Source organism: Oncorhynchus clarkii, chromosome 20 (genome assembly GCF_045791955.1).
Source record: "Oncorhynchus clarkii lewisi isolate Uvic-CL-2024 chromosome 20, UVic_Ocla_1.0, whole genome shotgun sequence".
NCBI classification, from domain to species: Eukaryota; Metazoa; Chordata; class Actinopteri; order Salmoniformes; family Salmonidae; genus Oncorhynchus; species Oncorhynchus clarkii.
In genome coordinates this window covers 33,670,421-33,741,968 of record NC_092166.1, presented here as the reverse complement: position 1 = coordinate 33,741,968, position 71,548 = coordinate 33,670,421, and the positions used below count along the sequence as shown (strand labels likewise).

Sequence of the window (71,548 nt, the reverse complement as noted above, 5' to 3'; positions counted from 1 at the left end):
TCAAGCCCAGTGTGTCAGTGAAAGTCTTGCCACAGAAAGAGCATGCTTTGACACGTTGGCTTCTTTTGTGAGAGCTGTTGGATGGCTCAGGAGTTTGAGAGTCCTGAGGTACACTCTCTGAGCGTTCTTTTCTGTTCTTCCCTTCTGCCATATGTCCTCTTTGCTCCTCTGAGCGTTGGCTTCTTTTGTGAGAGCTGTTGGATGGCTCAGGAGTTTGAGAGTCCTGAGGTACACTCTCTGAGCGTTCTTTTCTGTTCTGCCCTTCTGCCATATGTCCTCTTTGCTCCTCTGAGCGTTGGCTTCTTTTGTGAGAGCTGTTGGATGGCTCAGGAGTTTGAGTGTCCTGAGGTACACTCTCTGAGCGTTCTTTTCTGTTCTGCCCTTCTGCCATATGTCCTCTTTGCTCCTCTGAGCGTTGGCTTCTTTTGTGAGAGCTGTTGGATGGCTCAGGAGTTTGAGAGTCCTGAGGTACACTCTCTGAGCGTTCTTTTCTGTTCTTCCCTTCTGTCATATGTCCTCTGTGCTCCTCTGAGCGTTGGCTTCTTTTGTGAGAGCTGTTGGATGGCTCAGGAGTTTGAGAGTCCTGAGGTACACTCTCTGAGCGTTCTTTTCTGTTCTGCCCTTCTGCCATATGTCCTCTGTGCTCCTCTGAGCGTTGGCTTCTTTTGTGAGAGCTGTTGGATGGCTCAGGAGTTTGAGAGTCCTGAGGTACACTCTCTGAGCGTTCTTTTCTGTTCTGCCCTTCTGCCATATGTCCTCTGTGCTGCTCTGAGCGAAAGCTTCTTTTGTGAGAGCTGTTGGATGGCTCAGGAGTTAGAGAGTCCTGAGGTACACTCTCTGACCGTTCCTCTCTGTTCTGCCCTTTGGCCATATGACCACTGTGCTCCTCTGAGTGAAAGTTCTGTATGGGCTGTTGCAATTCCTCCTCCCTCTTATGAGATGATGGACAATGAGGAGAAGGACGGACTCCACCTAGTGTTGAAAAGAGAGAAGTGAGCAAGACATCTCCATATTGACATGAACTCAATCAAAGTAAAAGAGCACAAGACAGATCTGGTGCTTGATAAAAATAGAATAGACCACAGTTGAACAAAGCTCAATAAAGTGAAGGGATACAGAACTTTCCTAAAAATAAAGAACAAGGTACTGCAGCCTTATAGATGCAGAGGAAGTGTTTACTGAACTCGCAATGGAATGATAAGCACTTAGCTACTCTCACAGCAGAATATCATGGACATTTAGGTCTAGTAACCACTTTCTTTGCATCTTTAAGCCTGTCATTTCTAGTTTCTTCATCTTTATTCAGGAGATTTGTATCTCTAAGGAGCTTGATGTTCACTGCTCTACACTCACTAAGGAACTTCTCTTACCAGACTCATCGACAGTGGCCCCTTTATTGACAGTGGTCCAAAGTTCATTATCTGATGGTTCGGCATCTTCCCTGAGAAGAGTCCAAATATTAAAGTCAGTTATGATTTTCAATCGTCGAGTTCATTGCCAAGGTCCTACCCAGCAAACTGAGAACATTCCCAGAACATAAAGCTAGGGTTTATAAATAACATTAGGTTAACATTCCAAAAACATTGAAAATAATGTTTTTCATACGTTTTTTTGTTGTTGTTCAGAAAACGTATTAAATGAAATACCCATGGAATGTTCTAACATTCACTAAAATGTTGTGCACAACATCTGTAACAACCACCACAGAACATTCCCCAAACGTTCTCCAGGTTATGTAATAACAAAATGTACCAGTAATGTTTTTCAGAACATAGTGAGGCAGCAAAATATAAGAGCAACGTTCTGGGAACGTTCTTGCAACAGCAGGCAAATATTTTATACAAACATTGTATAATCATCAGTACAACTGGACAATTTTTGTGTTATGAGAACATTTGTGGCAACCTAACAAATATTCTGGGAACTTGGGTAGCCAATACTGTAGGGGCCTTCAAATCTGGGTTTTGAGGTCTGCACCACTGTTGGCTTTCATCCTTCCCCTAATACCCCTCGAATCAGGGACCGATTCAGTCCTCTCTGTACACTAGGTGACTGTATTCTCTGATCAATCAATTATATTAATAAGTCAATTTACTACCTGGGAGAAAAGAAAACCAGCAGCACTGCAGACCTCGAGGCCTGGATTTGAATACGTCTGTTACACAGCTGGACACTCACTCAGTCTCAGGTGACCGCTCTCTTTTCACACCCTTTGCTTCAGTCTTCTCATTTCTGACACCACGTCCTCTCCTCCATTTTTTCTTTCTGCCTCTTCTTTTCTGTCCATCTTTTCTGTCCATTGCCTCGGCCTGCAGCTTCCCTCTCCTTATGATCAGCTTTAGCGAGGTCTTGGGCAATGACATATCGCTAATGTCAAGCGTATGTACTCCAACCTTTTCGATCTTTAATCTTGTGATACCAGGTCCCATTTTCTGTCCTTTCTTTCTGCCTCTCTTTTTCGGTACCTGGGAACTCGTCGCCTCAGCCTGCACTATCCCTCTCTTTAGGGTCAGTGTTAGTGATGACTTGGGTGGCGGCGTATCGCTTACGTCCAGTGTGTCTATTTCAATCTGCTCATTTGCAACGCCACGTCCTCGTCTCCGTTTTTTCTTTCTGCCTCTTCTTTTCGGTCCTGGGCGTCTCGTCGCCTCAGCCTGCAGTCTCCCCCTCCTTAGAATCAGTGTTAGCAAGGACTTGGGGAACGGCATATTGTTCATGTCAAGCCTGTTCAAACGCAGTACAGGCTGACGGCGCAGACAGGCAGCTGTCAAGCGGCTGGTTTTCAGCCCGCTGCGTGTCTGAGGGCAGAGAACAGCTTCTTCTCTCCTAGTCTCTTTGATCGACTCTTTGACGATCGTCTTGCGTTTAACCATTATATCAGTGGCGTCGTCTATAGTCTCGACCTCGACAGAAGCAGAACCAGCTGGTGGCTTTACAGTCCAGACCCTACAATCTGCCATTCGGCAGTCCCAGCTCATCTCTGGTTCATCACATGGGAAAGGGCTTTGATATCCCTGCATGGTGGGATAGGACTGTCTCTCTGGGCCAGCTTGGTAAGAGGCACTTTCTTCCTTCACAGAGGAAGGGGAAGACAGTGAAGAGAGGATGTAGTCACCACCAGTGGACCTGAGAGCTAGAAACAAGGAGAGCATCACGAGTAAACATCAGGAATAACTATTGAGATCAATGAGAACTTTTTTTCTTCATTTCCTGCATTTCCTCCGTTCTACCCATAAATATAGAAATTCAGGCAAACAGGCAAGTCAATTATTTCCAAACCCTGTACCCCACCTACCATTGGTGTCTAACTGTTTTCCATTTTTATGGTGATGGAGGAGTGCCTGTAATGGCTCAGGGTGAGCCACAGACTGCATACACTCCTCTAAGAGAGCAGGGGCCAGGTTGAGCCACGATGCAGTCTAAGAGGTGGAGAAAGTAAAAATGGCGTTTCAAGGTCTTGACGGGAATCAAAGGCACTTTGGGCCAAATAATTACTTGAGATCCGCATGCACACTGGGTATGGTGCGCAAGCACTTGATTCTAGGTTTGTATTTGATTGCTAACAATCAATGTACAAATTCTAGCAGTCTACATTAAAACCACGGACAACATTTCAAACTCCAAGACGTGTTCATTATTTGTGGGATATATGTCAAGTGCAAAATGCTACAATTAGTTTTCAGTTGTATCAGAACAACCAGAAATTGTAGCAACCGGTAGCATACCGTAAACTTTTTGCATTCATCCCACTTTCACGCTGACATGTAAGTAAGTACTTGAGTACTCAAAACACAAAAATGCACATCCGTAATGCATACCTCAAATGATGTACAGTACAATAATACCTGTTTAATGTTTGGAGTAGGAAGCAGTTTCTCCAGTCTGGACAGGAACTCCCACACCAGAATCTGCAGTGTTGAGTCATACTTGGGGCCAAACTCCTCTGGAAAAACATTCTAAAATACAGGACAAGCAGATGACAGTCAAAAGTACATACATACATCAATGTATGTCTCTATTAACACAAGCCTAGAAATATGGTTATTGGGTTGCTATTCATGGGAACGAGTTCCATTGAAATGAATGGCTCACTTGGCACCAGATTGGAATCGGAAGCAATGAAATGCAATCATTTCACTTTCCCCCAGCATATTTTGACACTGGCCGTGTCCAAAATCTGTCTCGCCTACTACTTACTAAAACAATATACTGTGTACTAATCATACTACATGCTAATTAGAACGTACTGTTACGTAAAAACGAATGCAGTAAGCAACAAATATCAACGTACCAGGCGTATTCATACTGAGAAAACCTAATCTAATGTTCGATTGAGTCGATTCCTGCAGTTGGTTCATTTTGATACAGCGCATCACCTTATCTTGATTATCTTCCTCAATCGTGTGCAGCGAATTCTACTAGACGAAAAGCCGCAATGAGTATGACATCCTGGTGTTTTAAAATATACTACATTTTTCGAACACCTGACCTAGGTTCTGGTTTCAATGGCGGACACGCCACGGCCTACGTCACAACCTTATCCGCTTCAATAAAATAGAAAACATTAACTAGCAAGATGGAGATCACAGAGGTTATTTTTAATGAGTGCATTTCGCAAGTGTAAATGTAATGTACCAAAAACACTTAGCAATGAGGCCTCCCTAGTGCACTCGCGATGGCCGATGCGTCATTTTGCACGCTTTGGATTTCAAAGCCATATCCGATATATCTTGATGGTAAAATTGTGTGCTTTGAGCTCAATAATGATCGTTGGGAAATACAGTTATACCTGCAGAAAGCCGACCATCCTCTCTTTTAATATGGACAACTAGTTGTTTCCAAAGCAGTTCTTTTACCCCAGTAATTGCATTTTGAAATGTTATACACTCACGGGGGGGGGGGGGGGTGAGAACATTACAGAACTCACTCATTACAGCAGCCGGCTCCAGAGAAACAGGAAGGTACAGCGGCAGGGCAGACCATTTTATTACAGGAATCATGTGGATTATGCAATTTACTGTTGATCAAATTCATGGTTTTATCCGCCCCAAATATAGGACGTTTTGATTGAGCTGACCAGGTAGAATGTGAAGCTCGCACCAGTTTCATTCCAAGTGCCAATGCCGTAGCAAACTCCAGGGGACTCATTTATCAATATTACGTCGTAACTATTCTAAAACAATACATACGGAAGGAATTTAGAATATTCGTCTGCATAGTGATTTATCAAACAATCCTACGAGCGTCATACACACACACACACACGGGTGGTCGATTACCATTGTTTTCAGACCCAGTGCTTGTGCACAGCCTTTGCCATTTGCATTTTGAAACTCCCATAGTTAACCATTATATGATGAAAATCATCCCTTTATAAAGCCCGTTGTGAATATACAACCCCGTACCATGAAATACAATGGCTCAACCACAAAAAGAAAATATTTTTGTTGCTGTTGATCCAAGACTGTAATAAAAGCTGCTAGTGTTAGAGGTTGAGTGCAACCAAAACATTGTACTTGGCTCGCTCAGTTTTGGCTTGACCAGGAAAAATAGAAACATAGTGTGGGAGAAAGTAGGGATTGCAGTGAATGCTGCCTCTTCAGAATGCCGGTCAGCGGTGGAGAAAAAGTAAAGTGGTTTGATCGTAAGTTACATGCCAAAAAGGCACTAATAGGCACGAGTAGTGCCTTAGGCCCAGTACATCACTGGGGCCAAGCTTCCTGCCATCCAGGACCTCTATACCAGGCAGTGTCAGAGGAAGGCCCGAAAATGTTCAAAGACTTCAGACACCCTAGTCATAGACTGTTCTCTCTGCTACTGCACGTCAAGCTGTAACGGAGCGTCAAGTCTAGGTCCAAGAGGCTTCTAAACAGCTTCTACCCCCAAGCCATAAGACTCCTGAACATCTAATCAAATGGCTACCCAGACTATTTGCATTGCTGCTACTCTCTGTTATCATCATCTATGCATAGTCACTTTAATAACTCTACCGACATGCACATATTACATCAATTACCTAGACTAACCTGTACCCCCGCACATTGACTCTGTACCGGTACCCCCTGTATATAGCCTGGCTAATGTTATTTTACTGCTGCTCTTTAATTATTTGTTACTTTTATTTCACATTTTTTGTAGGTATTTTTCTTAAAACTGCATTGTTGGATAAGGGCTTGAAAGTAAGCATTTCACTGTAAGGTCTACTACGCCTGTTGTAGTCGGCGCATGTGACAAATAAAATTTTATTTGAGTGAGATGAGCCTCTCTCCTCTAGAACTAAGAATTGCCGGCATCATACGAGATACGGCAGTGGTTCCCAACCCATTTCCGGTTACTGTACCACCAACTGAATTTTGTTCTGCCCGGTGTACCCCTGAAGTAAGTCTATGGTCACATGAATCTTCTCTAGTAACCCCCAATGGATTGATCAAGTACCCCCAGGGCTCCTAGTACCCCTGGTTAGAACCACTACTGTAAGGGATACTACTGGGGGCCATCGCAAGTTCAGGTTGAAGGTAAGGATACAGCATATCAATTTCATTCAATTCATATTTATTGATCACGATATTGAAAACAAATAGTTTTTTCGTTGTCCTGTGTTTAAAACAAATAATTGTAGGCTAATGATTCGGAACAAAATGAATCAAACAATAACACGACAATGTCATTAATACACATAAAAGAGCGTCTATTGCAGAGAGTGGCTCGCAGTGATCCAGTCCCCGTGCCACCCAGGGGGAGTTAACTGGTGACCTTGCCAACCAGGTCGAAGTCAACTCGTGCCAGTGCCACATCAAGTCGGGAACCAACGGTGCCGACTGACACGGTCCTGAAAAAAAACAATAACAATAAAAAACAATAACTCCACCCTCTAAATAAACAATAAATTGAGTGAGGCATTAAATAACATAAATGATTCACTAAAGCAACTGGTCACATGTGCAAATCCAATGTTCAATGGATAAAAAAAAAATCATCAAAAACTACCAAATGTAATTTATGCATAGGGTCGTCAGTTCAGTCCACCTGCTGTAGAGGGAGGCCAGGCTTGATGAACATATTTTGGAGCACACTACAAGCCATTACAATATGGCAAAGCTATTTCTGGTCAATATCGGGGCAGCAGGGTAGCCTAGTGGTCTGAGCGTTGGACTAGTAACCGAAAGGTTGCAAGATCGAATCCCCGAGCTGACAAGGTAAAAAAATATGTCGTTCTGCCCCTGAACAAGGCAGTTAACCCACTGTTCCTAGGCCGTCATCGACAATAAGAATTTGTTCTTAACTGACTTGCCTAAAGGTAAAATGTAAAAATATTGCAATGTGCCCCCCCCCCACAGAAGACAAGCACAGGCCCCTGAGCATGCCAATTGTGTGCTCCACCATGGACCTTGTAAGTGCATGGGACGCCATCATCAGTGGGGTAGGAAATGAACACCGCCAAATGAGGGTAGATTTTGTCTTTGGCGGTTAGAAAGTATATTTCACACACCACGTTGGCGGGTGGTCACACAGAGTTATATTATTTTTATCCAAAGCCCACATGTAGAAGGCTACTAAAGTGTGCTTTGGCTCTTGTTTCTTGGCCAGTTACATTGTTTTGTTCACATGCCAGGTTGTTTTTCAATGTTCATTTGCTGCAACTGTCTGCTGCTGGGAAGACATCTCGCAGTCTGAGATTTGTTTTTAAATCAAGTTACCCAAGTTACCACAGTAACTAGCCTGTTCCTTGAAAGGCCAGCTGAAACATTGTTGTCTCATCTAATGATTGTGCTTGACTGAGAATGGATCACTACCAAAAACTTCTATTCATTAACTTTTAGTCTAAGATTTCTACTTGGGAGCACATCATGTACTTGTGAAAAATGTCAGCATAGAGCCCTGAGCTATGATAATAAATAAGTCGTATCACTCAGCATTTTGTGGCAGGGCAGGCACTTTGTTGATTCTTGATGTTCAGTTGTAGACATTCTTGATGTTCTTGTTTTTATCATTGGATCTAAATGAGTTATTTTAAACATACATTGGTTAAAGTCCTAAAAATGAAATGAAGCAATACCCCATTACGTCTTACTAGTAGTACATGTATTGCCTTTGAAACATTAGAAAGCGTGCTCATCCATGTTTTTGTGATTTTCTTTGGTGTAATTATGGAAAAAACATATTTTGTCTGATAAAAAACATCTGAGTGGCTGGTAGATTTGTTTTCCTATACCTGCCACAGTGGCTGGTGGACCAAAAAGTTAATTTCCCACCCTTGTCATCAGCCAGGGTTTTAACAGATCTCTGTCTCCTACAAAGAGAGAGAACCATTAGGACAAATCAAGTTGCTTTAGCAATGTCAAATATACTTCATATGAGTAGGCAACACTCACCAATAAGCCATCCATCCTCAACAGCTCCCTCCTGTAAGTGAAGGCTAGCATTGCTGTTCTGCAGAATGAGCAAGTCGTGTGTTCCACCTGGCCACCACATTCAGTAGCGTCTTTTGGGCATCACATATGACATTCATTGAGCGGAAAACCTTTCTGTTCATATTTGAACTCGTTTTGGGATGGTGCTTTTATCGAGATGTGGGTATCATCTGTTGCTCTGATCGTATTTGAGAAACCGTTGATGGAAAACAAACCCCTCTTGACTTCAACCTTTTGTGCGACGGTGTATGGAAATTGGATGCAACTCTAACCCTTGCTGATGATTACATCCAAAACAGCTGGCATGAATCAGCTCATCTAGGGTTGTGAGATGCCAAACCAATGGCAAGCTCCAGCTGAAAAATGCTGTTGCCAAAAACCAGAGTGGATAGCACTTGGATGTGCACCGGAATGGCATGCGTTTTATTTGTTTGCCTTTATAAAGTAGATATTAAATCTGGGCAAAAATCCAATAATATTGGCTTTGGGAGATGAAATCTGTAATTCCTGCAACAACAAAAAAAGTCCCACCCGCCTAAAAACACGCTCTCTGTGAAATTCAGCATGTGACACATTTTCCAACAGAGCGAGATCAGCCATCTCCCATTCGATTCCCCATTATCTCAGTCTTTTATAGTATTTCAACAATGGTTTCACATGTCCCTCTAATTTGACAATTTATTGTACTTTATATAGATTACTATCGTAACAAATGTGGTCAAATTATATTAAACAAAAATATATATAGAGCACACAGATTAGTTTCCCTGAGTTTGTATCTGACACTTTGAGCAGAAATTCTTCGGATGTGCAAACCCACAGTCTAATAAGCTTTCTGGGTGGCCGGTATCAGACGATCCCGCAGGTGAAGAAGTCGGATGTGGAGTTCCTGGGATGGCGTGGTTATATGTGGTCTGCGGTTGTAAGGCCGGTTGAAGGTACTGCCAAATTCTCTAAAACGACATTGGCTTATGGTAGAGAAATTAACATAAAATGATCTGGCAACAGCTCTGGTGGACATTCATGCAGTCAATATGTCATTTGCATGCTTCCTCAAAACTTGAAACATCTGTAGCATTGTGTTGTGACAAAACTGCACATTTTTAGAGTTGCCTTGTGTCGCCAGCACAAGGTGCACCTGTGTAATGATCATGCTATTTACCCTGTAAGTAGACTATGGACAAGGTAAACCAATGTCACTATCCGTTTAATTGTTGCCCTAATAGTGGTAAGTGAACCCAATGCCTGATTTATGAAGGTCAACACCCTCTTTTTGTTTGTGAGTTCTTTGCCTTTTCCTACGGTGATGGATGACAAAGGGACTTTACCTGTTACCTCATTTTTATCCCATAGTGAAAAAAGGGAGCCATGGAAGGCCACGACTCAGTTCCTTAAGGTGAGATTAACTTTAAAAGGTAGATTGTTAATGCAGATGTTATGCACAAGCTTCTGAAGCTAAGATATGATACAGCAATATCCATTACATCCACATGTTTACGGATATCATAAATGACACTGACAAGGGAAAGAGGAAAAAAACAACACGTCTTGTAGTCGAGTCACTAAACCTCGACTCCCGAGTCCAAGTGCTCAGGTCAGTAGGTCTGAGTTTACAAGCTTCTCTTCTAGTTGTCTGTTACATATTTGACATTGCGCCACCCACTTTGCAACAGCTGCTGGAAAAACATTTCAAAGCAAAACAAATGATTCAGGGTTCTTTAGATTTGGCTCGGATTTGGTAGAATAAATCTGCCCAGCAACAACTACTGGCGGGAAGATTTTCATGTGAGTATTGAAGTAACGCAAAGATTTTCCTCCCTGCCCAATGGTCATAATTGCCTGCAATATGCAATAGCCTATGAAACTAATTAAGTCATTCAGGTTCACACACATTTTATTTTAACAATGTTGAATAGTTGTGTCAAATCAATAAGGATATTTTGAAGGGATGAATGGTCTCCATATGGAATTGGCTATTGCGCCTGTCAGATTGATGAGATTATTATTTGCAATAATTGGAACAGCTTCTCAGCTACATTTTTGTAATCGCCCACTGATATTTGTGGATGTTTTTTTGTTTATTGCAGAGTGAAAACTAAAGGGAGACTTGTCAGAAGAAACCTGGCTATGGGATGCAGGGGGGAAATTGAGAGAGTAGAGCGACATGACAAATTTAAATACTTTTTTTTTCTCTAGGAGAAACAAATAGCTAGACTGTTGTTTTACAATTAAACTCAATACTATTGTTTTCAATTTCGTAAAGCAGTTTGTGTTTCTTAACCAGGTGTGGCTACCCAATAAGCACTGGGTCCATTCCATCAGCCCCATTGTGACGAATGACGTTTGTATTGATAGCTACACTATATATACATAAGTATTAGTGGATTTGGCTATTTCAGCCACACCTATTGCTGACAGACGTATAAAATCGAGCACATGACCATGCAATCTCCATAGACAAACATTGGCTGTAGAATGGCTTTACTAAAGCACTAAGTGACTTTCAATGTGGCACCGTTATAGGATGCCACCTTTCCAACAAATCAGTTGGTACATTTTTTTACCCTGCTAGAGCTGCCCCGGTCAACTGTAAGTGCTGTTATTTTGAAGTGGAAATGTCTAGGAGCAACAACAGCTCAGCCGCAAAATAAGCCACACAAGCTCAAAGAATAGGACCGCCGATTGCTGAAGCGTGTTGCGTGTAAAAATCGTCTGTCCTCAGTTGCAACACTCACTACCGAGTTCCAAACTGCCTCTGGATGCAACATCAGCACTTACCTATTCATCAAGAGCATCATAAAAATGGGTTTCCATTGCGCAGAAGCAGCACACAAGCCAAAGATCACCATGTCCAATGCCAAGCGTCGGCTGGAGAGGTGTAAAGCTTTCTGCCATTGGACTCCGGAGCAGTAGAAACGCATTCTATGGAGTGAATGAAGTTTGGTGGAAATTGAATAATGGTCTGGGGCTGTTTTCATGGTTCAGGCAAGGCTTCTTAGTTCCAGTGAAGGGAAATCTTAATGTTACAGCATACAATGACATTCTAGACCACATATGTCAGAGTCAAGGCCCGCGGGCCACATCCGGCCCGCAAGAAGGTTTTTTACGGCCCCTGGGATGATCTTGATTTATTATTAGAACCGGCCCGCAGCAAGCCGGCAGCCCGCAGATCTTTTACACGCACCAATACTACATTTCCCACAATGCAAAGGTGACGCACCGAGCAGTAGGCTGCTTCATTTCAATATTTATTGGCACAGCAGTCGTCAGCATCACAGTAAAATTAACTTTCAGATACCCATCAAAAATGGCAAAACGGAAGGTGGATACTGAGAACCGGGGGTTTCAAACAAGGTGGGAGTCGGAGTATATGTTCACGAAGGTAGCTGGAAAACCTGTGTGTCTTCTGTGTGGAGAAAGTGTGGCGGTACTGAAAGAGTATAATCTGAGACGACATTATGAAACGAAACACGCGGACACACACGCGGACGCAACTGTCAAGGCCAGTTTTATTTTGGCAGAAGAGATCGCTAAATCAGCCCGGCCATTTACGGAGGGGGATTTCATCAAAAACTGCATGATTAAAGTTTGTGACGAAGTTTGCCCAGAAAAAAGGCAACTCTTTTTAAATGTGAGTCTGAGCAGAAACACCATTGCCGAGAGAGTAGACCAGTTGTCCATCAATCTAAAAGAGCAGCTTGTGAAAAAGGGAAAAGATTTTATTGCATATTCCTTGGCTGTGGATGAGAGCACCGACATTTCTGACATTGCCCAGTTGTCAATTTTCATCCGCGGAGTGGACTCCAACCTAAGCGTGACAGAGGAGTTTTTGGCTTTACGTCCTATGCATGGCACAACTACGGGGCATGATTTGTATGAAGAGGTGTCAAGATGTGTAAATGAGATGGAGCTGCCTTGGGAAAAACTCGTGGGTTTGACAACCGACGGAGCACCTGCGATGTGTGGACACAGGAGCGGACTGGTGGCGAAGATACGGGAAAAGATGCAAGAGGAAAACGCGACAGGTGAGCTGACAGCTTATCATTGTATCATACACCAGGAAGCGTTGTGCGGTAAAGCCTTGAAAATGGAGCATGTAATGAGCATCATCACGCGCACAGTTAACTTTATCAGAGCCAAAGGTTTGAATCACCGCCAGTTCAAGGCATTTCTGACGGAGTTAGAAACGGAGCATGGTGATTTGCCTTATCACACAGAGGTGCGATGGCTAAGCCAGGGAAAGGTGCTTCAAAGATGTTTCGAGCTTCGTGAGGAGATTTGTCTGTTCTTGGACAGCAAAGGGAAAGACACAACACAACTCCGAGACGAAATGTTTCTGTGTGAAATGGCTTTTCTGTGTGACATTACGAGTCATCTGAATGCAATAAACTTGCAGCTGCAGGGTCGGGATCGTGTCATCTCTGATATGTACAGTACAGTGAAGGCATTTAAAACCAAACTGACTCTGTGGGAGACGCAGATGCGGAAAGAAAATTTGAGCCACTTTCCCAGCTGCCAGACCATGAAAGAGAAGCTCTCTACCAGTGCGTTCCCGAGCACACAGTTGGCTGATAAAATAGGTATGCTTGCCGCTGACTTTCGACGCCGATTTGCTGACTTTGAAGCACAAAAAAGCAGGTTGGAACTGCTCGGTAACCCATTTGCTGTTGACGTGGAAAGCTCACCACCAAACCTCCAAATGGAGTTGATTGACCTCCAATGCAATGATGCACTGAGGGCAAAATATGCGGCAGTGGGTGCTGCGGAGTTCGCCCGTTTCCTCCCCGGCACAATGCCCCAGCTGCGCATCCAGGCTGCTCAAACGTTGTCTATGTTTGGCAGCACATACCTGTGTGAACAACTGTTTTCTTTGATGAACCTGAACAAAACATCACACAGAAGTCGACTTACTGCTGAACACCTCCACTCAATTCTGAGGATTTCTTCAGCTCAGAGCCTTACCCCGAACATTGATGAACTTGTGGAAAAGATGGGACACCACCAAGTATCACCCTCAACCTCAAACAAGTGAACATTACTGTGCAATCACATATTTAGAGTTTTTACTCAGTTCAAGTTTAAAAGTTAAAATTTAATATTTGTTTTCACTGCATGTTACTTCTCCTTAAACAAAGTGTTGTTTTTGATTAATAGATTTTTGCACTTTATTTTTTTGTATTTCAATCCAATTATATTTTAAAAATATTTCAGTTGAGTGGATGATAGAAAATTGCTATTATTGTTTTTTCTTTGAAGTAAATTTAGCCCACTTTTGCTAAAATAGAAAATATAGTCTACTGATGGTGCCTTGAATACCGGTTTCTTTCATTTAATGTTCATGTTATGGGGATATTTATATAAAGGAAATTTGTCTTTTGTGTCTGTTGAAAATTAAAGATTACTGACAGAGCCATAAGAAAATATTGCTTTATTTATCTGATCATATTGTAATATATTTGTTAGGTTTTCAGTAGGTTCAATTAGGTTCACTAGACTATATGCGTCATTTAAAAATTTTTCAATGAACATTCGAACAGTCCGGCCCTCGTCTTGTAGCTGATTTTTTTATTTGGCCCTCCGTCCATTTGACTTTGACACCCCTGTTCTAGACGATTCTGTGCTTCCAACTTTGTGGCAACAGTTTAGGAAAGGCCCTTTCCTGTTTCAGCATGACAATGCCCCCGTGCACACAACGAGGTCCAAACAGATATGCTTTGTTGAGATCGGTGTGGAAGAACTGGACTCGCCTGCACAGAGCCCTGACCTCAACCCCAAGAAACACCTTTGGGATGAATTGGAATACCGACTGCGAGCAAGGCCTAAACGCCCAACATCAGTGGAAGCAAATCCCTGCAGCAATGTTCCAACATCAAGTGGAAAGCCTTCCCGGAAGAGTGGAAGCTGTTATAGTAGCAAAAGGGGGGACCTACTTCATATTAATGCCCATGATTTTGCAATGAGATATTCAACGAGCAGTTGTCCACATACCTTCTGGCATGTCAAGCTCTACGTGGCTACGTTAGTGTCAACTATGAGTAGCTACCACAAGAGATTGGACTTCTGTTAACGTTATGTCCTTGTTAACAATGGACCCTGTGTGAATTGGGTATCCCATGAGCCCGTGAATGTGAAGCCTGCAACCTCTCTACATCGCTAGTGTCAGCAGTGATGGAGATAAACCAGATAGATTCAATGTGGATTTACATCACTATATCGCTATTGGATTAGCTAACTCTCCCTCGACTGGTGAAACGGATTCTGAAGGCCTCTCCTTGGCTCTTATTTGACTTTGGTAACTAACTCAGTCGTCAATTGATAAGTGCTCTCTCTACTTTTTATCTGCTGGCTTTTTTGTTGTTGTGTTCTGTGGGTCCCTGCCTGTGCTAGACTAGTTGTTCTCTGGCTTACTACTTAGTTATGTCGACCGTGGTGGTTGGCTAGCTAGGCTAGTTACCTGGTTAGGCTAGCTAGCAGGCTAAAATAAACTTCAGCTTGCTGGCTAAGATAACATTATTTGATAACTGGTTAGATTGTATTTATTTAACTAGGTAAGTCAGTTAAGAACAAATCCTTATTTTACAATGACGCCTGCCCTCCCCCAACCCGGACGACGCTGGGCCAATTGTGCGCCGCCCTATGGGACCCCCGATCGCGGTCGGTTGTGATACAGCCCGGAATCGAACAAGGGTCTGTAGTGACGCCTCTAGCACTGAGGTGCAGTGCCTTAGACCGCTGCATTTCGCAAACTTTGGTTTACTTTAATGAAGGTGTAAGCTAGGTGTTGATTGCAACTGGCTAACTCACGCAGTGCCAACGTTTGCAGGTTGGTAGGGCAAATGTTAGCAGGCTACTTGGCTAGCAACCTTAAGCTGATTTGTATCAAATTGCGTTGGGACTTTTGATGCGCATACTAATGCAAATCCATATGTTACATGTTGTTACGTTTATGCTACCTACCCTTTAACAGAAATCAAAACTCTCACGGTAGCTACCCTTAGTTGATGCTAATGTAGCCACGTAGAGCAACGTAGCTATCAAAACAAGTCCTTCGTCACTATGGGGCAACAATAGACCCCATGCATACTGGGTAGCCACACAGGCAAAATCAAATAGTTGACTGGTGATTATGGGGAAGCAAGAGTCGCTTGTCTGATGTGAAGCATATGATCGGAGCGGAGCGGAGCCTGCCTGTCTGCCCCACAGTCATTGCTTGCTTCAGTACAACTCACCAGCTGAGAACAGAACAGAAGAAGAAGAGAACAGAAGCCTCGCTGCTCTGCACACCCAGTGCTGCTAATATTCTGCTTATCATAGTAGCCTATTCAGTTAAAGTGCAAATATAAGTCACGAGTCCAAGTCACTAATGGTCGAGTCACAAGTCCTGAAAATCGGGACTCAAGTACTACAACACTCAATTATAGACCATATAAAACCTTGATGAACGTCAGCTATACTGAGATGTTCGAAAGGTGCAACCTAAAAAAACGTCATGAATGTAACATTTCCTGGCCCATTCACCCCCTATCTTTACAAGACTGTAGAACATGCAAACAAAATCAACTTGGTTTGGATTGTTTCATTAACATCTCATCTTTTGTAACTAATACTGGGAGACAGCTGTGAGTGGAAAAACAAGCTCAGTGAGCCCTGTCTAAAAGCCATGAAATATGATTGTCTGAAAAGCCTTTTTTGAGACTACTGTGTAATGGTCAGAATTCATGGAATTTCCTACTGAGAAACATATAAAATAAAGCCTGAACTCCAACATATTGACTTCAAGGATAATTATGACATGGTTTCATTTGGAAATTAACTTTATTTGTGCATGCTCAGATTAACTTTTACACGGACACAGCCACTGACCTGGAAGAAGAGTTCCCTCTCCTTTGGCTCCTCCATTAGGGTTTCAATCAGCTTCGTGAAGCTCGCCTCTGATGCTTCCACATTTGGATCTGAAACCTGCAGAAAGAATGCACAGTGGATAAATATAGCAACATAGGTTAATCCTTTACAATGTTTATCCATAATGCCATTTAGCAAATATACTTACAGCCTTACATACTGTATACTTAGTATTTTGAGGCGAATGTGGGAATAAAACCCACATTATAAGCACGGTGATCCATGTTACAAGGACCACACTCCAACCAACTGAGCCATTAGAATCACGATTCCTTCTCTGAGTAGTCCTCACCTCTCCCTTATGATTGGAGACACAGCTCCTCATCCTGTTCAGGTGTGGCTGAACGGTGTCAGGGCGACACAATTCATCATCACAGCGACATAACTCTAGGACCAGCTGTCAATAAAATGAGAATTGAGTATTCATGGCAACAGGTGTGTGTGTGATCGTTGAGTTTAACGTTGAAGTAGGTTGAGGTTTCCCCTAGATACTTATCTAAAGTAAATATTGCGTTTCCTTCAATAAAGCTTCAGATTTGACGGTACACTGATCCTAGATCTGTGCCTAGCGGCAAATTCTACATCTTTCCCTCTTGTCACCCCCACTCACCCGTGCTCTTAGTCCCAGGAGGAGTTGGACCCTCTCTCTGTAACTCATTAGCTCCGGGACTATTTCCAACACGGTGGTGGCAAACTCCTCCAGCAGCCCATAGTCCATGATGTCTCTCCGCTCGATCACCTGCCACAGAGCTGCACACACCAGCCGCAGTGGAGGAATAAAAAGACGCAGAGACGACAGAGGAAGAGGGGGACCTAGAAGAGAAGATGATGTGCATTCAAACATAACTTGAATGAAAAAGCAAGCTAGCTACTATAACTTGGGCAGTACTGTATATAATGCCCCAACCCTATCTGCACTTGTTCACGCCCCTTTCCAGCTCTTCTAGATACAGGCAGGTGTAAACAACAGTACCCTCCCTCCATGTCAGATATATAATGAGTAACAGTGGGAGGGAACACCTTGGAATAAAATTGAGCCTTGATCAACGAGGAAGCCATAGAGAACATGTTAAATTATTAGAATTCCTAATTCTATAGAGGAAATTACAGTATATAACTACACACATTACACTAGGCTACACACATTACACTAAAAAACATTACTGTCTGAGTTGCACAACATTTCTAATGACGCATATTCTTGAGTTCTTATACTAATGCATGCTTTTATATCTGGTTATGGGTATTTTACTAAATTGGTTATGGTTTAATTAAACACGTTCCAAGGCTCAAGCCAGGGCCCAGCTTCAGCTTCAGGCTGAAGAAGTGGGGAAGGGCTATAGTTCTGACGTGCAAAACGACTTGCCAAAATCTATAACTGACCCTTTACCTTAACAAACCCTTAACCTTGACCCTAAACAAATATTTGACCAATTCTCAGATTAAATATTTAATTAAGCTCCGTATATGCCACTAAATAAACCATCTTTGTTATAGCACATTTCCGCGAGAATACTGGAAAAGATGGTGGTTGGCTAGCTAGCTAGTAAGGTAGCTAGCTTGAAATTGAAGCAGCAATGCAGACTGGAACATGTCACCCATACAGTTAATTGCAATATATTAATAATTTACCCTGTTCCTCCCGGAGCGTTTGCATTTTGTGCTTTCGTAAACATTAGCTACCCCAAAAACAGTGGATCTCTTCACAGATCTGTCCGTGAAAATCTTGTTTACAGCATCACACGGTGCATAGTACGACATTAATAACGCCTGTTTTTCTGTACCATGTTATCATCTTCAACGTTACAAATGTTTAAGCTACACAATTGTTATTTGTAATATGTCCTATATAATGATACGTTAAATTCTGCAACGGTGTTTATGTAGATAATCGTTTAAACAAATGGTTCAAACTGCAGGCAAAATTGTAGAAAGACACATGGGGGCCTTCCAAACACGTGATTTTTAAGTGCGGAAAATGTGATTTAAAAAGACGAGGGAAAACGTGAGTGAAGATTGTTTTTTTTTACGGGTGTAAAAATAACAAATTGTGGATGACGAGGAAAATCCGTAAAACAATCTTGCAGGTAAATTGTAAAATTGAGAATATTTCATTCCAGGCAATCATTTTACCATATAGCTGGGGTGGTCTCATGATGCATATTCTGTTGCAAAAACTTTCGTCTCTTGCAAAACGTTTTGCAACAGAAACCGTTTACACAAAATGCTGTTGAGTTCCGTTTTGTTCTTAAACGGAAGTTGTAGTTCAGTCTTGTAGTCCAGTCTTGTCTGCCCCCCCCCCCCCCCCCCCACTAACACTTTACTTTTGATACTTAAGTATAAATAATTTCAAATTCCTTATATTAAGAAAACCAGATGACACTACTCTTTAAAAAAATATATATATATATATTTACTGATAGCCAGGGGCACACTTACAAAGGAAGCATATGTAAGAATGCTGTTCATTGAAAACAGCTCAGCATTTAACACCATAGTGCCCTCCAAACTTGTCATTAAGCTCAAGACCCTGGGTCTCAACCCCGCCCTGTGCAACTGGGTCTTGGACTTTCTGACGGGCCGCCCCCAGGTGGTGAGGGTAGGAAACATCTCCACCCCACTGATCCTCACCACTGGGGCCCCACAAGGGTACATTCTCAGCCCTCTCCTGTACTTCCTGTTCACCCATGACTGCGTGGCCATGCACGCCTCCAACTCAATCATCAAGTTTGCAGACGACACTACAGTGGTAGGCTTGATTACCAACAATGACGAGACGGCCTACAGGGAAGAGGTGAGGGCCCTCGGAGTGTGGTGTCAGGAAAACAACCTCTCACTCAATGTTAACAAAACAAAGGAGATGATCGTGGACTTCGGGAAACAGCATAGGGAGCATCCCCCTATCCACATCAACGGGACAGGAGTGGAGAAGGTTGAATGTTTTAAGTTCCTCGGCGTACACATCACGGACAAACTGAAATGGTCCACCCACACAGACAGCGTGGTGAAGAAGGCGCAACAATGCCTCTTTAACCTAAGGAGGCTGAAGAAATTTGTCTCGTCACCGAAAACACAAACTTTGACAGATGCACAATCGAGAGCATCCTGTTGGTCTGTATCACCGCCTGGTACGACAACTGCTCCGCCCACAACGCGCAAAGCTCTCCAGAGGGTAGTGCGGTCTGCACAACGCATCACCAAGGGCAAACTACCTTCCCTCCAGGACACCTACAGCACCCCATGTCACAGTAAGGCCAAAAAGATCATCAAGGACAACAACCACCTGAGCCACTGCCTGTTCACCCCACTATCATCCAGAAGGCGAGGTCAGTACAGGTGCATCAAAGCTGGGGCCGAGAGACTCAAGCTGTTTTTCACTCTCAAGGCTATCAGACTGTTAAACAGCAATCACTAACATAGAGTGGCTGCTGCCAACATACTGACTTAAATCTCTTGCCACTTTATTACATCCTCTTATTTAATGTATTAAAGGTATCACTAGTCACTTTAAATAACGCCACTTAATGTCTACATATCCTACATTACTCATCTCATATGTATATACTGTATTCTATACCATCTACTGCATCTTGCCTATGTTGCACGGCCATCGCTCATCCATATATTTATATGTACATATTATTATTCATCCCTTACATTTCTGTGTATATAACACTGATATTCCTGTCTTGCAGGAAATCACGCACAGAATGAGCAGTATGGCTGGTGGCATTGTCATGCTGAAGGGTCATGTCAGGATGAGCCTGCAGGAAGGATACCAAACGAGGGAGGAAGATGTCTTCCCTGTAACGCACAGCGTTGAGATTGCCTGCATTGACAACAAGCTCAGTCCGATGATGTTGTGACATACCGCCCCAGATCATGACCCTGCACCTCCAAATCGATCCCACTCCAGAGTACAGGCCTCGGTGTAACGCTCATTTCTTCGACGATAAACGCGAATCTGACCATCACCCCTGGTGAGACAAAACCGCGACTTGTCAGTGAAGAGCACTCTTTGCCAGTCCTGTCTGGTCCAGCGGTGGTGGGTTTGTGCCCATAGGCGACGTTGTTGCCAATGACGTCTGGTGAGGACCTGCCTTACAACAGGTCTACAAACCCTCCCTCCAGCCTCTCTCAGCCAATTGTACCTGTCCCGCAGGTGTGCTGTTCTGATGTACCGATCCTGTGCATGTGTTGGTCTGCCACTACGAGGACGAGCAGTTGTCCATCCTGTCTCCCTGTAGCACTGTCTTAGGCGTCTCACAGTACAGACATTGCAATTTATTGCCCTGGCCACATCTGCAGTCCTCATGCCTCCTTGCAGCATGCCTAAGGCAAGTTCACACAGATGAGCAGGGACCCGGGGCATCTTTCTTGTGGTGTTTTCAGAGTCAATAGAAAGGCCTCTTTTAGTGTCCTAAGTTTTCAAAACTGTCACCTTAATTGCCTACCGTCTGTAAGCCGCTAGTGTCTTAACGACCGTTCCACAGGTGCATGTTCATTAATTGTTTATGGTTCATTGAACAAGCATGGGAAATAGTGTTTAAACCCTTTACAGTGAAGATCTGTTAAGTTATTTGGATTTTACGAATTATCTTTGAAAAACAGGGTCCTGAAAAAGGGACCTTTCTTTTTTTGCTGAGTTTAGAAGCACAAGCATTTTGCTACACTCGCATTAACATATGCTAACCATGTGTATGTGACCAATAACATTTGATTTGTGTTTAGTAAATCTGCCAGATCAGAGGCAGTAGGGATGACCTTCAATCAATCAAATGTATTTATAAAGCCCTTCTTACATCAGCTGATGTACAGAAACCCAGCCTAAAACCCCAAACAGCAAGCAATGTAGGTGTAGAAGCACGGTGGCTAGGAAAAAACTCCCTAGAAAAGGCCAGAACTTTGGAAGAAACCTAGAAAGGACCCAGGCTATGAGGGGTGGCCAGTCCTCTTCTGGCTGTGCCGGGTGGAGATTATAACAGAACATGGCCAAGATGTTCAAATGTTCATAGATGACCAGCAGGGTCAAATAATAATAATCACAGGAGAAAATGTCAGTTGGCTTTTCATAGCCGATCATTCAGAGTATCTCTACCGCTCCTGCTGTCTCTAGAGAGCCTATAGTTTTGGCAAGTCGGTTAGGACATCTACTTTGTGAATGACACAAGTACATTTTACAACAATGGTTTACAGACAGATTATTTCACTTATAATTCACTGTATTACAATTCCAGTGGGTCAGAAGTTTACATACACTAAGTTGACTGTGCCTTTAAACAGCTTGGAAAATTCCAGAAAGTGATGTCATGGCTGTAGAAGCTTCTGATAGGCTAATTGACGTGTACCCGTGTACCTGTGAGGAGGTGTACCTGTGGATGTATTTCAATGCCTACCTTCAAACTCAGTGCCTCTTTGCATGACATCGGAGAAGCCAAACCCGAAAAAAAGCCATAGGTCTATTACAACCTATACTACCGGTCAAAGGTTTTAGAACATCTACTCATTCAAATGTTTTTCTTTATTTTTACTATTTTCTACATTGTAGAATAATAGTGAAGACATCACTATTACAGCAAGGAAGAAGCCACTGCTCCAAAACCGCCATAAAAAAGCCAGACTACGGTTTGCAACTGCACATGGGGATAAAGATCGTACTTTTTGGAGAAATGTCCTCTGGTCTGATTAAACAAAAATAGAACTGTTTGGCCATGATGACCATCGTTATGTTTGGAGGAAAAAGGGGGAGGCTTGCAAGCCGAAGAACACCATCCCAACTGTGAAGCACGGGGGTGGCAGCATCATGTTGTGGGGGTGCTTTGCTGCAGGAGGGACTGGTGCACTTCCCAAAATAGATGGCATCATGAGGTAGGACAATTATGTGGAGATATTGAAGCAACATCTCAAGACATCAGTCAGGAAGTTAAAGCTTGGTAGTTAATGGGTCTTCCAAATGGACAATGACACCAAGAATACTTCAAAAGTTGTGGCAAAATGGCTTAAGGACAACAAAGTAAAGGTATTGGAGTGGCCATCACAAAGCCCTGACCCCAATCCCATAGAACATTTGTGGGCAGAACTGAAAAAACATGTGTGAGCAAGGAGGTCTACAAACCTGCCTCAGTTACACCAGCTCTGTCAGGAGGAATGGGCCAAAATTCAGCCAACTTATTGTGGGAAGATTGTGGAAGGCTACCTGAAACGTTTGACCCAAGTTAAACAATTTAAAGGCAATGCTACCAAATACTAATTGAGTGTATGTAAACTTCTGACCCACTGGGAATGTGATGAATGAAATAAAATCTGAAATAAATAATTCTCTACTATTATTCTGACATTTCACATTCTTAAAATAAAGTGGTGATCCTAACTGACCTAAAAGGGAATTTTTACTGGGATTAAATGTCAGGAATTGTGAAAAACTGAGTTTAAATGTATTTGGCTAAGGTGTATGTAAACTTCTGACTTCAACTCTATCTAGCTAGCAATGGCAATCATGTTAGCATATTTCATACTGAGACACCTTGTTGGGTTTCAAATAATCAATACTTAAACTTTCAGAAGAAGTTTGAGGGAATTAAACATGTTCAATTGTTTTCATTAGCTTATTCTCCCACTGCCCCGAGTTTTAAAACAGGGGTTTAGCTATCTTGGAATTAAGAACAAATCCAATAATTTTATCGTCAAGAATATAATTTTTTCACAACTTTTTAAGGAGAACATAAATAACGCAAGAACATTTCCAATAACCTTTTTGAGGAATAGCACATTTGCTTTACTTTGTTCATAAGTCTATACTTCAGAAGGCAGAGACTTGGATATGCAGTTTTGCTAACTATTATTAGTCCTTTAAGCATTAAATGGCAAGGCGGGAATTTTTATAGCGCACGGGGCTGTAGGCCAGAAGGCCACCGTGGACAAGAGTACGGGGTGGAAAGATCTTCGATAGTAAAAGCATTGCATGAATCTAGCATCGTATTTGTTGGTCTGAAAAAAAATCATGCAATTCTATGTCATTTTACATGTTAGCAGAATCCTTTTTTTTTATACCACACAATTAACCGAAATTACAGGCTAAGAATGGACAGAAATAGGCCTGTGTTTATCTTATATTTCTCCAATGCCAAATCCATGTGTCTTGTTTGCAACGAAACTGCCCGTTTGCAATTAATTACATCTGAGACGTCATTAGGGATCTTGAGCATGGTACTTCCAAAAGTTCGGCTTACCTTTCCACCCCGGGGACAGAGTAGGCCTAGCAAGGCAGAACATGTAAGCTTTAACTACTTTAACTCACACGTGTTTCCCTAAAAGCTACCTGGGTTTAAACATGTTCTATTGAACAGAAAGTGAATAGCTAAATCAAGTGATAGTAACATAATTGGGTTACTTCCCAAGCAAAGGCAGTCCCTGAATGTGAAATTACCCGAAACAATGACATCCCCATATGCATCAGTCACGTTTTAACAGGGTATTTTACATCTTGTTTCTAGCATCAAGCATCGCGGACCAAAGCTCTGTTATAGATCATTTGATATAATCGGATCAGTTGTATTTTCTTCAAAATATCTAATACAATTTTATTGGCAGCATAGACATTTAGCAGATGTTATTGCGGGTGGAGCGAAATACTTGTGTGCCTAGCTCCAACAGTGTAGTACTATCTAACAATACACACGTATACAAGTAAAATAATGTAATTAAGAAATGTAGAAATATTAGGACGAGCAATGTCGGTGTCCGGAATATATACAATACCAGTCAAAAGTTTGGACATACCTACTCATTCAAGGGTTTTTCTTAATTTTTTACTATTTTCTACATTGCAGAATAATAGTGAAGACATCAAAACTATGAAATAACACATGGAATCATGTAGTAGCCACCCTTTGCCTTGAAGACAGCTTTGCACACTCTTGGCATTCACTCAACCAGCTTCATGAGGCATGCCAATTGCACTCTCCCTCAATCGGTGACATTGACAAAACTGCAAATAGAGTGGCCATTTATTGTCTCCAAGCACAAGGTGCAACTGTGTAATGATCATGCTGTTTAATCAGCTTCTTGATAATCCATCCACAGATGTGGCCTATCTTGACAAATGAGAAAATGCTTACTAATTGGGATGTAAAACCAATTTGTGCACAAAATGGTAAGAAATGAGCTTTTTGTGCGAATGGAAAAGTTCTGGGATCTTTTATTTCAGCTCATGAAACCCGCGCTTAACATGTTGCGTTTAATATTTTTGTTCAGTGTATTTATTCATAGTAGTACACAGGGACTGGTCTCTAAATGACCTTCTCTGCTGCTTCAAATGACTCAAGCCAATCCCTTACAATGCAGTGGCAGTGTGTGGGTAAAATCATTGGGAAGCCAAACCAGAAAAAGCCATAGGTCTATTACAACCTATACTACCGGTCAAAGGTTTTAGAACACCTACCCCATTCAAGGGTTTTTCTTTATTTTGTACTATTTTCTACATTGTAGAATAATAGTGAAGACATCAACACTATTAAATAACACATATGGAATCATGTGGTAACCAAAAAAGTGTGAAACAAATCTAAATATTTTCTATTTGAGTTTCTTTAAATAGCAACCCTTTGCCTTGATGACAGCTTTGCACACTCTTGGCATTCTCTCAACCAGCGTCATGAGGTAGTCACCTGGAATGCATTGCAATTAACAGATGTGCCTTGTTAAAAGTTAATTTGTGGAATTTCTTTCCTTAATGTGTTTGAGCCAATCAGTTGTGTTGTGACAAGGTAGGGGTGGTATACAGAAGAGATTTGGTTAAAGACCATGTCCATTTTATGGACTTAAATAAGCAAAGAGGAACAACGGTCCATTACTTTAAGACATGAAAGTCAGTCAATCCGGAACATTTCAAGAACTTTGAAAGTTTCTACAAGTGCAGTCGCAAAAACCATGAAACACTATGATGAAACTGGCTCCTATGAGGACCGCCAAAGGAAAGGGAGACCCAGAGTTACCTCTGCTGCAGAGGATACATTCATTAGAGTTACCAGCATCAGATTACAGACCAAATAAATGCTTCACAGAGTTCAAGTAACAGACACATCTCAACATCAACTGTTCAGAGGAGACTGCGTGAATCAGGCCTTCATGGTCAAATTGCTGCAGAGAAACTACTACTAAAAGACACCAATAAGAAGAGCCTTAGGTGAACAGATGATCGCAGAGTGAAGGAAAAGCAGCCAACTCCTTCAAGACTGTTGGAAAAGCATTCCAGGGGAAACTGGTTGAGTGTGCAAAGCTGTCATCAAGGCAAAGGGTGGCTACTTTGAAGAATCTAAAAATCTATTTTGATTTGTTTAAAAAAAAAAAATGGGTGATTCCATGTGGGTTATTTCATAGTTTGGATGTCTTCACTATTATTCTACAATGTAGAAAATTGTATAAAATAAATAAAAAGCATTGAATGCGTAGGTGTGTCCAAACTTTTGACTGGTACGTACGATCATTTTATTTGGATACAGCAAATAGTGTCTTATAAGCGCAATCGTATAATCAATATGGTAAAATTCCACTTAGACTATCATGGCAATATGAAGTTACTGCTATGGATTTTGTCCCAGAGCAGACAGTTCCACATTCCTCCACAGGGTGGCACTGTGCACCATGTGTATGCATGCGCTATTTTACTCTCCGCCAGGACCCTAAATCTAGCACACTTTCTTTTTTTTTTAAACGACACAATCTCTCTAAAAGCACACACACAGCATCTCTCAGACAATGACTCATGAATAATTCAAAGGCTCTTAGATGTAACTGTTATTTTATTTCGGTGGATAAATTCCCAGTTTTCCTCTTCAGAGTGTTTGTGAGAAGATGATGGGAACTCAGGGGACCGCTGGGGAAAGATTGCCATGAACCTCGACTTTGTGTGTGTGTGTGTGTGTGTGTGTAAATGCCTGTGCCTAGTTCTTTTATTTACGAAAAGACACCATGGGACTTATTAGACATGTATGGATGCCTGTTATTCTAACGCTGCTGAATCTGAGCCATTATGGTTGTATTTTTACTCTAATCATTGGTATGCAAAGCTTCACTACTCAAACAAGTTTGAGAATGCTGGTAGTGTTCAGTCATTTCACAGAGGAGAAGGCTCAGTCAGAAACCCAAATAAAGACAATATTGACCAATAACAGTCCACAGAATGTGTTAATCCAAGCTTACCAACGAAACACACACACGCAGAGAGCCAATGGCCATAGAGTGGGGGTATTCTTCCCTATTCTGCACCTGGGGTAAAGGGGTTGGCTCATTGTGTTGGAGGGATCAGGGTCTGGGCTGCATTCAAAAGTGTCCTTGATGATTTGCTCCTTCTAATTTGATAGGACTGAAAGACAGATGGACAGACATGGTAGAAGCTCTATTCAGTATTTTCGGACCATCACTTGCTCTTACCTACTGTAGTGTCTCTTTCAGAATTCAGATCTACCTGGGGTTTCACCAATGGCAGAGGGAAGGCAAAAAACTGTTTGGTTTGGAATGTAGCCATGTGGGATGAGAACAGGAGCAGATGTGAGGAGCTCTCGCCAGAAATGGAACCAGGCCCTCGGGACCTCCTGAGCTGAGCGCAGGTCTCAGTCCAAACTGCTGCTTCTGTTTTGTGATTTTCTCTCGAGACATGTATGCCCTCCCCTGTATCTCTCAATATGCTGTACCTTACTATGCCATGTGCTCACTGACTGATAGGGACATGGTTGCATTTTGTGAATCATCATTCAATGAGCGCATTAGCTCAAAGGAGACACATTAACAACAGTATATTATTTAAACAAAAATGCTATTTTCTAAAAGACAACATTTTGCCTAACTTTATTCAGGAATGCTTTATCAGATAACATTTACATTTGAGTGGTTTAGCAGACACTTATCCAGAGTGACATACAGGAGCAATTAGGGGTAAAGTGCCAACCAGTTACCTACTTGTCCAATGCTTTAAGTGCTAGGCTACCTGTCGCCGTATGTAGCTCAGCATCAGTGGTGGAAAAAGTACCCAATTGTCATACTGGAGTAAAAGTAAAGATACCTTAATAGAAAATGACTCAAGTGAAAGTCACCCAGTAAAATACTACTTGAGTAAGTCTCTAAAAGTATTTGGTTCTAAATACGCTTAAGTATCAAAAGTAGAAGTATAACTAATGTCAAATTCCTTAAATTAATTCAACCAAACAGATAGCCAAGGGCACACTCCAACACTCTCAGACATAAATTTCAAACAAAGTATTTGTGTTTAGTGAATCCGCCAGATCAGGTATTAGGGATGACCAGGGATGTTCTCTTTATAAGTGTGAATTGAACCATTTTCCTGTCAAAATGTAACGAGTACTTTTGGGTGTCAGGGAAAATGTATGGAGTAAAAAGTACATTATTTTCTTTAGGAATGTAGTGAAGTAAAAGTAGAAGTTGTCAAAGAATATAAATAGTAAAGTACAGATACCCCCCCAAAACTACTAAAGTAGTACACTTTAAAGTATTTTTATTTCAGTACTTTACACCACTGCATAGAATCAAACCAGTCCATTAGCATATTTGCAGATCCCGGGATTTTGGGATTCATTCCTCAACGTTATTTGCGTTGTGGTTGATCGGATCAATTAAATCAATCATAGCAAAGAGCTGATATACAGTACACAGAAAAACACACATAATGCTTTTATGAAGATAAGAAGATCATTTAGAGGGAGATTCTCATATGTTTGCCAGTTACCTCCGTTAGCGGGCCAACAGCCTGCTGGGTAATTTATCTGACGGTTTACGCCAGAGAGGATCTAAAACGTACACTCCGAACACGTGCCAAACAAACACCCCCCCCCCTCCAAATGAACAGCGCTCATGACCTACATTTGACCATTTGAGTAGAGCATGAGGCACAGGGGATGGAGGATCCTGTGGATAAGCTTGTAGAAAGCTAACACATACATAATTGGTTCCAAGTCACTTGTTTCACATTCTGTGGGCTAACATGGTCTGAAAGAGCATTGTCGACCCAGGTTTAATAATGGGTGGGTCGCATTGGTGCCGTGACTCAGATCACGCAATTGGTTGTCTATGGTCTGCTAGATCAGTGGTTCGCGAACTGTGGGGGGTCGGCAAGGGGGGCTCCCCCCAAAAAACATATACTCTGACCAAAAATATAAATGCAACATGTAAAGTGTTTGTCCCATGTTTAATGATCTGAAATGAAATATCCTAAAAATGTTCCGTATGCATAAATAGCTTATTTCTCAATGTTGTGCACATATTTCTTTACATCCTTGTTAGTGAGCATTTCTCTTTTGCCTAGATAATCCATCCGCATGGCAGGTGTGGCATATCAAGAAGCTGATTAAATAGCATGATCATTCTCTCTCTGTCTCTCTCTCTGTCTCTGTCTCTCTCTCTCTCTCTCTCTGTCTCTCTGTCTCTCTCTCCTCTCCCCATCTCCCTTCTCTCTCTCTCTCTCTCTCTCGCTCTCTTTCTCTCTCCTCATCTCCCTTCTCTCTCTCTCTCTGTCTCTCTCTATCTCTCTCGCTCTCTCCCTTCTCTCTCTCTCTCTCCCCCCATCTCCCTTCTCTCTCTCTCTCTCTCACACTCTCTCACTCACTCAACCTCTGTCACGGCTTCCACTCTGTATTGCTGCTCCAGATAAGGAATAAATATATTTTTTAAATATAGCGCTATCAGTTTCCCCCTCGGACGCCTGATTTAAAATGTCCTGCCCTGGGATAGAACACACACACACGCAGATGGGGAAGGGGGAGAAAATAAGGTCATTTCAGCAGTGCTCTCCGACGTGGTTGTGACTGTGTTGTCAGAGGGGATGAGTGGACTGGTGATGGGGACAGACAGAGACAGTGGTCTGAAAGCCTCTGTTTAGACTGGATCGCAAGGACGACTGGGCTGACCTTGAGCAGGGCTGAGCGTGCAGACATGCACAGGCAGACATGCACAGGCAGACATGCACAGACAGACATGCACAGACAGACATGCACAGACAGACATGCGTGCCACACGAAAGAGCTAATGTAGTCTGGATACACTGTCCTACTCACTTACCTACTGTGAGTTTGATGGAAGTGATGTCTTCTTGCTAGAGATGTTTGTGTTTTGTGGTTACTGGAAAGTTTGGGCGCCTCGGAGCTATGGTTTCACCACGGGGGCAGATTTATGTTCTATTTTGTGTTATACAGTATATTCCATTATAAACTGGGTAGTTTGGGTCCTGGATGCTGATTGGCTGAAGGCTGTGGTATATCAGACATGGTTAAAGAAGGATTTTTAAGCCTTGAGACAATTAGAGACATGGATTGTGTATGTGTGCCATTCAGAGGGTGAATGGGCAAGACAAAAGATGTGCCTTTGAACGGGGTATGGTAGTAGGTGCCAGGCGCACCGGTTTGTGTCAAGAACTGCAACGCTGCTGTGTTTTTCACGCTCAACAGTTTTGCGTGTGTATCAAGAATGAGCCATAATCCAAAGGACATCCAGCCAACTTGACACCACTTTGGGAATCATTGGAGTCATCATTGGCCAGGTGGGATGCTTGACACCTTGTAGAGACCATCCCCTGACAAATTGAGGGCTGTTCTGAGGGCAAAGGGGGGTGCAACAATATTAGAAAGGTCTTCCTACTGTTTTGTACACTCAGTATGTACTGTATTACATTTACTCAATTCAAAACATCCATCAAACTCCACTCTGGACCTCAAAGCCTGTTCCACTGTGTTTTCCCCCCCAGTGCTGGTTTAGACCTGGGACACCAGGTGTGTGCAATTAATTATCAGGTAGAACAGAAAACCATCAGACCGGACCTCGTCGGGTTGAAAACCTCTGCAGCACATTTTCACTTTCTCCTAAGTGGACAATTGGTCTCCATGCGGTGAAAATCAAGACACACACCGAGGACCTGGGTGAGCTGACTCACTGTCTCCCGCAAACGCATGAACTGAGCCATCGCAAATGGAACCAGGACGAGGGTAAGTAAATCCAGCAGATGAGTGTCACATGCGTAAAGGCATGAGACTCCGTATCACGCCGTCGTCTTCTCTCCAGCTGCACAATGCTGCTACTGTTAGTTAAACAACCCCTGTTCCCGGAGAGCTACCCTCCTGTAGGTTTTCACCCACGACCCCCGTTTATCTCGTCAACCAGCTAATTATTAGGATGAGGTGTGCTAGACTGTGGTTGGAGTGAAAACTTAACAGGACAGTAACTCTCCAGGAACAGGTTTGAAGAGCCCTGGCCTAGAGGATCTCTCTATCTCTCTCTCTCTTTTGACCCAGTTACACAGGTTTGGTTCCCCCTCTCTCACACACACGCATCTCTCACCGCGTGGGGTTTGCGTGCATGAGTGTGCGTTGGTGTGCATGTGTGTTTCCCTTTGTACAAGTGGCCCACGTAAGGGAAGAAAACTATTGGCCTGCAGTTCATTTACAGTTAAATACGTGACCCTCTCGTTGTGGTGTCACTGGGCCTCTCAATGCAGCTGCTGGTTATAGTGCGTTAAGTCATTCAACACGCACGCACGCACACACACACACAGCTCAGTATATTCCCACCCAACCATGAGATAACTACTAACACTGTTCTTTACGGTAATAGGCTAACTGTTATGGGGGACCCTCATCTCGTTCAACGTGGCCCTCAGAGAGTTTAATAAGGTGACCCGCGGAATGCACTGTGTGTGTGTGTGTGTGTGTGTGTGTGTGTGTGTGTGTTCTTTCATGGTGCCAAACGCTGGCATTCGGCAGACAACACACTAAACACGGCATGCCTGTGTTGTGTGTGCGTAAGACGCCCATATTTGGAAGGCCGCCACACAACTTTGATTAAGACCTTAATTACCCCAGAAACCCCTGCCTCAGGCAACCGTTGTACAGGAACTACTGTGTGTGTGTGTGTGTGTGTGTGTGTGTGTGTTTGGGCTCATAAGTCCAGGCGTCTGTATGACCTTTGACAATTTGGATCCTTCATATTGTATTGCTCAACACTGAACCCTAACAAAGAATTCAACATGTGTGTCTCTATTCCGCTTTTCAGTAACAGTGTGGGTCAGTGGGACACTACACATGACCCCAGGGGCACGGGGGTCAATTCTGTGAATTGACTGCAGTGAAAAGGAAAATCTTGGAGAAAGGAGATGCATGGTTTTATTGAGTTAGAATAGACAGACAGATAGCCCGAGGGTCCTATTCATTATAAGTGGACAGACCGCTAACAATTTGCCCTGTGTCATAGAAAGTGTATTCAATTCAATAACCAAATGTGTCAATCTCTCACTTCCCTCTATCTCCTTTCTATCATCTCCCTCCTCTGTCCCTCTGTCTCTATCATCTCTCTCCTCTGTCTCTCTGTCTCTATCATCTCTCTCCTCTGTCTCTCTATCATCTCTCTCCCCTGTCCCTCTGTCTCTATCATCTCTCTCCCCTGTCTCTCTGTGTCTATCGTCTCTCTCCCCTGTCTCTCTGTCTCTATCATCTCTCTCCCCTGTCCCTCTGTCTCTATCATCTCCCTCTGTCCGTCTGTCTCTATCATCTCTCTCCTCTGTCTCTCTGTCTCTATCATCTCTCTCCTCTGTCTCTCTATCATCTCTCTCCCATGTCCCTCTGTCTCTATCATCTCCCTCCTCTGTCTCTCTGTCTCTATCATCTCCCTCCTCTGTCCCTCAGTCTCTATCATCTCCCTCCCCTGTCCCTCTGTCTCTATCATCTCCCTCCTCTGTCCCTCTGTCTCTATCATCTCCCTCCTCTATCATCTCCCTCCTCTGTCCCTCTGCCCCCTCTGTCTCCTATCATCTCCCTCCCCTGTCTCTCTGTCTCTATCATCTCTCTCCCCTGTCCCTCTGTCTCTATCATCTCCCTCCCCTGTCCCTCTGTCTCTATCATCTCCCTCCCCTGTCTCTCTGTCTCTATCATCTCCCTCCCCTGTCTCTCTGTCTCTATCATCTCCCTCCCCTGTCCCTCTGTCTCTGTCATTTCCCTCCCCCGTCTCTCTGTCTCTATCATCTCCCTCCTCTGTCCCTCTGTCTCTATCATCTCCCTCCCCTGTCTCTCTGTCTCTATCATCTCCCTCCTCTGTCCCTCTGTCTCTATCATCTCCCTCCTCTGTCCCTCTGTCTCTATCATCTCCCTCCCCTGTCCCTCTGTCTCTATCATCTCTCTCCCCTGTCCCTCTGTCTCTATCATCTCCCTCCCCTGTCTCTCTGTCTCTAACATCTCTCTCCCCTGTAACTCTGTCTCTATCATCTCTCTCCCCTGTCCCTCTGTCTCTATCATCTCCCTCCCCTGTCTCTCTGTCTCTATCATCTCTCTCCCCTGTCCCTCTGTCTCTATCATCTCTCTCCCCTGTCCCTCTGTCTCTATCATCTCTCTCCCCTGTCCCTCTGTTTCTATCATCTCCCTCCCCTGTCCCTCTGTTTCTATCATCTCTCTCCCCTGTCCCTCTGTCTCTATCATCTCCCTCCCCTGTCCCTCTGTCTCTATCATCTCCCTCCCCTGTCCCTCTGTCTCTATCATCTCTCTCCTCTGTCTCTATCATCTCCCTCCCCTGTCCCTCTGTCTCTATCATCTCTCTCCCCTGTCCCTCTGTCTCTATCATTTCCCTCCCCTGTCCCTCTGTCTCTATCATCTCCCTCCCCTGTCCCTCTGTCTCTATCATCTCTCTCCCTTGTCCCCCTGTCTCTATCATCTCCCTCCCCTGTCCCTCTGTCTCTATCATCTCCCACCCCTGTCTCCCTGTCTCTATCATCTCTCTCCTCTGTCCCTCTGTCTCTATCATCTCTCTCCTCTGTCTCTCTATCATCTCTCTCCCCTGTCCCTCTGTCTCTATCATCTCTCTCCCCTGTCCCTCTGTCTCTATCATCTCTCTCCCCTGTCCCTCTGTCTCTATCATCTCTCTCCCCTGTCCCTCTGTCTCTATCATCTCTCTCCCCTGTCCCTCTGTCTCTATCATCTCTCTCCCCTGTCCCTCTGTCTCTATCATCTCTCTCCCCTGTCCCTCTATCATCTCTCTCCTCTGTCTCTCTATCATCTCTCTCCCCTGTCCCTCTGTCTCTATCATCTCCCTCCCCTGTCCCTCTGTCTCTATCATCGCTCTCCCCTGTCCCTCTGTCTCTATCATCTCCCTCCTCTGTCCCTCTGTCTCTATCATCTCCCTCCCCTGTCTCTCGGTCTCTATTATCTCCTTCCCCTGTCCCTCTGCCCCTCTGTCTCCTATCATCTCTCTCCCCTGTCCCTCTGTCTCTATCATCTCTCTCCCCTGTCCCTCTGTCTCTATCATCTCTCTCCTCTGTCTCTATCATCTCTCTCCTCTGTCACTCTATCATCTCTCTCCCCTGTCCCTCTGTCTCTATCATCTCTCTCCCCTGTCCCTCTGCCTCTATCATCTCTCTCCCCTGTCCCTCTGTCTCTATCATCTCTCTCCCCTGTCCCTCTGTCTCTATCATCTCTATCCCCTGTCCCTCTGTCTCTATCATCTCTCTCCCTGTCCCTCTCTCTATCATCTCCCTCCTCTGTCTCTCTGATCTCTCTCCCCTGTCCCTCTGTCTCTATCATCTCTCTCCCCTGTCCCTCTGTCTCTATCATCTCCCTCATCTGTCCCTCTGCCCCTCTGTCTCCTATCATCTCCCTCCCCTGTCCCTCTGTCTCTATCATCTCCCTCCTCTGTCCCTCTGTCTCCTATCATCTTCCTCCTCTGTCCCTCTGTCTCTATCATCTCCCTCCCCTGTCCCTCTGTCTCTGTCATCTCCCTCCCCTGTCCCTCTGTCTCTGTCATCTCCTCTGTCCCTCTGTCTCTCTCATCTCCCTCCCCTGTCCCTCTGTCTCTATCATCTCCCTCCTTCTGTCCCTCTGTCTCTCCCTGTTACCCCGTGTATCAGTCATAAGTCATGAAGAGAGTAAGACCGGGCCACACTGAGACAGAGGTCGAGAGTGGGCCTTTTCACTGTCCTCCATCTTAGGTTCCATAACTTCTCCAGCATCCCATGACCTTTCCAACAAGGTTGCCTGCCGCCCAGACACAGACTGCATGCAGCACAGGAGGTTGGTGGCACCTTAATTGGGGAGGGCAGGATACATTCCAGGCATTTATTATGAGCCGTCCTCCCCTCAGCAGCCTCCACTGGTATGCAGTACTGTCAAAACAACACATTCATCTCTGCCTCTAATGCCAACATAAAAGAGCAAAGAGGAGGGAAGAGACAGAACTCTGTAGTTGAGTGTAAGTAGGTTAGGGCAGGAATGTAGACTTAATGCACAGAGATTGATGATACATGTGGACCATCAAGGGCCTCTGTGGGGCCCGGAGGGGACAAGACAAGAGGGGCCTTTGTCGCTCACTTGTGTGTGTGTGTGTGTGTGTGTGTGTGTGTGTGTGAGTGGAGATATGGGGGCCAAGAGAAGATGGTGGAAGAGAGAGAGAGAGTAAATGAATGGGTGAACCACTGCTTCCTAATGTCATTACTGACCGTAATACATCTGGACCCATCTGAAACACACACTGAGTGTGTGTGTGTGTGTGTGTACATGCGTGTGTGGTAGTTGTTTTTCTGTGGTGTTGCAGCTGGTAAGTTTGTCTTTATGCTATGCGCATGAGTCTCGTGTGACGATCACTTCAAATCTACATGAATGGTCACTCTTCCAATTGATAAAGAACAGACGGAAAGTCATTTTTGCACATTTCAGCGTTGTTCGCCAAAGAATGTAGCCCGTTTGTGTTACAGTAGTACAGTGTGACTGTGCCAGTCCATGATAACTCCCTCTGGCTCCATCTGCTCTGATGTGAAAGAGCAGGACAGGTGAAACAGCTCCCTGATAGGCGTCCATTAGATTCCCATAGAGGGGTGATGGTTCGTTTGAGGATTCAGGGCTGTGTTACTCTCATCTGATTGGAGATCGATAGGTTTGATTTTTTATCTAAGGAGGATGAAAGTTCAGCAATCGATTGACACGCAACATCGCGTCAGTTCCTTCTCAGATGTCATGGGAAAAGTTGAGTTAAACCTCTCACCGTGGAAGTGTACTGGCCTGTCATACGACAGTGTTCACATACGAGCGTGTGTAAAGCAAGGCTGGTTCAGGTGCGGTCAATTCCATGGGAACAGAATTGAGCTAGGACTCGGATTGTTCACCTTAATGCACACTAAACCAAAAGCATCGATTTCAACTCTACTGTATGCACGAGGACTACTTTTACCAATTCACAACGACACATTGTAAACAACACACATTCACTGGAAGATCTGTGCAGATGCAAAGTTTGGCAACAGAATTTCTGATAAACCTCCCTCTGTTTTTTTTTTTTTTTTTGTGACCAATTTTAAGATTCAAAGATGCCGTCAGAAAGAATGGTGTGCCAGCTATGACCTCTGCCGAGTCCCTGACAACCGGACGTTCCGGTTTTTCAAGGGAAATGGGAAGAGAGCCCGTGATGCCGGACGTCAAGGTGACACACCATCTTTAACTCCTCCTCCACATTGACTGGATTGGTTGAACGGTGCAGAAGAGAACCTCCCTCGACCGCTTTTTCTCCCCTTCTTCTCCTCGTCAAGACCAGTATGTACGGGGTCGACACTGAGTGTAAAGAAAACACCATTTGGAACACTTTCCCATGACACACCTGGGCATTCCACACACGGGCTATTTTAAATGAGCTCTGCCAATTTGGGAAATGCTCAGTACAGGGAAATGTATCGTCCCCATATCTTCTGGTTAAGGTGTGTATCCTCACACACACACACACACACACACACCTGTATGGACACAACAAGGGGTGGGCCGGCCTGTCCTTATCACATTTGATTCCACAACTTGAAAACACCAGTGCCTGGGGGAAAAGTTCCCTCCAGACTCTCTCTCTTCTCTCTTCGCTCGCTCTCTTCTGTTTTGTCGTTGTTGCTCAGGGGTGAATGTTTTTCTCAGAGACAAAGGGAGGTTGTTCACTCCTAGCATCCACCGTATCCACATGAAACTCTTGTATAATGATCCACCCTTTACAACCCTCTGGCCACGTCTCTAAACCCTGCTCTGTGTGTACTGTGTCCACACATCCTTAGTCCAACTCTTAATCGAATGTATCCATCTATCCATTGCTTTTATCTCTCTCATATACACATATGTATATATATATATATTTCTACACATTCTCCATTGTCCCAATTCACCCTTCTCTCACTCTGCATGTGCATCAGCCCATCTCTCTCCATCTCAGTCTTGAAGTTTGACTTGAGACTGGTGAAATAAGTCAACTTATCAGAAGTTGTTCAAAAGAGTCGAAAGTACATTCCTACTTTTGTGGTGACCAAATATCGAAGAAGGATGTTCACCCAGTTTTGGGCCTCATGCGCCTCATCTCCCAACATAACCGACAGTAACTCATGTTTACCCGACTAATGTTATTGGTTCCAAGCGCCAAACAACATACAGAAACACTCTATGAGTGTGAAACAAGTGATGCTTCTGTTGCTCCGTTTCAACAAGGAACATCCAGCTTTCCCTGTAGCGAGTCCTGACTCTGAGTGTGCTTGTGTCTTTGTGTGAAGACAGAGCCCCAGGACGTCCCATTGCCACTGTAGGGTTGGTGTGTCATTCTGTGTTGTCTGTCAGGAGTTTCAACCTCTTCATTTGATTCTGAAAGTCTTTTTTTGCTGTTCAAAGGCCAGGGGTCAGAGGTTAGAGTTCCTTGGGCAGCCTTTGTGGCTGAAGTTAGGACCCAGGGCTAGATGGCAGGGGAACACTAGATTGCTCAACTGCATGTGTGTGTGTGCACGTGTGTGTGTGTGTGTGTGTGGCCTAGGTCACACAAGACATGACTCAGCAGGACGAGGAACATGGCTTTAGGGCGATTGGGGTGAAAGATCAGACTCTGTTGGATGTCCAAGAAGGGGTCCTAGTTGAGACTGTATTCACTTGTTTCAGACAGCGCTCACAAAACTCTCCATTGTCCTAAAGCAGGGCTGTCAAAGTCATTTGGCCAATGGGGACAATTCTTTACAGGCAAATATCAGGAGGGCTGCAGTTTGGCGGGAACAATATCTTAGTCAACTTTTTAATGTATTTTCTTTCAAATACGCCAACGATATACGTATGTTTCCGCAGTATATCGCAGACGCGGAAGTAGAAGGGTGCGAGGCCTGGGGAGGGAAGGGAGAAGAGGAGTTATGGAGCTGGGGAGGAGGAGGACGGAGGAATTAGATTTGGGGTGTGAGAGAGTGAGCGGGGAACCGTCGGTCCTCCGTAGGACGTCAGTGATACGTTTATTTTGGGTTGATAACAGCCTGAATGCCTCTGCCCAGACAAACAGACACCAGAGCGTTCTCTCCTCATACAGTGCGGTAAGAAAGGCCACGTTGTTTACAGCGCAGACAACATTACTGAACGCGCGCGCGCACGAAAAACCACAATGCCACACTCGCTCACTCATCTTGGTGAAAGAGGCTGGATGAGGGGAGCATAACTGTGTAAACATGGTCGAGGGTTCATGGACCCCAGTCTGAAGACTGGAATGTGTGCTCTCTTCCTCTCTAGAAAAGAAAACACACAAACACACACTGACGTGCCAAGTCCCAGTTACTGAAAGGTTTGTGCGTCTCTTGCAGAGAGGTGAGAGAGCAGATATGAGCAGAGTGAAAGAGGACCGGGTAAGTTACTCTAACTCATTTTTTGACGACTAGGACCAATGCGATGCTCTCCCTCTCTACCTCTGGGACGGTGATCAATCCCAAGAATAAACCCATCTGGTAGTGACGGCATTATGTCAGCTAACAGTACAGCTCTTGAAAAACAGCCGCAGGTGTGGATAGAATATAGATCTTACAGAATCGAACATATTACTATCACCCAAACCGTGGCTAAGATAAATACAGGATTCTGAGCTCCATAACTCTTAAGTCAGGAGAAATCCAGGTAAGCCTAACCTTTTCAGCTGTTTTTTTTTTTTTTAAGTTAGATGGAGGAATTCCTGTAAAATGGCACAAGGCTACCATCCGAGAGGTCTTGCCCTGACTCCTGTCCCACGGTGACAAGATGCACCTCTTGTCACAGTAGTAACAGGGCACAATGTTCCACGGTCATACAAATATGTTCTTCCCCTCACTTTATTGAACAATAAATATGTCTCAAGCAGCTTTCCCATTGGATTGGTCTTTCTCTCTGAAGAAAGGGGAGGGGTCAAGTGGAGGCAGTAACCGGTGCTCAAGGACTTCAAGTTGTCCGACTGCGGTCTGCGCACAGAGCCAGTAGGGTGACGGGACCAGGAAAGGAGAGAAGTCTGTACCATGAAATTGGAGCAATGACCAAGGACATTTTGATTCATTTTCTATAGCTTTTTGGGCTATTTTACCTGTTGTTTTTTTATTTTTTTTGTCTCACTGAGATGTAACATCTATTTCAACTTTAGACCTAGCAGAGCACACGTGCCATCAACTACCAGACAAGGATCAACATGAAAACATCATGTGGACGTGGGAAGAGAATTGATGAGGAGCGTTTGGACAAGATGACCATGACATAAAATTGGAATAATTGCGTTTTTTTTCTCCGTAACCATTACTGCCCTTCTCTATAAGTCGGGGAAGTCGGTTTCAACCGTTCTCTTCTCAACTGGGAGAGTCAGCCTGCCAAAGCAAACTGTTACTCGAGGTATCTTAAGAGAAGCATTCCTCCATCTTGCAGGTAAGAAAGGTGTTTTTTGTCTGACATTCACCTGCTCATGTCTCGTTACATTGAGCTCTCAGCTGCAATTGGGGGGGGGGGGATATTTTAGGCTGTGTTCCTGTTTTGACATGATAGCCTAAAGATTTCATGTTTCCGAGCAGCCAATGAGAGATCCGGGATTGATTATGACGAAGACCTTGTTCATCTGTTTCCCGCTGGTTCTCCTGGCGGGACGTCTCCTCGTGGTCACCGGACAAGCCAACGAGCCCAACCAACCAGAAGCCCTGCCGTCCGCCACACAGACACCAGTAGTCTCTGGTAAAGAGAGCCTGGCGAGGCTCAACGCCAATGACTCCGCTCCTCGTCACATGCGGCCTTTACCGCCGATGTGCTTGGGGCCTACCGAGATCAGAGACACATTTAAGTACATCAACACTGTGGTGTCGTGTCTCGTGTTCATCGTCGGTATCATCGGGAACTTCACGCTCCTAAGAATCATCTACAAGAACAAGGGCATGCGCAATGGTCCCAATATTCTCATCGCCAGCCTGGCGCTGGGAGACCTGCTGCACATTGTGATCGATATTCCCATCAATGTGTACAAGGTGAGAGCAATCAAGCACACGCCAACATAAGATACACACGCGCATGCACCATGCGCACACACGCACGTCCACACAGTGGTCAAGTGGTACAGGGTGAGACACAGGCTGTACTGTAATATTGGGTTCAAAATGTTTTCTCTGTCCACGTACGTCTTACCCGGTCGTACAATAGCATACGAATTGGATGATGTAACTTTATCATACACCTCTGAAGGATGTGTAGTATTACACGTCTTTATCTGAGACCAAGTTGCTCGTTGCGCTATAACAACAAAGGAGAATTATTGATGTTGGTGGTTAGGGGAAATAATGAGAAAATGTAGCAGGTTAGGTGAATTGGGTGTAGTTTAGAGTAAGGGTTAAGGGAAGAGTTAGCTAAAATGCTACAGTTGTCCCCGATGCGACTCGAACATGCAACCTTTGGATTGCTAGACTGTCGTGGCTTTACGCCCACCCATCCTCCCCGACCAACCTCCCTACTTTTGTTTCTGTCTCAAGTAACTACATCGTTAGTAGGTGTCATACACTGAGTGCACAAAACATTAAGGACACCTGCTCTTTCCGTGACATAGCTTTCACCTGGTCTGTCTATGATCCCTTATTGGTGTCACTTGTTAAATCCACTTCAATCAGCGTAGACAAAGGGGAGGAGACGGGTTGAAGAAGGATATTTAAGCCTGGAGACAATTGAGACATGGATTGTGTATGTGTGCCATTCAGAGGGTGAACGGGCAAGACAAAAGATTGAAGTGCCTTTGAACAGGTTTTGGTAGTAGGTGCCCCTTTTTCCTCCAATTTCCTCCGATGGTCATTATGGCCAAACAGTTCTACTTTTGCTTCATCAGACCTGAGGACATTTCTCCAAAAAGTACAATCTTTATCCCCATGTGCAGTTGCAAACCGTAGTCTGGCTTTTTTATGGCGGTTTTGGAGCAGTGACTTCTTCCTTGCTGAGCGGCCTTTCAGGTTATGTCGAGATAGGACTCGTTTTACTGTAGATATAATTACTTTTGTACCTGCTTCCTCCAGCATCTTCACAAGGTCCTTTGCTGTTGTTCTGGGATTGATTTGCACTTTTCGCACCAAAGTACGTTCATCTCTAGGAGACAGAACGTGTCTCCTTCCTGAGCTGTATGACGGCTGCGTGATCCCATGGTGTTTATACTTGCGTACTGTTGTTTGTACAGATGAACGTGGTACCTTCAGGCATTTGGAAATTGCTCCCAAGGATTAACCAGACTTGTGGAGGTCTACAATTTCTTTCTCAGGTCTTGGCTGATTTCATTTGAATTTCCCATGATGTCAAGCAAAGAGGCACTGAGTTTGAAGGGAGGCATTGAAATACATCCACAGGTACACCTCCAATTGACCCAAATGATGTCAATTAGCCTATCAGAAGCTTCTAAAGCCATGACATAATTTTCTGGAATTTTCCAAGCTGTTTAAAGGCACAGTCAATTTAGTGTATGTAAACTTCTGACCCACTGGAATTTTGCTCACTCGGACTGATTTGTGTCAAGAACTGCAATGGTGCTGGATTTTCACGCTCAACAGTGTCCCGTGTGTATCAAGAATGGTCCACCACCCAAAGGACATAAAACCAACATGACTCAACTGTGGGAGGCATTGGAGTCAACATGGGACAGCATCCCTGTGGAACCCTTTCAACACCTTGTAGAGTGACCCACTGGAATTGTGATACAATTAATTATAAGTGAAATAATCTGTCTGTAAACAATTGTTGGAAAAAATACTTGTGTCATGCACAAAGTAGATGTCCTTACCGACTTGCCAAAACTATAGTTTGTTAACAAGAAATTCTCATTAATTTATATGCAAATGATAGTCTTATACTCAGCTGGCCCCTCCCCGGATGTTGTGTTAAATGCTCTACAACAAAGCTTTCTTAGTGTCCAACAAGCTTTCTCTATCCTTTACCTTGTTCTGAACACCTCAAAAACAAAGGTCATGTGGTTTGGTAAGAAGAATGCCCCTCTCCCCACAGGTGTTATTACTACCTCTGAGGGTTTAGAGCTTGAGGTAGTCACCTCCTACAAGTACTTGGGAGTATGGCTAGATGGTACACTTTCCTTCTCTCAGCACATATCAATTCTGCAGGCTAAAGTTAAATCTAGACTTGGTTTCCTCTATCGTAATCGCTCCACTTTCACCCCAGCTGCCAAATTAACCCTGATTCAGATGACCATCCTACCCATGCTAGATTACGGAGACATAATTTATAGATCAGCAGGTAAGAGTGCTCTCGAGTGGCTTGATGTTCTTTACCATTCGGCCATCAGATTTGCATTCAATGCTCCTTATAGGACACATCACTACACTCTGTACTCTGTAAACTGGTCAACTCTGTATACTCGTTGCAAGACCCATTGGTTGATGTTTATTTATAAAACCCTCTTAGGCCTCTCTTCCCCATATCTGAGATATCTACTGCAGCCCACATCCTCCACACACAACACCCGTTCTGCCAGTCACATTCCGTTAAAGGTCCCCAAAGCAAACACATCCCTGGGTCGCTCCTCTTTTCAGTTCGCTGCAGCTAGCGACTGGAACGAGCTGCAACAAACACTCCAACTGGACAGTTTTACCTCAATCTCTTCATTCAAAGATTCAATCATGGACACTCTTACTGACAGTTGTGGTTGTTTTGTGTGATGTATTGTTGACTCTACCTTATTGCCCTTTGTGCTGTTGTCTGTGCCCAATAATGTTTGTACCATGTTTTGTGCTGCTACCATGTTGTGTTGCTACCATGCTGTTTTGTCATGTGTTGCTGCCTTGCTATGTTGTTGTCTACGGTCTCTCTTTATGTAGTGTTGTGTGTTTTTATTTATATTTTATTTTTAATCCCAGCCCCTGTCCCCGCAGGAGGCCTTTTGCCTTCAGGGAGGAAAACATTGTAAATAAGAATTTGTTCTTAACTGACTTGCATAGCTACATAAAATAAATAAAAATGTTGGAAGCACAGAATTGTGTCCACATACTTTTGGCCATGCAGTGTAGGTCTGTATCACAGTAGCTATGGGTCACTGTATCACAGTAGATATAGGTCTCTGTATCACAGTAGCTATAGGTCTCTGTATCACAGTAGCTATAAGTCTCTGTATCACAGTAACTATAGGTCTCTGTATCACAGTAGCTATAGGTCTCTGTATCACAGTAACTATAGGTCTCTGTATCACAGTAGCTATAGGTCTCTGTATCACAGTAGCTATAGGTCTCTGTATCACAGTAGCTATAGGTCTCTGTATCACAGTAGCTATAGGTCTCTGTATCACAGTAGCTATAAGTCTCTGTATCACAGTAACTATAGGTCTCTGTATCACAGTAGCTATAGGTCTCTGTATCACAGTAGCTATAGGTCTCTGTATCACAGTAGCTATAGGTCTCTGTATCACAGTAACTAGGTCTCTGTATCACAGTAACTATAGGTCTCTGTATCACAGTAACTATAGGTCTCTGTATCACAGTAACTATAGGTCTCTGTATCACAGTAACTATAGGTCTCTGTATCACAATAACTATAGGTCTCTGTATCACAGTAACTATAGGTCTCTGTATCACAGTAACTAGGTCTCTGTATCACAATAACTATAGGTATCTGTATCACAGTAGCTAGGTCTCTGTATCACAATAACTATAGGTTTCTGTATCACAGTAGCTATAGGTATCTGTATCACAGTAGCTATAGGTCTCTGTATCACAGTAGCTATAGGTATCTGTATCACAGTAGCTATAGGTATCTGTATCACAGTAGCTATAGGTCTCTGTATCACAGTAACTATAGGTCTCTGTATCACAGTAGCTAAGTCTCTGTATCACAGTAACTATAGGTCTCTGTATCACAGTAACTATAGGTATCTGTATCACAGTAGCTAAGTCTCTGTATCACAGTAACTATAGGTCTCTGTATCACAGTAGCTATAGGTCTCTGTATCACAGTAGCTATAAGTCTCTGTATCACAGTAACTATAGGTCTCTGTATCACAGTAGCTAAGTCTCTGTATCACAGTAACTATAGGTCTCTGTATCACAGTAACTATAGGTATCTGTATCACAGTAACTATAGGTATCTGTATCACAGTAGCTAAGTCTCTGTATCACAATAGATATAGGTCTCTGTATCATAGTAGCTATAGGTCTCTGTATCACAGTAGCTAAGTCTCTGTATCACAGTAACTATAGGTATCTGTATCACAGTAGCTATAGGTCTCTGTATCACAGTAGCTAAGTCTCTGTATCACAATAGATATAGGTCTCTGTATCATAGTAGCTATAGGTCTCTGTATCACAGTAGCTAAGTCTCTGTATCACAGTAACTATAGGTATCTGTATCACAGTAGCTAAGTCTCTGTATCACAGTAACTATAGGTATCTGTATCACAGTAGCTATAGGTCTCTGTATCACAATAGATATAGGTCTCTGTATCATAGTAGCTATAGGTCTCTGTATCACAGTAGCTAAGTCTCTGTATCACAGTAACTATAGGTATCTGTATCACAGTAGCTATAGGTCTCTGTATCACAATAGATATAGGTCTCTGTATCATAGTAGCTATAGGTCTCTGTATCACAGTAGCTATAGGTATCTGTATCACAATAGATATAGGTCTCTGTATCACAGTAGCTATAGGTCTCTGTATCACAGTAGCTATAGGTCTCTGTATCACAGTAACTATAGGTCTCTGTATCACAGTAACTGAGGATAATTTATGTCTGTAATAAAGCCCCTTTTGTGGGGGAAAACTCATTCGGATTAGCTGTGCCTGGTTCCCTAGTGGGTGGGCCTGGTTCTCTAGTGGGTGGGCCTGGTTCCATGGTGGGTGGGCCTGGTTCCCTGGTGGGTGGGCCTGGTTCCCTAGTGGGTGGGCCTGGTTCCTTGGTGGGTGGGCCTGGTTCCCTGGTGGGTGGGCCTGGTTCTCTAGTGGGTGGGCCTGGTTCCTTGGTGGGTGGGCCTGGTTCCCTGGTGGGTGGGCCTGGTTCCCTAGTGGGTGGGCCTGGTTCCTTGGTGGGTGGGCCTGGTTCCCTAGTGGGTGGGCCTGGTTCCTTGGTGGGTGGGCCTGGTTCCTTGGTGGGTGGGCCTGGTTCCCTAGTGGGTGGGCCTGGTTCCTTGGTGGGTGGGCCTGGTTCCCTAGTGGGTGAGCCTGGTTCCTTGGTGGGTGGGCCTGGTTCCCTGGTGGGTGGGCCTGGTTCCTTGGTGGGTGGGCCTGGTTCCCTAGTGGGTGGGCCTGGTTCCTTGGTGGGTGGGCCTGGTTCCCTGGTGGGTGGGCCTGGTTCCTTGGTGGGTGGGCCTGGTTCCCTAGTGGGTGGGCCTGGTTCCCTGGTGGGTGGGCCTGGTTCCCTGGTGGGTGGGCCTGGTTCCTTGGTGGGTGGGCCTGGTTCCTTGGTGGGTGGGCCTGGTTCCCTGGTGGGTGGGCCTGGTTCCTTGGTGGGTGGGCCTGGTTCCTTGGTGGGTGGGCCTGGTTCCCTGGTGGGTGGGCCTGGTTCCCTGGTGGGTGGGCCTGGTTCCTTGGTGGGTGGGCCTGGTTCCCTGGTGGGTGGGCCTGGTTCCTTGGTGGGTGGGCCTGGTTCCCTGGTGGGTGGGCCTGGTTCCCTGGTGGGTGGGCCTGGTTCCTTGGTGGGTGGGCCTGGTTCCCTAGTGGGTGGGCCTGGTTCCTTGGTGGGTGGGCCTGGTTCCCTAGTGGGTGGGCCTGGTTCCCTAGTGGGTGGGCCTGGTTCCTTGGTGGGTGGGCCTGGTTCCCTGGTGGGTGGGCCTGGTGCCTTGGTGGGTGGGCCTGGTTCCCTGGTGGGTGGGCCTGGTTCCTTGGTGGGTGGGCCTGGTTCCCTAGTGGGTGGGCCTGGTTCCTTGGTGGGTGGGCCTGGTTCCCTGGTGGGTGGGCCTGGTTCCTTGGTGGGTGGGCCTGGTTCCCTAGTGGGTGGGCCTGGTTCCTTGGTGGGTGGGCCTGGTTCCCTGGTGGGTGGGCCTGGTTCCTTGGTGGGTGGGCCTGGTTCCCTAGTGGGTGGGCCTGGTTCCTTGGTGGGTGGGCCTGGTTCCCTGGTGGGTGGGCCTGGTTCCCTGGTGGGTGGGCCTGGTGCCTTGGTGGGTGGGCCTGGTTCCCTGGTGGGTGGGCCTGGTTCCTTGGTGGGTGGGCCTGGTTCCCTAGTGGGTGGGCCTGGTTCCTTGGTGGGTGGGCCTGGTTCCCTGGTGGGTGGGCCTGGTTCCCTGGTGGGTGGGCCTGGTTCCCTGGTGGGTGGGCCTGGTTCCCTAGTGGGTGGGCCTGGTTCCCTGGTGGGTGGGCCTGGTTCCCTGGTGGGTGGGCCTGGCTGACAAGTGGGTGGGCCTGGTTCCCTGGTGGGTGGGCCTGGTTCCCTGGTGGGTGGGCCTGGCTGACAAGTGGGTGAGTCTATCCATAGATTAGGGCCTAATTTATTAATTTCAATGAACTGATTTTCCTTATATCAACTGTTACTCAGTAAAATCTTAGAAATTGTTGCACGTTGTGTTAATGTTTTGGTTCAGTATCTGTACATTTGGCTGTGGTAGGCCTGTGTGTGAGAGCGAGAGATACATTCCATGTCATCTCAGCAAGCCATGACACCCACAATCTCAGATTGTTCCGAAATCGTTTCTGTAGTTAGAAACGGATAAGTTGAGCATTCCTGAAACATATATTTTGTCGAAATATAATTTGATCTCTGAGATATTAAGCGAATTGATCGCACCAAAAAAGTAATTTTATGAGATGTATATAATATTCAATAAATATAGTATCTAACATCCGATTCGGTCCCAGCTGACAATGAGTAAGAGATGAGGAATGCAAAGAAGTGGCCAAAAGCGGTCAAGAAGTGGTCAAACTGCACGACGAAGAGAAAAATAATGGTCCAAATCACGCATCCATTTTTTAAAAATCCGCAACAAGTCCGTTTGATGGAAACACCACTTGTGGAATATTCCCATCAATATCTATGGCCAATTGGTTGGAACCCTAGCTACTAACTTATCTCTCTGTACAGGGGGAAAAACATCACACTCCCCGCCCTGCCTACAAGGTGTTGAAGGTGTTCCACAGATGTCCTTCAAGTGGTGGACCATTCTTAATACACAGGGGAAGCTGTTGAGCGTGAAAAGCACAAACCGTGTCGCCTCTTACCTACTACCATACCCCGTTCAAAGGCACTTCAATCTTTTGCCTTGCCCATTCACCCTCTGAATGCCACATACACAATCCATGTCTCTAATTTGTCTCAAAGCTTAAAAATCCTTCTTTAACCTGTCTTCTCCCCTTCATCTGCACTGATTGAAGTGGATTTAACAAGTGACATCAATAAGGCATCAGAGCTTTCACCTGGATTCACCTGGTCAGTCTATGTCATGGAAAGAGCAGGCATTCCTAATGTTTTGTACACTCGTTGGTGGGTTAGGATCGGTGTGGGATGTGTGGGGTCCGTTGATGTCTTTTGACAATTTCTCATGTCTTACGCATATAAATACATTTAAAAAAATGGTAATCGTATCTGCTAATCTTATCTGTTTCTAACAACGTGAACAGTTTCAAAACAATCTGAGATGGTGGGTGTCGAAGTCCTCTTTCTTGTTTTTTTTGAGGTGGAAGGACCCTGGATAGAGTACTACAGATATTTGGGTACTACAGATATTTGGGTAATGGGAGGCCAAACTTTACATTATGAAATGCATACCAGAAGAATCTATCTGTGTGCTGTAGAGATCTGACCACCACATATGATTCCAATACAGTAGGGTGAGATTGACCCTCAATGCTGATCTAGGGTCAGTTTGGTGTTAACCTCCACATGTGATTACAACAGGCCTCATAAGCAGTTAGAGCTTCTTGTCTTTTACTCATGACTGGTAAATGCATCTAAACTTTCATTGTTTATACAATGTCATGAAGTAGATTCATAGCGTGAAATGCATAGTGCGAAATGTTGTGTTGTGCTTTATGTTATGGGCCGCTAGCCTATTTACAAAATATTTACATAGAAATGACATGGTAATCATTAAATACCATATGGTTAATATAACTACATGACAGATCATTGGGAATAACCCTGATTTCTCTATCTTTACCCCTAGCTCCTAGCCGAGGATTGGCCATTTGGTGTAGGTCTGTGTAAACTAGTGCCGTTTGTCCAGAAAGCTTCAGTGGGCATTACTGTGCTGAGCTTGTGTGCTCTGAGCATTGACAGGTATGCTAACACGCACATGCGCACACACAAACACACACACACACAGTTGCATTTACCGACTACCCAGAAATGGTTGCCCTAATGTTTCTCCCCCTCTGCTCCCACACCCAGGTACCGCGCGGTAGCGTCGTGGAATCGTATTAAGGGGATCGGTGTTCCCAAGTGGACGGCTATAGAGATCGCACTCATCTGGCTGCTGTCCATACTGCTGGCGGTCCCCGAGGCTATAGCCTTCGACATGCTCGCCATGGACTACAAGGGAGAGCACCTCCGCATCTGTCTGCTACACCCCATGCAGAAATCAGACTTTATGAGTGTGCGTAGACACACACACACACACACACACGAGTACACACACACATACAGTACGCACACAAGCAAGAACCGCACGCGCGCACATTGAAAGCACGCACACAAACAACAGTGGGCTATAGGGAGTGTCCCTGGTCGGGGCCTGGTGTGGGAAAGTGGAAGTTGTGTGCCGACTCTCCCCTTGTTTTTAAAAAATCAATCACTTGACTTTTGAGGCCCCCGTTTGTCTGGATAAGGAGGTTTGAGTGTGTGTGTTGTCACAAGTGCGAGTGCATGTGTGTGTGTGTGTGCGTCTCAGAGTGCCCAATAGATGATAGGTTGAGCTTTTGTAGTTGTCGTCCCACAGAGGTTTTAGATGAAGTGATGTGTTACCAGAAGTGAACTATGTTACCCAGACCCTTTGGGTCTGCTTGAGGTTCCTCCTTCTCACGCTTCTTCACTTCCCTCATACTTCAGCATTAGGAATTGGCTCCCAACCAGAACCAGTCAGACTCAGATTTTCTCTACAGTCCGTGGCTCTTTCTAAAAGGGGAATTTTGCATTGTGAACTGCAGTAGACTTAAACAGAGTTTCCATTTATCCGGTGTGCCCTGTATTCATTGGTGTTTTCTCTGTGTGTCGCCCAGTTCTATAAGTCAGCTAAGGACTGGTGGCTGTTCAGTGTGTATTTCTGCCTCCCTCTGGCCGTCACCGCCGTCTTCTACACCCTGATGACTTGTGAGATGCTGAGGAAGAAGAACGGAGTCCAGATCACCCTGAGTGACCATCTCAAACAGGTAACCTCTCTCTTCGCCCTTTATCTGCAGCCTAAATCATTTAGATGGGCCTCTTTTACTTCTGATGGGCACTGGAGCCAGATAGGTGGATTAGTTGGCTGATCGATTGATCTCTGTGTGTGTAGAGGCGGGAGGTGGCTAAGACAGTGTTCTGCCTGGTGCTGGTGTTTGCTCTATGCTGGCTGCCCCTCCATCTCAGCCGCATCCTCAAGCTCACCATCTATGACGAGAAGGACCCCAACCGCTGTGAACTGCTCAGGTGAGGAATATCTTTGTGCCCCACTCGCTCTACACTGACCGTAATATTGTAAATAGGAGATGAAATAGCATGTTGGGTGTGTGTGTGTGTGTGTGTTTCTCCTAGTTTCTTCCTGGTGCTAGACTACATCGGGATCAACATGGCGTCTCTTAACTCCTGCATCAACCCCATCGCTCTCTACATGGTCAGCAAGCGTTTCAAGAGCTGCTTCAGGGTAAGACACACACACACACACACACACAGCATCTAAACAGCGTGCCAAAATAGGGTTAACGCCTGATGGGCTTGTATGTATGTACAAAGAGCTAATGTTCTCTATCTCTATCTCTAGTCATGCCTGTGTTGCTGGTGTCTGCCAGCAGAGATGTTGATTGATGAGAAGCAGTCCTGTATGAAGCTCAAAGTCACAGACCGGACCGACCAGAGCAACTCACGTGCTACTAACAAGTACACTTCAGCATGAGAGGGGCCCCGCGCGCGCACTCAATGAAGTCTCGTATTAGTGCTCTAAAGGACTAATTGAAGATCAGTCATGTAACCTGATCCTGACCGAAACCATTATGAGACGGCCATAAGATGTGTCCTAAGAAGTGCCCTTACTCAGTAGATGTAGTTTTAAACCGCCAGGAGAAAATAAGTGCCCTAAAGGACTGATCCAGCGAAGTCTCCTCTGATTGGAGGAAGAAGTACTCAAATGTACTTAAACCCACAAGTGTTGCGGACAAGGGTCCCTCAAAGTTTTGGTTCAGAATAAACTGTCGAATCGCCAGAAATTCAGCTAGAAATTAGTTTACTTTATGAAAATCTGTTCATTTAGGAAATCTGTTCTCAAGTATTCCCACAAATACATCTGAAAAAGAGTCTCAATGTAATTCAAGATATGAAATTACAGGGGGGGGGTCTCTCTTTTTGGGTCAGTTTGCAGTGTACAAATGATGTTCCAGACCCCCGACCATCCGCTACGACAAAAACCGTCCCGCGGCTGAATCTAGTTGTCTACCCCTGGTCTAGAATGTTTAGCTGGGAGAGTGTTGATGGAGAAGAGGATCATTTGGAGAAAAATGAGTGGAGGGATAGAGGTTCAATGCATACAATCAGATATTAGTATTATTGATGATGAATGGCACAACTATTGTCATATTGTGGAGAAATGACACTGCCGGTTGTGACTCCCCCTGGTTATAACCTCTGTAGGAATGTTCATAAGGTACACGACATCAGGCAAACCCAAAGGGGCTGTGGCAGAGGCGTCATAGTGAAAATGCCTGAGGTTGAGACATAGGGAACGTTATATGAACATTGCAAGAAGGTTGAAATATTGTACTGTATGATATATGTGCGGCTTTTTTTTAACATATCCTGTATACTACTCTGAATTCAAGGACTTAAGAATGAATTCACTTTCACGCCTTTGCTAAATTGCTTTTACACTATTTGATATTGCTAGGGTTTGATTTGGATAGTTTGCTATGGCATCTTTGAATGTTTGTCTTCATGTTCTGTATCGCTACTAGGATTGATCTGTTTCTCATTAAACTGCTGATCTGATTGGGTCTGACTTCGTGTGAGGCCATCGCAAATGGCAGCACTTTCCAAACAGTCTCACAATAGGTTTATGGCAAAAACAGTTCAGAGTTTGTCTCATGTATGATTCTTTTAGTATTCTGTAGCTTAGTGGACTGCCACCCAATTGTAAAAACAGATTGATTTCTTATGATTGAATAGCGAGGGTGACAAGCCAGAGACGGTTATTGGGGACTTGGATGAGAGGGAGAGGATACATTTGAATTAGTTCTTCTCTTCATATGCCTTGCAGTTCTGTGTTTTTCTGTCTTATAGAGTCAGGAATCGGATGCTGTGACTGCATGTGGAGCGCTGTGTTGATGCTGTTGTACACTGAGTGTACAAAACATTAAGAACACCTGCTCTTTCCATGACATGGACTGACCAGGTGAAAGCTATGATCCCTTATTGAATCCACTTCAATCAGTGTAGAAGAAGGGGAGGAGAGGGGTTAAAGAAGGATTTTTAAAGCCTTGAGACAATTGACAATTGGATTGTGTATGGTGTGCCATTCAGAGGGTGAACGGGCAAGACAACAGTTTTGCGTGTGTATCAAGAATGGCCCACCACCCAAAAGACATCCAGCCAACTTGACACTGTGGGAAGCACTGGAGTCAACAAGGGCCGGCATCCCCGTGGAACGCTTTCGACACCCGGTAGAGTCCACGCCCCGGCGAATTGACGCTGTTCTGAGAGGAAAAGGGGTTTGCAACTCAACATTGGGAAGGTGTTCCTAATGTTTTGTACACAGTATATATAGTGTACATAGAAGTCCTGTGGTTGTGATGACGTGACTGCCTCTTTCCTACCCTTTGCTTACCTCTATCTTTTTCATTTGCCCCCCCCCCCTCAAAAAAAGAATATTAGGAGAGAGAAAGACTCTCAAAGTAGACGTCCTAGACATCAACCGATCACTGCAGTTGACCCCAGATGAAAAACTGCATTAAACCAAATCCTGAGCCAGTACAGATAATGTACCGTACTTGAATTAGGACTGGTGACCACAGCGTGCGCCCGTCAGGAGTTGATTGTACCTCAATGAAGTCAATGAGTCAAATCTCCCTAAAGACAAACTACTGTAACGTAAACTTGAATCTCACCACCCCAAACCCTTCGGGGGATTTTTATTTTTATTTTGTATTATTGTTTACTCCACAACCCTTTTTCTTCAGAGCTGTTTCGCTGCCCCCCCTCTCAGTACAGAGTGTGACCAAAGGCCCCCATCATGTGAGACGGAGCGCTTCTTTGACCTGGGAATGTCCCTTCGGGCTAATGCAGTGTCACGCATGTCACATTACCCATGAAAGACACCCACTGTCCATTCACCCTATCCTTCTCTCCCTCTATTCCTCCCTATCTGCTGTCATTATCAACAACGGTGCCAGTGATGAGTTCTGATGGTTGGAAAACAGTGTGCTTTCACAGCTCCTTGTCGAATCAGTGCCCAGCAATGAACCCCGCACTGATGGCAGCATTAGAAGATCAACAGATGAGCCTTACCAAACGTCCCCAGTATCATCCAAGTCCATCTCAGCCCTTCTGTTTCTCATTACCCACACAGCAGGCCCTGGCTACACTCTGCCCCTGTACTGCTCTTCAGCTCACTCTCCTGTTGATAAAGAAAAGAGAGATGCTACGGGTGTGTCTCTCCCTTAGCCTCAATCGCCATATTCTGATCTGTCCGCGCGTCTCTGTCGTTCTCTCTCCCTCTCTTCTCACCAGACATCCCCGCTGTGATGTCACACACCGTCAGACTATTGAGCCCATAGCACTGACTTATCATGTGACACCGAGGGTTTTTTAGATGAGTAAAGCCAGGTTTATATGAATCTATAGTGTGATCAGGACACAGGTATGGCCGTGCACAGACACACATTGTGCTAAGTGTGCGAAGGGTCGAGAGTGTGTCCATCTGGCCAAATATACATGAACATTTACACTGAACAAAGAAGATAGGCCTGCAGAGAGTGTGTGTGTGTGTGTGTGTGTGTGTGTGTGTGTGTGTGTGTGTGTGTGTGTGTGTGTGTGTGTGTGTGTGTGTGTGTGTGTGTGTGTGTGTGTGTGTGTGTGTGTGTGTGTGTGTGTGTGTGTGTAGGTTTTGAAGGAGCAGAGAACACATACGCTCACTCTCCTGGCTCTGCAGTAAAATCACTTCAAAGCAAACTTTTTGAAATAACCCAAAGTCACGATCCTCAGACAGGTTCTGTCTTTCTATGTCCAAAAACCTGTCGTCTCCATTTACACCCTTTTATTGGAGGTGGGGGTAGCCTAGTGGTTAAGAGCGGTGGGGCAGTAACCGAAAGGTTGCTGGTTTGAATCCCAGAGCCGACTAGGTGACAAATCGGTCTGTGTACCATTGAGCAAGGCACTTAACCTTAATTGCTCCTGTAAAGTTGCTCTGGATAAAATGACGAAAATGTAATTGTCAAGGGATATGATATCAAATTTTGCCATAAAACAGAACACAATTTGCAAATACCCCAACATTTGATATCGTATCTGAAATAAAGATATCTTCACTACGATCTGTCTCTTTGAATGAACTCCTCAGATGATCTATATCTGTGTATGTCTATACCTGTATGTGTTTCCTGAATCTGAAGGAGAAAAAAAAGACCTGACAAAGTCCTGAAGTGTGTAATTTCAGAGGGTGGAACAGAAGTGGCTCCAGGAGTTATCATGGAAAGGGAGAATGTCTACAGAAAGTAGTGACATGCACGCACGCACGCACGCAATCAGATTGTGCGACTTCAATATGTCCTCTGCTACTATATGTTAACAGTAGGGGAGTGTACCTATCTTTTTGGGCCAAACCAACAAATTCTCGGACCCCAGTTTATACTCAGCAGCGGTGGAGGCTGTTGCGGGGAGGACATCTCATTATAACGGCTGGAATGTCAAATGGAATGTCATCGAACACATGGAAACCACGAGTTCAATGTTCTTGATACCTTTCCACTCAGACTTCTCCGGCCACTAACACGAGCCCGTCCTCCCCAGTTAGCGTGCCATCAACCTCCTGTGCTTGACAGATAAAAGGGGGGAGGGGGGAGGGGGGGAGGAAGATGGGGATAAAAAGGGAGATAAAAGCAGAACATTGCCTTTACTGGCACTGGAAAAAGTTCAGTCTAAAACCAAGTATTGTATGCTCACTGGCATCCCATTCTGTTTTCTATGTGGCGTGGCGGCCCGATGCTGCCCTACCATACACACGCAACAGCAGACATGACTCAGGTCGAGAGGAATGCCTCATACAGGCCAGAGGGAATAGATGCTTTAGCGTGTACTGTGTAGTGGTGTACCCTTTTGAGAGATTAGAGACAGGCTTGAAAGCCTGACATGAGCCTATCGGATAAATGTAAACTCAGTGTGTGTACATTGCAGTTAACCTCGTTCCAGTCAAGTCAGATTAGCGGTGTCTTTAAAAAGAGGAAGGATAGGCCTATGTTGAATTATACATGACTGTATTAGCAGAGGGCCTACAGTTCTACAGTCCTTGGAATAAACACGTGTCCTGTGCACGCTGGCCAATAGGGAGTGCTAGTGACTATGTATTAACTAGGCAAGTCAGTTAAGAACAAACTCACATCTTTACAATGACGGGCCTAACCCAGGGGAAAAAACTCCCCTGACTCGGACGACGCTGGGCCAATTGTGCGCCGCCCTATGGGACTCCCGATCACGGCCGGTTGTGATATAGCCCGGGATCAAACTGGGGTCTGTAGTGACACCTCTAGCACTGAGATGCAGTGCCTTAAACTGCTGCACCACTTGCCCGAGTGGTGTTTGTGTGCACTGTGCATGTACGGTATGCTTGCTCTACCTTCTGTACCTTTTGCATTGCAAATATACCTGTGTTTACCTTTGCTTCTTGCTGACAATGGTCTTTGCCAGGGGTTACCTACCACAGGACATGTGGCCAATCAGAATTCACTGTGGGAAGGGCCCGTAGGGTCAGTGCTTTTTGGGATCCTTGAGACATCCCTACCCTAAACCCTAACCCCCTACCCTTACCCTAGCCTTATAGGGATTCTTCGGGAGTTTACTTCCCCAGAGTCAGATGAACTCATGGATACTATTTTTAAGTCTCTGCATCCAGTTTGAAGGAAGTTAGAGGTAGTTTTGCGAGCCAATGATAAATAGCGTTAGCGCATAGACTGGAGGTCTATGGTATCTACTAGCACGCTAGCAGTTACCATAGACTGCCAGTCATTGTGCTAACACTAGTTAGAAACTTCTGTCATGACGTTGCCCTCTTTGGACACAGCGAGCACCATCCCCCTACCTCTGCACCATCTCTCTCTGTCTCCTACACCCAGGCTGCTGTGGTCAGAGAGGTCGTAAATTACTGGAGGAGATGATCTCCTCATGGCCACAGTATAGAAAGAGAGTGAGTTTTCATAGAAGAGAACAAAGGAGTTTCTTCCACCTCACAGAACTGGAGGTCTGAACAATATTTATGTTCTGGAGAAGGTATAAAAGATTGGTGAAGAATCCAGCTACGAACTGGTCCGTTTGGTACAATTTTGTGAAACTCGTGAGAGACAAAACAGCCACATTACCATAACGCTGTTTATACATTAGCCTCAGTTATGAGGCTTACATCTAATTGTTGTACAAGATGAATGAGTAAAGATGATACTATTTGTGAAATGACGGATGCTATGTAATGATGTTAATGTGAGAGAATTGTATTTCTGTTTAAAGTTTCACTAAGTCATTGGCACGCCCCCAGGGGCACAGACAGGACCCCCACCTGGGTTTTCTATCACCAGACCAGCTTACCTCGATAACGAGAGGGCCACGGTTTGAGACCAGACCAGTACCTCTATCACAGAGGGAAATAAGGGTTTGAGTAGATTGCTGAATCTTTTAACCATCCCACGTGGTTAAACTCTTAGACTATCGATACCGACAGAATAAGAGCAAGTATTTCATATTAATTACTAGTCTGCAGCTAGGAATTCGGTATCATTGAACGCGAAGACCGACAACCGCCGAAACATCTATTCTATAACGACATGAATGAACGTCACTCTGAACTATCCATTCTAACCACGACAGAGCGAGAGAGAGAGAGAGAGAGAGAGAGAGAGAGAGAGAGAGAGAGAGAGAGGGCGGGCGGACAAACTCTCCAACAGAAACAAACTTTCCAACAGAGATCCCGATGACACACTGAGCGTAAATATATATATTGATTGCAATTATTCCCGAATGAGTGAGCGTTCATGTGCAAAGTATTAGCATTTCAATTGTTACAATTATCAACTGTAGGGTCTTCTCAGCTGACCCCCACTCCCCTTTTGTCTAACAAGCCGCCATGCCGGTTTAGCCCACTAGGGCACATTCTCCTATCATTTCTTTGTAACCATATCCACTTTGTTTGTTTGTGTAATGCATTTCTGTGAGTACTTAGTTAGTAAATAAATCATTTTAAGACAATTGATGTATGGATGACTCATAGTGAAGACTGGGTTCGTGCAGATAACCAACAATTTAAGAATAATTCATTAATCAGAAGACTAAGTGATCAGATATTAAAATATCTGAAAGTTATATTAGGAAAATTCTAACATTGTAATCTGAATATTTTCCTTGGTGCCCCGACGTCCTAGTTAATTACAGTTACATGATTAAGTAGTTTAACCACGTAATAATAATTACAGAGAATTTTTGATAAAGATTCATCTTCAGCTCAAGGATGCCAAAGACACGACACTTCCTTCAAACTGCAAGCAGAGAGATAAAAGTGTATCCATGAGTTCATCTGATTCTGCGATGGTACATAAAGGCCTCATTGCCAAAATCTTGAAGTATCCCTTTAACCCTTGCCTTAAACATGTAACATTTCAACCAATGGGGTAGGGACATCCCAGGGATAGCAGGGGAGCCCTTAGGGGAAAGAGGAAGCAGAGCAGTAGTCTGCGGAGTACGATGAAGTCACCCCTTGGATACTGATTGGAGGTCAGTTTGGTGTTTTCCCCCCGACTAGTTATTGTTAGAAGTTTGTGACGGTATCTGCCTCTAAAGTGTGAAGATGAACATGTGGGAATGGGTCGTTTCGTGACTGAACGTCATTTTGACGGGTTTCGATATCCCTTCATCGCGATTACATTACAACTCACGGCCCTTTACACTAGTACCCGTATGTATACGGGTTGAACGTTTCTTTCGTCTGTATAGTAACATGCTATACATGACGTCAGAGCTCCGCTTCACGTCACTGTATGGGTTTTGACTCACAGCCGCTCTGAACTTTAGCACCGCGGGAGACAAGAAGTTGACCCCATCCCATCCGTTAATTGGGCAACTTTTTGCGAATGTTGTTGTCTGTGTGAGGGAAATGCTACAAATAAACAGGGCTCAATGTATTTTGAAAGAGGAGACGTTGAGGATTATAATAAATACCCCACTGGGCACACGCTGAATTGAATCAACGTTGTTTCCGTATCATTTCGATGACATGACGTTAAACCAACGTGGAATAGAGACTGAATTGACGTCTGTGCCCAGTGGGACTGCCTTGATGTCATACAAGCAAGCCAAACACCCGAGTCCAAATTTGCACTTCACATTTCCATATCATAAAATGAACGTCATATAGTGTTAACATTTTTTTATCACTATGTTTAGTGTATAGTTAGTTACAAGATGACATGGCCTCATACCCTGGGTTGTTCTGAGCAGGACAGAGCTTTTGTTTGTCTATTGTGAAGAAAATCCACTGCCTCTGAATGCACCTCATGACTCCTTTCTATACGCACCAAAAATTACCATCAGTTTCTCTGAATTGCCTTGTGAAGATCCAAGGGAGGTGGGTGGCGACTTAATTGGGGAGGACGGGCTCGTGCTATTGGCTGGAGCGGAATAGGTGGAACGGTATCAAATACATCAAACACATGGTTTCCATGTGTTTGACGCCATTCCATATGCTCCCGTTCCAGCCATTATTATGAGCCGTCCTCCCCTCAGCAGCCTCCCCTGGTAAGATCATATTTTATAACTTAGCTACTCATGTTGGCAATAGAACAAGCTTTCAAATGATGCCAACCTGACCCAGATTGCGATGTACAACGGGCCATTTTTGGATGGCGTAAACAACAAACGCAACAACAAACAAGACAACTACAAGTGTGCTTGCTCTCGTCCCTCAATGGCACAGCTAGGAGAGCTCAAAGCACCTTCTAGTTGAAGACTAGAATGAAATTACTGAGGAACGGTGCACAATTTGGAGAGGCGTGTGGCTCCCATGATCTCCAAACTGTTCCCTTTCAATTGCTACCATGCTTATGCGCATGCATGTCACGTGTTTTCCTTGTTTAGTGTTGGTCAGGACGTGAGCTGGGTGGGCATTCTATGTTGTGTGTCTAGTTTGTCCGTTTCTATGTATGGCCTGATATGGTTCTCAATCAGAGGCAGGTGTTAGTCATTGTCTCTTTTCGGGTTTTCACATTTGTTGTTTTGTAAATTGAAGTGTTCAGTTGGGATTTATTATTAAAGAAGATGAACACTCACCACGCTGCGCTTTGGTCCTCTCTTTCCCAGGAAGAAAGCCGTTATAATGCATTTCATACAACTTCTGTAAGAAACATTTCAATTTAGCCCTATTCATACAGGCCAATTCCCACGAGTGTAAAAAGGGTTAATTAATACTCATATAGAAGTATACTTTTATTTTTCAAAGGTGAATACAACATTGTGTAAAATAATAATAACAATACGAATAATAAAGTCTAAACATTTTGAATTACCCACAATACTCTAAAAACAGAGTCAAACGGCAAGATAGGAAGTGCAAAGAGATTAAAACCAGACTTCAAATGTGTTCAATCAACCAATTCTCTCTCTTTGGTTATCATCATAATATACTTACATTTTTGAGCAACATATTAAGTTGTATGTATTATTATTTTTTGGGGGGGTAAAAGGAAATTAATAAATCATTGAAATTACTTACGTTAATTTCTATTAAGTATGTTGGTTGTTTTGGTGTCAATGATTTTTTTTTTGAATATTAATTTTACACTGGCTGTGTGAATGTGTGTAACATTCCCATTTTTAAAAAAATGAAATGTACCATCTTACTGCCCCAGAAGTCACCTGTCCCCCTTTCACTCCTTCTCTGTCTCCTGTTTTTAATCTGTCTAAATAAAGCATTGAAGGTATAATATATTTGTGTGTGTGTGTCTGTGTGTTTTAATGTTGCCTTTTACATGTACTGAAACCCCCAAAAGTGTTTTCACCACACTCTTAAAAACACCAATATTCAGATTGAAGAACCACTTTGGGTGTTTCAGAGTACTTCTATTCTGTTTTAAAACACTGCGCATCATAAGACTTACATTGGGTTTACATTCAAAAGCCCAAACACCAGTGTGACTGTTAATGATTTACTTGACAAAAACAATGGTATTGTGATAAGAAGGAGGTGGGTGGGCCTGTGTAGTAGCTCGAGATTGAAGTGAAAGTGTTTTGTGCTCTGCAGTTGAACATCGCAGCAACCCTAGGACTGAGGTTGTGAGTCTGGCATCCACGTGAGGAAAACCCAATTCAAGGAGGCTTAGGGTTCTAATGTGTGTTGTATTTTAGAGTTCTTATCTCTCCGTGTTCTATCTGTGTGCCTGTCTGTTTGTTTAGGGCTTTAGAGTATTTACATAAAGTTTCCAGGCACCTGTGGCTTTGCAGATGAGAAAGATAAAAAGTTCAACATGCACATGCACACACACACACACACACACACACAGGGGGTTAAAGAGATTATTCAGGATTTTGGCAAAGAGGCCTTTTATCTACTTCCCTAGAGTCAGCTGAAATCAGATTTTTAAGTCTCTGTGTCCAGTATGAAGTAAGTTAGAGGTGGTTTTGCGAGCCAATGCTAACTAGCATTAGCGCAATGACTGGAAGTCTATGGGTATCTGCTAACATGCTAGCATGTACCCATAGACTTCACTGACTGGAAGTCTATGTGTATCTGCTAGCATATACCCATTGACTTTCAGTCATTGCGCTTGCGCTAGTTAGCAACTTCCATCAAACTGCACGCAGAGACATAAAAATGATATCCATGATTTCACCTGGCTCTGGGGAATTTATTTTTGAATTGAACCTTTATTTACTAGGAAAGTCAGCTAAGAACAAATCATTTTTTACAATGACAGCCTACCCCGGACGATGCTGGGCCAATTGTGCGCCGCCCTATGGGACTCTCAATCACAGCCAGATGTAATATAGCCTGGTTTCAAACCAGGGACTGTAGTGAAGCCTCTTGCACTGAGATGCAGTGCCTTAGACAGCTGCGCCACTCAGGTCTTCCACTCAGAAGTAGATAAAGGCCCTCATTGCCAAAATTGCAAAGTATCCCTTTAAGATTTGTTGCTCATCAAAACATGTAATGTTATTCAGAGTCCCATAATTTATCCATGTTAGATTGGCTAGGCTTGGTCACCTGGGGCAAAAGAGGAAGCTTATCAGCTTCTTTCCTTGTTCCTCTATCTGCCTGGCCTAGTTCACAATGTGCTTTCTTTACACACACACACACACACACACACACACACACACACACACACACACACACACACACACACACACAGGGCATTGAGTGTGTTATGAAGCGTATCACTGTCCCTAAGGGCCTGGCAGCGACATCACAGGCTCAGATATGACTGAAGCCACAGACACAGACGTGTGTGTAATAGAGGAACCTTGGGATGGACTGTGTCATGTCCCAAAAGGTCTGAAAAAACTCATTTTGTCACCATTGTGTGTGTGTGTGTGTGTGTATGTGGGGGGGACAAGTGCAGGAGCCATTTAACAATATTGGAACATACAGAGAGAAACAGAAAACATGGAGAAACGTTACTGGTAACCCAACATTCTAAACCAGCATAATACAAGATGGCAGTCTGGCAGACGTACAACGGAACATTGGTCTCCGTGGTGACAGCTTTTCCCGCGTTATAATAGGCCTCCTCCGCTCCCTCCCTTTCTCTCAGGAGGAAGTGGAGCCCACAGAAAGGGTTGTGCTTCCTGTGCGATAACAGCCTCAGTTGCATCTTGCTCTCTTAGCCGTCATGCACATACACGCACATGCTGTCAGCTTAGAACAGGAAACCCACATTGGGCAGTATGGAGGAGGGGGTTGAACAGTCTTGACTACCAACAGACTACCAACAGGCTTTCCTCTCCATTGTGACCAGTGCTGCCACAAGTGTCAAGTATCACATTATACCCTATGCTATGCAAGCAACAACACATATTGCAACAATATCTGCTGAACACAAGCAAAACAGAACAGCAAATGGAGACATTTTCTGTTTGGCATTCCCAGAAGTCTCCTGTGAAAACATATTGGCATTCAAAATGCATAGGCATATGACTACAGCATGCATGTCCGCCCTGCGAGCAGCTCTTTGTCTCTCTAGGGAAGTCTCCTCTCACTCTCTCTCTTTCTCTAAAGGGTTAAGGGTAGAGTGGGAGGAGATCAGGTAAACGCAGGTGTGTAGCATAACAACTGTCGTCATGGTGCCTGTCACCGAGCTGCAACCTGACACCTGAGAGAGAGAGAGAGAGAGAGGGAGGGAGGGAGGGAGGGAGAAAGAGAGAAGGAGGGAGCAAGGGGACATGGTAGACCAGCAACATCAGAAACAGGATTTTCTGGTGCTAACAGCAGTCAGTAACTGCCTGAAGAGAAGAGGACAGGTGAGTAAACGAGTGGAGAAAATGGGTGACTGAGTGAGTGAACAAATAGGGAGGTGAGTGAGTGGAGGAGAGTCAGAAAGAAACCAGAGGCATACAGGAATGTGTGTGTGTGATCCTATCTAACTGACATAATGGACAATGCCTGTCGTGAATGCAGAGAGGACAGGCCAGGGCTGGGTTATGGTTGGGGGTTGTGTCTTTCAGAGACAGTGATGATGGTTGTATAAGCACATTTCTGTGGAACAACAGACCAAGTATATGTAACCTAATGATGTAGGACGAAGATGTCAATTTGTCAGATGTAGGTTTGTCAAACTTGTTTGTTGTTTAACAACTAATCCCATATGTGTGAAGATGTGGAAGAAATCCTAACGAGATGAAACACACATCAAATACACAGTCAATCATTATCTAGCCCCTTTTGTGATTCCCCCATCCTTCTCCCTGTAGTAATCTAACCCTGTGTGTCTGTCTGTTAGTTCTGTGCTTATCTCTCATAGCAGCTATTCCAAACACATTCCTGGCATACCGAACCAGAGGAAAAACACTATATCTTGAAATGAGGAGTTTCTTTTCACAGACACACGACACAGACACACCCTAACGCAGATGCCCATTGTGCGACCTGAGCATTAGGACCTCTGAGCAGATACAGCTGCTCGTTTTTGCCTCCCCTACCTCCCTTCCACACATACAGTACACTCATATAACACACACTCATGACTCACTCCGGAAGCTTCTTTCCTGTTGCTGGTTTGGCTTCTTTGGAAGGGGAGATAAGAAAGGAGAGAGAGAGAGAGCGAGAGAGAGAGAGAACAGAATAAAGAACGTGGTAAGAGGAAGGTATATAAATAGTTGCTGGTTGTAAGAGGCCTTGGCTCAGCTTGGCAGACATTGTTTTTGCCCTGGGTCTTCCTAACAGACTGTTCTTCTACCAGCAGAGTTTAGAGAGCCCTGATCATGTGATCCTGTTCATTGTCTGCACTTTGCTCAAGGTGTGTGTTTGATCCGAAAGAGTGTGGCACATGTAGAGTACATGTAGAGTTATCATGCCCTGAAGAACCTTCTCTAATGTTATTTATATATTTTTCTATTTCCATCCCCCCCATACCCCCACCCCTCTGTCTCTGTTCCCTTTTCGCAGGTTACGACCACAGGACCGTTGGCGGCCTACACTTCCTCATCGAGAATAGAAACCGTGAAGAAGAGAAAACAAGTAACTATGCTCTTGTTCAGCACTTCATCTACGGACCGTCTACTGAGGAGGCCTGCAGGATTTTATCTCGACCATTTTGCCAAGTAGCAAAGCCAAGAACCTGTGATTTGACACTTCTAACTCATATCCGGTGCTCTGGGACCTAAAAACGTAGAGGGTGTGAAACTGTTTGGACATCTAACGTGGAATGCTAGGATGAAGACATCGTAGAGCTGCCATCAGAGTCTCCTGGGATGTCTGCCATGCTGCAGCAGACGGAACTCATCTTTGAGTATGCCAGCGACCGCGTGAATAACGGACTACAGGTGGGAGCGACTGTGTGTGTGTGCATGAGCGTGTGTGTGTGCATGAGCGTGTGTGCGTGCGTGCGTGCGTGCGTGTGTGTGTGTGTGCGCACGCCAACAGATAAAGCATCAACGCCTCCTCTGGAATTGCGCGTCAATGTAGAACCACTTGGGGAATCAAGTATCAAAGTGCAGACGAGCTGTATTGAACGCAGTGGTAGAGTCGAGACAAACGGTAGCCAAGCATGACACGATGACGACGTCAGCCGTAGTTATTGAAGCATCCCACGCCAATGTCCATTAGGAACACACTGAGCTATTTAAAAAAAAAACAACAGCGAAAGTAGTCTGCTCACTTACATTTCTCTATCACCATAACATCTAGTCTCGTTTCACTGTATGTCTGTGTACTACAACATCTGCCTAGAGGTTGGAACCTTAAGGCACAGATGTTAGTACACTTTCCCTTGAACTGAGTTTCTGGTAGCCGTACCCAATACCCCTGAATTGATTTACAATATCAAACACTTTGAAAATATCTGAATTTATATGCCCCTAAAGCGTTGGATAGAATGAATTAGAACGGAATTAAAGGGAATGACAGATCATTTGTCCCTCTGTGTTGCAGCTGGATGAGCACTTGGCCTCTCCTGCGGTGATAGTGGAGCAGGTCCCACACTCCCACCTGCTCTCCTACTCAGGCCTGGCCTGTGAGCAGACACACACAGACGACCACCTGCTAACAACAGGTAACAACACATGCACACACCTGCCCTGCTCTCATGAAGGGAAAGGGAAGGGCTGGGATTGAGCTGCTGGGCTTTCTTGGCATCCTCAACAGCACCTGCAGAGACAGAAACAGGCACACTTAACATTGTTTTGTAGTACTTTAGGAGGCCTATGTTCAGGCAAGATGTTGGCGGTTAGTGTTTAGGGTAAGGGGTCTGGCGTTTTTTAGGATGTGGGTTTAGGCTCCACGGCTTCATTCAGCTCCTGAGAGAAACTGTCAGTGTAAAACAGGAGGGTAATATGCACATAAGTACCAGTGCTGGGCAAAAATAAATAGCTGATGAAGACATCGTACATTCAGTGTGATGTATGGAAGGTGGTTAGCCAGTTAGCTAGCTAGCTATGGTAGATAGTTTAGCTACCACACTACAAAGAGATCGCTATGAAGCTAGTTGCTGTGTTTGTGGCACATGTATCACTACTCAAATTTAACAACAGAGCAATTTCAAATCAATATAGTTTAACCTAACTTAAAACCTCTACTGGATCTGTGTCCCCCCCGTGGGATGGTTGAGCTAACTTAGGCTAATGTGATTAACATGAGGTTGTAAGTAACAAGAACATTTCCCAGGATATAGACATATCTGATATGGGCAGAAAGCTTAAATTCTTGTTAATTCTTGCACTGTCCAATTTACAGTAGCTATTTGATTTGATTTATTACAGTGAAAGAATACCATGCTATTGTTTGAGGAGAGTGCACAATTATGAACTTGAAAATGTTTTAATTAACCAGTTAGGCACATTTGGGCAGTCTTGATGCAACATTTTGAACAGATATACAATGGTTCATTGGATCAGTCTTAAACTTTGCACATACACTGTTGCCTTCTAGTGGCCAAAATCTAAAGGATGGCCTTTCTCTTGCATTTCAAAGATGATGGTAAAAAAACTGGAGAAAACTGTTTTTTTTCTTTGTATTATCTTTTACCAGATGTAATGTGTTATATTCTCCTAAATTAATTTCACATTTCCACAAATGTCAAAGTGTCTATTTTCCAATGGTATCAAGAATATGCATATCCTTGCTTCAGGTTCTGAGCTACAGGCAGTTATATTTGGGTGTCATTTTAGTCGAAAATTGGAGAGCGTGAAAGGGTCCGATCCTTGTTTCTAACAAAGCTTAAATAAATACTCGAGCTAGCTGTCTCTGCTCGTGTTGATGAGGGGACTGTAAACTGTCTGTGCACATGCGTACTATGGCCATCGCATTTGGCCCAATCAGAGGAGTTCTCAAATCCAGGAAGTGAAACAAAACATGTCTTCTTGTGGCTGCTGCAGTTTTGGTAAAGTTGATAGTCATGTGGCTCTCTGCAGTGAAACAGTTCATGGAAGTAATTATTGAGTAGCGAGGATCTTAGTCTATGCAAGTAAGTTTGTGGCAAATTGGTTTTGTAACTTTACTTGTCTACTCCTGTAACTGTCTAGCTAGTTAGCTAACCTAACTTTGAACTACCTAATTTAGCAACTAACAACGTTAGCTTCTTTTTTATTTTCTACTTTTAGATAGCTCACTGTCAATCGTTTACCGTGGCATGTTGCAACCTTAGCATCATCTCTGTTAAAGCTAGGATTTGCCAGCTTGAGAATATACAGTTAGACTGTCGTTGTGGAAGAAAGATGGGCTTACTAACAGTGTAGTACACGGTTTCCAAAAACTCTGTGCACAGTTTTGCCCTAGCACTACACAGCTGATTCAAATAATCAACTAATCATCTAGCTTTGACCATTTTTATCCGCTGTGCAGTGTTGGGGCAGAAAAACAAGACGTGCAACCATTTGGGTCCCGTGGACTGAGTTTGGGAAACGCAGATGAAGTAGTTAGCTAGCCGCCTTGTTTATTCCCGCTGTCCCATCACTAGGGGTGTGCCTACAGACAGAGCCATTAGGTCATGCTGAGGCATCACACCGTTTCTCTCGATATTGAGCTCCCCTCGTCTCTCTCCATCTCTTCCCTTTACCCCCCCCCCCCCCCCCCCCCCCCCCCCCCCTTCTCTCTATCCAGTGGAGGGCAGTGAGAGTGGAGATGAGGAAACCATGGAAACATTGGTGGCAGCTGAGACTCTCCTCAACATGGACTCCCCCGAATCCCTCTCTCTGGACCAACAGCACTACAGTGAGAAAGAGACACACACACACACACACACACACACACACACAGCTAGTCTTAGCTAGCAGCTCAGTGAGTAACTTGTCTTGACTCGGTCTTTGCGTGAACTTCTCAGATGTCGCTGAACATTTAGCTTGTTGACTACCGTCACCATGTTTCTTGTCTAGGGCAAACAAACATCCATATTTCTGCACTGATTTGGAGCAGATGTTGACATCATGTAATCTAATGGTCTCCTTGTAGACCCATTCATTACGCTCTGAGCCCCAACAGTGTGTGTTTGTCTCCTCCCCTCTAGCCCAGCTGTACGTTCCCTCCCTGGATGATGTCATCACATCGCCCGTTACCCACCAGTTGATGGTGTCAGTAGAGGACATTGTGGGAGCTCTGGGCCAGCCGCAGTGGGTCACGCTGCAGAGGGAGACTGTTGCCGAGCAACCGAAGAAGAGAGGTCAGACTGTAATTTGACTTATGTCATTATCTGGCCATGTTTTCAAACTATAAATTGTAATCATAACCTTAGCACATATGTCTGCTCATCAGTTCTGACAATATTACTTATTTTGTGCTTTCTCACATATGTTTTTATGGACTGCTGTAATTTACAATGTCAATTACGTCATTGTCACAGTAAAATAAAAACTCTTATGTGTTTCAGGTAAGAAATCCAAAAGGCCTGAATCTCCCACACCGGACATCACATTCAAGAGGGGAAAATACAGGAAAGGTACACACACATACATACACACACATACATACACACACACACACACACATACATACATACACACACACACACACACACACATACATACACATACATACACACACACACACACACACATACACACACACACACACAGACACATACACACACATTCATATACATACACACACACATACATACACACACACATACATTCATATACATACACACACACATACATACATACATACATATACATACACATACATTCATATACACATACACACTCACACACACACACACATACATACATACATATACACACACACACATACATACATATACACGCATACATACATACACACACACACACACACACACATACATATACACACATATATACACATATATACACACACACACACACACACACATACATACAATAATACACACATACATGCATATACAGGGCAACAATGCAAAACGTTATGTTTGGCGTAAAAGCAACACAGCCCATCACCCTGAACACACCATCCCCACTGTCAAACATGGTGGTGGCAGCATCATGGTTTGGGCCTGCTTTTCTTCAGCAGGGACAGGGAAGATGGTTAAAATTGATGGGAAGATGGATGGAGCCAAATACAGGACCATTCTGGAAGAAAACCTGATGGAGTCTGCAAAAGACCTGAGACTGGGACGGAGATTTGTCTTCCAACAAGACAATGATCCAAAACATAAAGCAAAATCTACAATGGAATGGTTCAAAAATAAACATATCCAGGTGTTAGAATGGCCAAGTCAAAGTCCAGACCTGAATCCAATCGAGAATCTGTGGAAATAACTGAAAACTGCTGTTCACAAATGCTCTCCATCCAACCTCACTGAGCTCGAGCTGTTTTGCAAGGAGGAATGGGAAAAAATGTCAGTCTCTCGATGTGCAAAACTGATAGAGACATACCCCAAGCGACTTACAGCTGTAATCGCAGCAAAAGGTGGCGCTACAAAGTATTAACTTAAGAGGGCTGAATAATTTTGCACGCCCAATTTTTCAGTTTTTGATTTGTTAAAAAAGTTTGAAATATCCAATAAATGTCGTTCCACTTCATGATTGTGTCCCACTTGTTGTTGATTCTTCACAAAAAAATACAGTTTTATATCTTTATGTTTGAAGCCTGAAATGTGGCAAAAGGTCGCAAAGTTCAAGGGGGCCGAATACTTTCGCAAGGCACTGTACATACATATACACACACACACACACACACACACACACACACACACACACACACACACACACATACACACATGCATACACACACACACACACACACACACACATACACACACACACACACATACAGTGCCTTGCGAAAGTATTTGGCCCCCTTGAACTTTGCGACCTTTTGCCACATTTCAGGCTTCAAACATAAAGATATAAAACTGTATTTTTTTTTGTGAAGAATCAACAAGTGGGACACAATCATGAAGTGGAACGACATTTATTGGATATTTCAAACTTTTTTAACAAACCAAAAACTGAAAAATTGGGCGTGCAAAATTATTCAGCCCCCTTAAGTTAATACTTTGTAGCGCCACCTTTTGCTGCGATTACAGCTGTAAGTCGCTTGGGGTATGTCTCTATCAGTTTTGCACATCGAGAGACTGACATTTTTTCCCATTCCTCCTTGCAAAACAGCTCGAGCTCAGTGAGGTTGGATGGAGAGCATTTGTGAACAGCAGTTTTCAGTTCTTTCCACAGATTCTCGATTGGATTCAGGTCTGGACTTTGACTTGGCCATTCTAACACCTGGATATGTTTATTTTTTAACCATTCCATTGTAGATTTTGCTTTATGTTTTGGATCATTGTCTTGTTGGAAGACAAATCTCCGTCCCAGTCTCAGGTCTTTTGCAGTCTCCATCAGGTTTTCTTCCAGAATGGTCCTGTATTTGGCTCCATCCATCTCCCCATCAATTTTAACCATCTTCCCTGTCCCTGCTGAAGAAAAGCAGGCCCAAACCATGATGCTGCCACCACCATGTTTGACAGTGGGGATGATGTGTTCAGCTGTGTTGCTTTTACGCCAAACATAACGTTTTGCATTGTTGCCAAAAAGTTCAATTTTGGTTTCATCTGACCAGAGCACCTTCTTCCACATGTTTGGTGTGTCTCCCAGGTGGCTTGTGGCAAACTTTAAACAACACTTTTTATGGATATCTTTAAGAAATGGCTTTCTTCTTGCCACTCTTCCATAAAGGCCAGTTTTGTGCAATATACGACTGATTGTTGTCCTATGGACAGAGTCTCCCACCTCAGCTGTAGATCTCTGCAGTTCATCCAGAGTGATCATGGGCCTCTTGGCTGCATCTCTGATCAGTCTTCTCCTTGTATGAGCTGAACGTTTAGAGGGACGGCCAGGTCTTGGTAGATTTGCAGTGGTCTGATACTCCTTCCATTTCAATATTATCGCTTGCACAGTGCTCCTTGGGATGTTTAAAGCTTGGGAAATCTTTTTGTATCCAAATCCGGCTTTAAACGTCTTCACAACAGTATCTCGGACCTGCCTGGTGTGTTCCTTGTTCTTCATGATGCTCTCTGCGCTTTTGACGGACCTCTGAGACTATCACAGTGCAGGTGCATTTATACGGAGACTTGATTACACACAGGTGGATTGTATTTATCATCATTAGTCATTTAGGTCAACATTGGATCATTCAGAGATCCTCACTGAACTTCTGGAGAGAGTTTGCTGCACTGAAAGTAAAGGGGCTGAATAATTTTACACGCCCAATTTTTCAGTTTTTGATTTGTTAAAAAAGTTTGAAATATCCAATAAATGTCGTTCCACTTCATGATTGTGTCCCACTTGTTGTTGATTCTTCACAAAAAAATACAGTTTTATATCTTTATGTTTGAAGCCTGAAATGTGGCAAAAGGTCGCAAAGTTCAAGGGGGCCGAATACTTTCGCAAGGCACTGTACATACATACACACACACATACATACACACACATACATACACACACATACACACACATACATACACACACACATACACACACATACATACACACACACATACATACACATACATACACACACACATATACATACATACATATACACACACACACATATATATATATATACACACACACCAGAACACTCAATCTCACCTCTCATTTGCCTGTGTTTCAGGTAACACTCTGTATCTGTGGCAGTTCCTGATTGAGCTTCTTCAAGACCGACAGGCCTGCCCCCGCTACATCAAATGGACCAATCGGCATGCAGGGATCTTTAAGCTGGTCAACTCTAAGGCTGTGGCCCGACTCTGGGGCAAACACAAGAACAAACCAGACATGAACTATGAGACCATGGGCCGAGCTCTCAGGTACGCTGTAGTTAACTTACATATTATTATTATTCATTTTAACAAAACTTAACTTTCTATCTGTGGTCCTGCAGGTGTGTATCAAAGCTGACCTCTCTCTGTCTCTAACAGGTACTACTACCAGCGTGGGATCCTGAACAAGGTGGAGGGCCAGAGGCTGGTGTACCAGTTTGCTTCCCTGCCCAAGGACATGGTCTTCATCAGTGGTGATGAAGACCAGGAGGACCAAGGCAATCATGAGGACGATGGAGACGTTCCAGATGACCCAGAGGAAAGTCCGCCCTCCAGCGACCAATCCCTGGACGATTTAGCGTCCTACGAGCATTCTTTCCCTCCTCTTCCCCCCTCCTCTAGACCAGGTTACCAAAGGTCCAGACAGAGCAGCTGTAGTCCGGCAACAGCCCAGTGGCACCAACCCGGCCCAAAATCCGAGTCCCGATCCCCAGCCCAGCGCAGAACAGTTCTTCGACCACTGGGAGGCAGTCTGATCCAGCAGCAGCACCTGCCTATAATCTCAGCTGAGATGCTGCGCACCCTGCAGAACGTTCAGTCTCTGCAGCCTGGTCAGCACGGGTCGGTCTTCAGAACCGCTCAGCTGCTGGGGAGTATGTGTGAGAGACAGGCTGCTACTGCAGAACAGACCACCAGTCAGATAGTGACTCTGCAGTTACAGCCCGTGACCTGCCCTGTCAAGCAGGGGAAGCTGGAGGTTAAGACAGAGGAGGACCCCGACTCAGGACTGACCAGGGAGTAGGATGCCCCGAGACATCTGATCAGTGTCGGTCGCTGTCATCTCCTCATAGTCAAGACAACTATAGGGGACAGTGATCGAAAAGGGAGACCTCAGAGAACGATGATGGACAGATGTGATGTGAATTTGATATATTTTACAGATGTGACAGATCTGTATGGTCTTTGTCTCTTACATTCCCTTATGCACCAGAGCCATTTTTCACAGAGAGTTAACCAAACTGTCTTCCATGTTGGCGCCAAGCACTCCATGACGATCACATTCTAATAGGCATTCTAAGTAGAGTGTCATTGTCTTTCAACTCTTGGTACCAACATGGTGGCCATTCGAATTCTCCACCAAAGACGATAGACGAGCACTGGAATCGACAGCCACTCTGCACAACATCCCGCGCTTCTCTCTCTGTTTGCACTTCAGCTCCACTGTATGCACGGGAGCTTGCACACTGCTTTTTTCCCCCTCTCTATTTTCTTTCCTCTGCCATGATCAAAGCTTTGCACGAATGTTAGCTCTTCACGAGCCATTTATTTGTCCCCGCTCTTACTCTCGCCTACCAAAGTGCCTAAAGTCCTCAAACAATTCTGTTCCAGCTTTCACGAAAGACGGCCTTGGTCTGTAGCCCGCGAGCTACTGCATATTGCGCCTAAAACATTGTTTTATGTCTGTGACACTTGATGATCTTCAACACACACTTCACACTGTCACTCACAACAGTAGAAGACACACCATCGGTGCTTGTGGTAAACGTGTCGTAGCTGAGCTGGGGTACATTCCATAGAGATTGTTATGACGGTTAACTTTCCAGTAACGGCCACAGGCTTTACGTTCACGTTTTCTGGAAATAATGCAAATCTAAATCAAAAGGGGTTTTCTGTGTAATTTTTTCAGCAGTACTGTTGGCTTTGAGATG

General features: G+C 44.3%; 3 protein-coding genes across 4 annotated transcripts in view; 2 read left to right on the top strand and 1 right to left on the bottom strand.

Annotated features, from left to right (window-relative positions):
- LOC139376278 (zinc finger protein 208-like) overlaps window positions 1–18,081 on the bottom strand; it is a 27,428-nt gene extending 9,347 nt beyond the window's left edge. The window contains exons 1-9 of the mRNA XM_071118637.1: window positions 17,946–18,081; window positions 16,924–17,126; window positions 16,606–16,710; window positions 16,275–16,370; window positions 3,846–3,956; window positions 3,296–3,419; window positions 2,179–3,133; window positions 1,371–1,441; window positions 1–972 (exon numbers count right to left, since the gene is read on the bottom strand). The exon at window positions 1–972 is cut by the window's left edge and continues 1,685 nt beyond it. Coding sequence (XP_070974738.1) covers window positions 1–972; window positions 1,371–1,441; window positions 2,179–3,133; window positions 3,296–3,419; window positions 3,846–3,956; window positions 16,275–16,370; window positions 16,606–16,710; window positions 16,924–17,126; window positions 17,946–17,970 — 2,662 coding nt within the window. The 5' untranslated portion in view covers window positions 17,971–18,081. The remainder of the gene's footprint in view (window positions 973–1,370; window positions 1,442–2,178; window positions 3,134–3,295; window positions 3,420–3,845; window positions 3,957–16,274; window positions 16,371–16,605; window positions 16,711–16,923; window positions 17,127–17,945) is intronic.
- A 20,447-nt stretch (window positions 18,082–38,528) lies between these two features.
- On the top strand, window positions 38,529–50,682 carry LOC139376277 (endothelin receptor type B-like). Its single transcript, XM_071118636.1, has 8 exons — window positions 38,529–38,992; window positions 39,136–39,579; window positions 47,675–47,787; window positions 47,899–48,103; window positions 48,726–48,875; window positions 49,001–49,134; window positions 49,240–49,348; window positions 49,466–50,682. Exons 2-8 carry the CDS (start codon window positions 39,139–39,141, stop codon window positions 49,595–49,597), a joined length of 1,284 nt encoding a protein of 427 aa, XP_070974737.1. The 5' UTR covers window positions 38,529–38,992; window positions 39,136–39,138; the 3' UTR covers window positions 49,598–50,682.
- Window positions 50,683–62,659: 11,977 nt separating this feature from the next.
- On the top strand, window positions 62,660–71,330 carry LOC139376276 (ETS-related transcription factor Elf-1-like). Of its 2 annotated transcripts, XM_071118634.1 has the most exons (7): window positions 62,660–62,916; window positions 63,524–63,644; window positions 65,690–65,800; window positions 66,093–66,245; window positions 66,453–66,521; window positions 69,695–69,887; window positions 69,999–70,837. In XM_071118634.1, the coding sequence occupies exons 1-7, from the start codon at window positions 62,845–62,847 to the stop codon at window positions 70,639–70,641; spliced, it is 1,362 nt and encodes a 453-aa protein (XP_070974735.1). In that variant the 5' UTR covers window positions 62,660–62,844; the 3' UTR covers window positions 70,642–70,837. The 2 variants fall into 2 exon arrangements, with proteins under 2 accessions (XP_070974735.1, XP_070974736.1); XM_071118635.1 differs by lacking the exons at window positions 62,660–62,916; window positions 63,524–63,644 and adding an exon at window positions 64,947–65,054 and having other exon boundaries at window positions 69,999–71,330.
- The last annotated feature ends 218 nt before the right edge of the window (window positions 71,331–71,548 follow it).

Excerpts from the sequence above, each read along its gene's own strand:
- LOC139376277 (XM_071118636.1), top strand. The coding sequence starts at position 39,139 with ATGAGAGATCCGGGATTGATTATGACGAAGACCTTGTTCATCTGTTTC. Across the intron at positions 39,580-47,674 it reads TTCCCATCAATGTGTACAAG|CTCCTAGCCGAGGATTGGCC; the intron begins GTGAGAGCAATC and ends CTTTACCCCTAG. Across the intron at positions 49,135-49,239 it reads AACCGCTGTGAACTGCTCAG|TTTCTTCCTGGTGCTAGACT; the intron begins GTGAGGAATATC and ends TGTTTCTCCTAG.
- LOC139376276 (XM_071118634.1), top strand. The coding sequence starts at position 62,845 with ATGTCTGCCATGCTGCAGCAGACGGAACTCATCTTTGAGTATGCCAGC. Across the intron at positions 62,917-63,523 it reads GCGTGAATAACGGACTACAG|CTGGATGAGCACTTGGCCTC; the intron begins GTGGGAGCGACT and ends TCTGTGTTGCAG. Across the intron at positions 66,246-66,452 it reads CGAGCAACCGAAGAAGAGAG|GTAAGAAATCCAAAAGGCCT; the intron begins GTCAGACTGTAA and ends TATGTGTTTCAG.